The sequence below is a fragment of the Simochromis diagramma genome, unplaced genomic scaffold (genome assembly GCF_900408965.1).
Source record: "Simochromis diagramma unplaced genomic scaffold, fSimDia1.1 OVJJ01000740.1, whole genome shotgun sequence".
NCBI classification, from domain to species: Eukaryota; Metazoa; Chordata; class Actinopteri; order Cichliformes; family Cichlidae; genus Simochromis; species Simochromis diagramma.
Genome location: NW_024387541.1, coordinates 229360 through 283280, shown reverse-complemented (window position 1 = coordinate 283280; position 53921 = coordinate 229360). Strand labels below are relative to the sequence as shown.

General features: G+C 45.2%; 2 protein-coding genes across 5 annotated transcripts; both read left to right on the top strand.

The window, feature by feature from the left end:
• The first annotated feature begins 427 nt into the window (after positions 1-427).
• On the top strand, positions 428-25229 carry nfxl1 (nuclear transcription factor, X-box binding-like 1). Of its 4 annotated transcripts, none has more exons than XM_040021609.1 (25): positions 428-489; positions 1656-1833; positions 1917-2108; positions 2185-2294; positions 2948-3078; positions 3485-3529; positions 4923-5056; positions 5408-5493; positions 5569-5644; positions 5778-5875; positions 6120-6234; positions 6343-6467; positions 6673-6795; positions 9047-9137; positions 11544-11664; positions 12027-12183; positions 12844-12935; positions 16689-16710; positions 17206-17325; positions 18458-18612; positions 20270-20339; positions 21983-22087; positions 22944-23024; positions 23110-23163; positions 23330-25229. In XM_040021609.1, the coding sequence occupies exons 2-25, from the start codon at positions 1674-1676 to the stop codon at positions 23525-23527; spliced, it is 2661 nt and encodes an 886-aa protein (XP_039877543.1). In that variant the 5' UTR covers positions 428-489; positions 1656-1673; the 3' UTR covers positions 23528-25229. The 4 variants fall into 4 exon arrangements, with proteins under 4 accessions (XP_039877543.1, XP_039877545.1, XP_039877542.1 ...); XM_040021611.1 differs by lacking the exon at positions 428-489 and adding an exon at positions 496-837; XM_040021608.1 differs by lacking the exon at positions 428-489 and adding an exon at positions 496-1155.
• Positions 25230-26928: 1699 nt separating this feature from the next.
• Positions 26929-52723, top strand: LOC120727378 (atrial natriuretic peptide-converting enzyme-like). The gene is given in 25 exon segments (XM_040021607.1): positions 26929-27061; positions 29096-29246; positions 32545-32853; positions 35279-35390; positions 35613-35717; positions 37083-37324; positions 38414-38527; positions 39538-39645; positions 40637-40747; positions 41308-41430; positions 41923-42030; positions 42873-42997; positions 42999-43105; positions 43212-43354; positions 43445-43552; positions 43654-43767; positions 43870-43980; positions 44332-44455; positions 45139-45267; positions 45517-45566; positions 46768-46954; positions 47030-47192; positions 47270-47378; positions 48578-48711; positions 48798-52723. Coding segments are annotated over 25 exon segments (3333 nt in total). The 5' UTR covers positions 26929-26998; the 3' UTR covers positions 48981-52723.
• The last annotated feature ends 1198 nt before the right edge of the window (positions 52724-53921 follow it).

The following is a 53921-nucleotide window of genomic DNA, read 5'->3' as shown; positions in this document are numbered from 1 at the left end:
TATAAGAAAATCAGAATGGCTTGTTTCATTTCCAGTGCATTCTCCTCATTATTATGATTGTTGTTGATTAAAAGTACATAGAAATGTTGATGAGCTCAGATGGTAACTGATGTAGGTAAATGTGCTGTAGGAAATGTTAATACTACCGCGGAGCACGGGATCGATAAAGTTTTATTTGTTGGTCACATTTTTGTATTATTGATCTAAGACCCTAGCCCTAAATGAGCTTTTTATATTGTTTACATGATCGAAATAAATTAACAACCAAAAAGCAAAAAGTAACTAAAGTTGCAGCTGTGCAGTGACACGTATGTGTGTGCGTTTGCGTACACGTGTGCGTGTGTGTGAGGTTGTGGGATATGTAGTTTTACTCCTGGATAAATCGCTAAACAGACGACGTTTGGTTGTGAGAACTACAAGAACCGGCATGCACCGCGTTGCACTACGCATGACAATCAGGCACCTGGCTCCACTGTGCTGAGTGTTGAGGTGTGTTTAGCTCATAACTGCTCATTAAATGAGGTTTTCTGATTGTCTTTGGAGTTAAATATTAACATTCCGGAAGCTTCTGTGGATAATTCGAGTTTGGTGAATGTTGTTTACCGGAAGTGACGCTTGTTTCCGCCTGGTTTTTCTTGGAGTTTGAATGGCAGTTGGGTTGCTGCAGCTAGCCGGCTAGCAGCACTTTTGAAGTGAATTTGGCCTTTAACGTGAGCATGCGCGGTGTAAACGTGTTGCTGTGTACGTGCTCAGGTGCAGCGGTCAGGTGCACGGGCGGAGAGAGACACAGTCCGGCTTCGTGTCGCTGTGACTCAGCGGGACAGCTGGGGTAGTCAGGTAACCGCTAAAGACCCAGCCAGGTGTCAGGTAAAGGTGTCAGGCAGCTGTGAGCACCTGAGGAGAGCAAGCTGAGGCTGCGCAGAGCCTCCGGTGAGGCTGAGGCAGCTCTGAATCACGTATAAAACCCCTCTGCTGCGTGGAAACGTGCCCTAATGCGCAAACCAGGGTCCAGCCAAAAATCTGCTAATTCACCTCTGCAGCATTAAATCCACTAACAAAGGCACGCTGCTGCTGCAGAGACAGATAAACATGAATGAGTTGGCAACATCTGCAGACGTCGGGCTCAAAGCTGAACACTTAAAGTTCCTGAGGGAGGTGATAACTGGTTAAATGCATGCAAGGCCAAAAGTACTGTAATAGTTTAAAATTGTACATATATCAATGCTCTCATTCTATGTCTACACCAGAGACCTCTCAGAACTTCTGTTTTTACTGCTGCAGTGTTTTCATTGGATTTTCTACTCGTTTTCCAAGCTTGTTGATGTATCCTTGATAAAATGCATTCACTTGGAGTATTGGTGTGTGTTTGATGGTACAGAGGAAACTCTTGTGCTGCTGCATCCATACAAAGTCAGGCAGATCAGTGAAAAGTTCTCACCTCAGCCCCAGCTCATTGTTTGTGTCCAAAAAATAACTTTTGAGGATTTGATGAAGCCATCCAGTATTTGCACCCTCAGAGTAAATCCTGGTGGAGGCTGAGTTGTTGTAGTACTGAGAAAATCTCAGAAGGTGCATTGTGGGTAAACTTGCGCAGAGCAAACTTGTGTGTGTGAATCCTTCTTTCAATCATTTCTCACATATGTTGCTCTCTGTAGAGGCAAGAGGCAGTTGCCATGGAGCCCGCCTGGCGACAGCAGGGCCGCGGGCGAGGCCGGAGTCAGGAGGCTCAGGTTGAAAGGTCACGACCCCTGCAGAAGGAGAGAGAGAGGCCAGGCACTGCTACGGGAAGAGGAGTCAGGACGAAGACGGGCTCTGCGCCTGAACCTCCGCATGGTGATTAAACGCTCCATGAACCACTTCCCCCTATCGGCTGTGTGGCTGGTGTGAGTTTATTAATTCTTCCCTGTGGTCCTCAGGTTTGGCTGTCCAATCCAAGTTTGAGGAGATCAGGAAATCCAACCAGGCTGCTGCTCAGCGATTGGTCGAGAGCCACTTCAGCTCCTCCTCCTCTGATGAAGACGACAACAGCATCGATGATGGAGACCACAAGGAAGGAAAGAGAGGGAAGATCCTGGCGTCCGCCTTCACCACCTACACCGACCAGACAGGTGAGCAGCCAGGCATTGCCGTGGCAACACCACTGTGAAGATCAACTGGTTAAACTGTGTGTGTGTGTGTGTGTAGGCGGGGATGCCACTGGCCTGCAGAGGACCGGTCAGTACGTCAGCGACCTGTTTCAGTCCGGAGCGCTCACCTGTCTGATCTGCATCGCCTCGGTGAAGAGGACACAGGCGGTGAGACACGTGCACACTTTGATCTCCTGCTGTGTGTTGATTCAGCTTCACTGATCTGACGTCACCTCTCTGGTTTCTGAAGAACATTTAACGACAGCTTGAGGCAGATTTTCTCCTTTTCTTTGTCACATTCATAGAAGCAGATCTCACAGAAAGTCAGAAGCATTGTAATCATGCGGTTCTCAGGTTTTTGTGCTTTTTAAAAAGAATTGTTCCATCTTGTCTTTTTCTCTTTAGTTTTTACTTCTTGATTGTATTTATGCAAAAGGTTTAAGTAAGTAGTTGGAAAAAGTAAATATCTTGGAGAGGTGTCTGGGGTCATTTTGGTCACTTCAAGATGTTTCTTTGATAATTTCTCAGACATCCTCTGTGTAAAAGTTAGTGAACTATTTTTGACCCTGGAGACTGTTTGCTTTCATCACTTATTTCCTTCTCTAGTCAACCACTACTAGTAGATAATACTACATTACCCATGAGTCTCAGCTGTAGTGACTTTTTCCAGTATTTCTACAAACCTGTGAAGTTCTGTGATTGGCTGGTTGCAATGTGATGTGCTCTTTACACAGTTTGTTTTAAAGTCTTATAAATATTAAAAGGCCCAGAGAGGGAGACCACTTTAGACTGAACTCTGATATCTGGCTGTGTGCGTCCAGGTGTGGAGCTGCTCCAGCTGTTTCTCCCTCTTCCACCTGCCCTGTATCCAGAAGTGGGCCAAAGACTCGGTCTTCCTCGTCTCCTCAGTCACCGATGAAGACTTTGGTCAGAAGCAGCACCCGTGGCCCTGGTGAGGAACAAAAGCCCTTCACACATTAGAGTCTCACTACGACTATAGCCCAACGTGATAAATCCATAAACATGGGCGAGGGTTAAATAATATTTGGCATGAGGGTGAATCTTCAGTACAATTACATCATTTTAAATGGACCTAATTACTGATAAGCTGATAAAATCACACTGATAAAGCTGTCTAACCAGAGAAAAGTTCTGTGTTACATTTGTGTTTAAAATTGATTGTTGGAAATAGTTGGGGTTTTCCTCTTTGTGGTTTCTGTTTACTAGCTAAACTTGTCTGTATAATGGAGTCGTGTTTTCTAATGTTTCATTTGTTAGTTAATAAAAAATCTCACTTTGAGATTGGTCGGTTGTAAGGAAATAATCATCAGTTAATGCGTCTGATTGTCTCCCCTCAGTCCAAAGTGCCGTGCAGAGTATCCACCCAGTGCCACCCCCAACAGGTACGTTTGATTTCTTTATCCTGTGTGCCCAGTTTTATCGACCCGCCCTTTAGAGTTACCACAGGCCACGCTCAGTGCTAAATCCACTCTGCAAATTCACTTTAACAGTAACATAATCAAGTAGCATTAAAAACAAACATTAAGCGATAATGTGGTCAGATAATTGCATTAAAACAGCACAAACACAGTGCAGAGGTTCAAATCATGGACTCCAATTACTTAACAGCTATAGCTGCCTGTGTCATTAAAAGAAGGCACACCAATAATAATGCAAACTTTAAGCCTTAATACAATTTAAAGAGGTGAGTTTTTAAAAAAGTAGAGGACCAATAATAGAGCCCTGTGGAACTCCACGAACACTCTGTGAAGCTTCTGCTGGTTGTTTCCCCTGTACAGCTGTTATAAAGGTGGTATGAACAGCTTTCCTGGCTGTAAAGTTGGATATTGTAACATGTGAGCCTGTGGAGAGTGAGTGCTTGAGTTCATGTTTCATCCCCACAGGCTGAAGCAAATATGGCTAAAGTACAGATATTTGATATTTTGACTCAAATGTGTTAAATATAAATGTGAAATGTTGTTTTATTGAAAGTATTAGTGAGAGCTTGCCCCACCGACTCCTAACAGGCTCCAAGAATATGAACACAGACTTAAACTATATTAAGGCTGGAAGTTGTTGTTGTTGGGGGCGTGGCCTCTTTGACTGACAGGTGGCTGCTGTTGTTCGTGCTGTTGGTGCCTTTTGGAGCTTTTTGTAATGTGTTGTTAATTATAACAACGGGCCATTTAGGAGTCTGAGCTCCAGTTGTGGGAGGTTATTTGGACGTGAGCTCTGACGAGTGAAGTGTCTGTAACTTGCCACCTGCTGCAGTATTTATCGCCCCATAGGTTGGAGAGAAAGAGCAAATGTGCATCACTTTGTTGTATCTCACGTGAACGCTGACCAGCTTCACACAACGCGGCTGTGCTGCTGCTGCTCTCCAGCAGGGGGAGCCACACTCCACACTTACTGTAGTTTCATGCTGTTTGTGCTTCAATCTCAGTATTTACTGTTAGAAATGCTTAATTTATATTACATATAGTTTTTTTTTTTGTAATTATTTGTCATGGATTCATTTTATTGTCTTTTGAATTTAGGTTTTCAGTTTAGTTACAGTGACTTTAAAAGTTTAAGCATGTCTCACCTGTGTCTCTTTGTGTCTCTGCTGACTGGGTTCTTCCCAGCTGAGGATTTTCTGTCTTTAATCTTTTATCTCAGTAAATAATCACTAATCGGACTGTGGAAAGTTTTAAACACATCACATGGTACAGGTCGGTGTGTTGAAGGCGCTGAATTAAAAAAATAAATGCTGGCTGTAAACTTCAGAGTTTAAAAGCTTTTTTGTGGTGTGTTCAGGTACACGTGTTACTGTGGGAAGCTTCAGGATCCTCCAGCTGATCCGTGGCTGGTTCCTCACTCGTGCGGCTCCATCTGTCAGAAGGAGCTCAAACCTGCCTGTGGACACACCTGCCTGCTGCTCTGTCACCCCGGTAACCACACACACACACACACACACACACACACACACACACACACACACACACACACACACACACACACACACACACACACACACACACAGAATAAATGCATAAATAAATGTCCTCTGGGGACAAAGCCCCGAGGACATTAAAGCCCAGTTTTTAAGGATTTTAAAATGTTTAAAATCCTTAAAATTTTAAGGATTTCCAGGATAAATGGAGTTATCCTGGTAATCCTTAAAAACTGGGCTTCGTCCCCAGAGGACGAGCAGGTTTACAGTTTTGCATCCTCAGTAAACACATCACACAAACTGCTCTGAGCTGGGAGCGTGGAAATGTTCTTAAAGCTGTGTGTTTCAGGCCCCTGCCCTCCATGTCCAAAGATGGTGTCGGTGTCTTGTCTGTGTGGCAAAGCACAGCCCCTCCCCCGTCGCTGTAGCAACAAGGTGAGCCTCGCCGTCTGCAGGTTTACAGCGTGCTGTGGGTGTTGGTGACATGCTCACTGTGTGTTCTCTCTGCAGGCCTGGTCGTGTCAGCAGCCGTGTGGAAAGTTGTTGCTCTGCAAACAGCACACCTGTTCACAGCCGTGTCACACAGGTACACACACACAGTCTCTCACACACACACACACACACAGTCATGTGTGAAGCTTCACTGTGACTCAACACAGTACCGAGTGAGCTGTCCAAAATGCCCGCCTGAAAGCCCCCCCCTCTCCTGTGTGTGTCAGAGTGTGCGCCCTGTCCCAGAGTCAGCATTCAGAAGTGTGTGTGCGGCAGAGAGAAGGCAGAGAGGCCCTGCGCCAGCCCCCGCTGGACCTGCCAGCAGGTGTGTTTGCAGTGTGTCAGCAGCAGCGCACAGCTGGATTTGTGATTGTTTATTGCCAGAATCTGCAGATGTTCCAGATGTTCTAGACGAGATGTTCTGTGTGGTCTTTGCTCGCTGGGTCAGAAAGTGTAACATGAGTCATTAAAGCTGTGGAAACGGCCCGTGTGGTTCGTCTGATGTGTTTAGTTTTATTCTGAGAGCAGGAAGCCCCGCCTCCTCTCACTCACCTGTCTGTCTGTCGCAGGTGTGCGGCGCTCCGCTCTCCTGTGGGAACCACACCTGTGAGGAGGTGTGCTGTGATGGCGACTGTCCTCCATGTCCTCGCTCCATCAGCAGGACGTGTCCATGCGGAAAGACCAGTGAGTGCTCACGCAAACACACACAGGTTTTCACTCCATGCTACTGTTTTCTAAGTGTGTGTGTGTGTGTGCGTGTGTGTGTGTGTGTGTGTGCGTGTGTGTGTGTAGAGTCGTCTCTGCCGTGTACAGAGGAAGTGCAGCCATGCGGCGACACGTGCGATCGCCGTCTGGCATGTTTGAAGCACACCTGTTCAATGAGGTGTCACCGAGGGAGCTGCGAAACCTGCAGACAGGTCTCTCACTGTCACACACACACACAGACACACACACACACATGTGCACACACACACACACACATGTGCACAGACACACACACGCACCGATCTCACACACACTGATCACACACACACACATGTGCACAGACACACACACACACACACTGATCACACACACACGCACAGACACACACACGCTGAGCCCCGCTCTGTGTCTCTGCAGGAGGTGGAGAAGGAGTGCAGGTGTGGGCGATACAGGAAGCAGATGCCGTGTCATAAAGAATACCTGTGTGACTCCAAGTGTCCCAAAACCAGGAACTGTCAGAGACACCAGTGCAGGAGGAAGGTCAGTCCACGTTCTCATTAGAAACTATCAGTCTGCACGAACTCACACCTGGCTGCAGGAGATGCTTCACCTGTTTCAGCTCTCACTGGTTAGCATCACATTTGTGAAGTCTGGGCTTCTAGATTATTGAAAAAAAAAAAGATAATCAGGATTGTTTTAGTCATTAATGTGGATGAAACCATTCAAATGAAGGTGAGCAGAGCGGCACAGTAACCAGCAGAGGGAGACAGAGAGCTGCAGCCACTGCACACTGTTAGTAATCCTCCTGGTTCACCTACAGAAACCCTTCAGCAGGTTCCCACACACGACTAGATCGACTCCCAGGATAAAATAAAACTTTCTTTAAGGTTTGCGGTCCTGGATTTAATCCGTATGTGGGAAGCTGAGCCTTGGAGCTTTCATCTTGGCTCCAGATCAACTGAACTCAGCGAATTTGAGTTTTTATGAAGCAGTGAAACAGCACGGCTATAAAGAAAGCAGGTACACTTGATTTATACCACAAAACAAGCAGAGCTGCACAAAGAAATCATCACGTCACCAGTGAAACTCCCACACATGGCCTCTAGGGTACAAACTGAGTCTGCACAGGTGGGAATCAGAATAGAAACGGTGAGGAGGTGATGCAGCAGGCAGGAACAGTTGGACCCAGAGGACGTGTGTGTGTGTGTGTGGATCGCCCACTCAGTGTGTAGTGTCTCAGATTTGTTCCACTCTGAGTGTGATCACATTAATGTTCCACCAAATCCTCTGATGGTTCCTGCAGTGAAACATCTGGAGCCTCCGGAGTTTTTATCTTCTCGGTGTTAAATAAATGATTTTCCATCAGCTGCGGGGAGGCTGGTTGCATAATGACACACATAAGACCCTTCATACCTCCGCCTTCCTCTTCTCTGGTGGATTAAAGGTCTCGGAGAGCGAAGGCGAGCTCAACGCAGGATTGATGAAACGTCTGAGCAGTGAATGAAGGACTCACTCGCAGAGGGAACCCCACGCTTTCGTCCCGGTGTCTCGCTTTGATCGTGACGGCAACGGTGTCTCGTTTTTGTGGCGTAAATGTCACCCTGATGGCATCGGATCAGTTTAATCTGATAGGAAAAGGTTGTCTGACGCCACGTCTGACATGTGACATGATGAGGTTTAATAATCCGCCCGCTATCAGACCCGTGGGGCCAACGGGGACGTTTCCACCTGCTCAGATGTAAATGGGCGCTTTCAGTCATTTTAATGTTCGCTGTCTCATCCTGTGGCTCAGCCTGTTGTTTGGCACCAACAGCATTTAAATACTTAATGAAGCCCAAACAGCTGCAGTTATTGCACCTGCTCTTTTATAAAACGGTCTCGTTAGCTTTCATTTTCCCATCAAACTCCTCGTTTTATCTCATAAATCTACTTCATCTGTTTGCTTCTCAGCAGTGAGCCCCGCTCTGAAAGCCCACAGTCGCTCTTTGTGTAGTTCAACAGCGTGTTCGTAGAAGTAAGAGATGTTTATGAAGCTGTGGAAGATGGTTAGCAGCAGCTGGTGTCTGCCACCTGAGACCCCTCTACTCCGTCTGACCCAGCAGAGCGTTTATAACGTCAGCGTGAAAATCTTTCTCAGTGGAGACGTGACATTTACAGGATTTTAAAGCTGGAAAAATGGATTGTGCCAAACTCCAGTCCAGCTACGTGGGAGTCCCAGTTACATCTGAGCTCACCGAGGGAGTCAGAAACCTGCAGCTTCTTCAATGTGCAGAGCTCAAAAGTCCCAGCTCCCTGCAGAGGAGCGGCCGTGACGTTAACCTGATCAAATAAACACTGAGTCCACACGCTTCATGACTAACAGAGTGTAGACGGCAAGTACAAAGTAGTCGGCTGATTAATATAACTGTTATTAATCTGGAACATTTGGGGGCGGAGCTCATACGACCTTTGATACATTAAATCACAGGAAGTTCCATTTCCATAATAAAAGCTCCTTATCACCTGACGGAGGCTGCAGGGTGGCGGGGGCCGGCGCTTTCTCTCGTGAGATGACCTTTAGGGTGCAAAACCCAGACGAGCCTGCATCCGCCCTCCACCTCTGCTAGTCCTGTGTGAACAGAGTTACTCGTAGCTGTGTGAAATAACACGGCGCGATGACGTGTGTCGCACATGTTTGATGATTTTGGCGCCAAACAGCAGAGCAGGACGAGCTGCGGTCGCCTGTATTAAAGAAGTAGAAGAAGAAGTGCCTCAGAGATAAACCTGTTTCCCACGATGCTTTGTGTTTCAGTGTTGCCCCGGTAACTGTCCCCCCTGCGACCAAAGCTGCGGCCGAACCCTGGGCTGTCGGAACCACAAGTGTCCCTCAGTCTGTCACCAAGGTAAGTAATCTGATTACATTTAGATTACGTGCAGAATCACAGCAGGATTCAAATCAGTTGGAATGAATGGATCAGTGATGATCATTCGTTTGGTAACAGGCTCAGGTTCATAGGTGATAACAGCTGCAGCTCCTCTCGCGTCCACCGGGGGCTCCAGCAGTCAGACTGCCTGTGTTAAACGTCACAGCAGAGACAAACACGTTTAGGGGCCAGCAGTAAAGAAAGTTTGAGTCTCTGAGCAGACGTGGACGGACCTGAAACTTCTCAACACACACGTCACATCACATTCCTGTCTGTCAGATAGGCTGTGAAGTGTTGAAGGATTCACAGCTGGATGAAGGTGAGAGGTCAAACCGAGAAGTTCTGGCCTATTTAAGAGACTGTGTGCGTGTGTGCGTGTGTGTGTGCTGACATTTCTTCCAGCTGATAGCACAGGAGAAAACACGCAGACTCTCGAGTCTTTGATAAAGGGAATTAATGACGATCAGCAGGAAACAGGTCAACTTCCTCCCAAACATTCAGCTCTGTGTGTGTCTGTGTCTGAATAACAGACAGCTTCCTGCGTCTATTGTTCCCTGATTGGGCGATAACGGATAATTTATTCATCCATCCGCCTCTTGATTGGCTGAATAGATTAAAGTCAATTTATTGGTGTGACTGCGTGCTGATTGGCTGCTCTGACCTTTCAAGAGGGAGCAGGGAGAAGGTTGCAGCACTGCCAACGCATTGCCACACAGATAACAGCTGCCACTGGTGTGTGTGTGTGTGTGTGTGTGTGTGTGTGTGTGTGTGTGTGTGTGTGTGTGTGTGTGTGTGTGTGTGTGTGTGTGTGTGTGTGTGTGTGTGTTCCCTCACTGGGAGGCTGCAAACTTTGAGGCATCAGCTCGGTTTATTTTGACCTGCAGAGGTAAACTTTGATACTGTGACTGGTGTAACTATGGAAACTATAAAACCACCCCACCCTGTGTTTACTTTTTAACATCGCTTCAGTGGGAACGTTGTTTCCCACAGATGTGGATCCTGTTTGTGGTGTTAGGGGAGGACATGTGTTCTTCAGTCAGTGATTAAAGTTTGCAGAGATTTTAATTGCTGATTTCTTTGCAACAAGTAAATAACAGGCCGACATAATCGGCTGCCTCCTTGCTGGACTGCAGGACTCCACCACGCTGCCCTGGTTCCAGGATATGTCAGGACAGCCGGTTTTGTTCGGTGCTCTCGGGACCTTCATTTGGTAGGGGCACAGGTCATCAAGCAGTGACCTCTGACCTGCACTTGGGTAGTTTACGTCAACGTCAAACCGTCTGGAATGCACCTCCGAGGTTCTTGGCTGCTAAAGGGTTGAGTGGTGCTCGTGGTTTGGGTGGAGTTGCAAGTTTAGATCTTCATGTGTGTCGAGATCTTGAAAAAGTCAAGAGAGGAGCAGAGGGGCAGTGAGGGGTCAGCGTCTGTTCCAGGCTGATGGTTTCTCTGGTTGACCTGTGTTTGTATCCATCAGCTGCACGTGCTGACAGCAGGATGTCTGGGCTCTCCCAGGAAGACGCAGGTAACCAGATTCAGCTGGTTGGTGGAGTCTCTCATCCTGCAGAGGAACTCAGTCTCGGACTGCAGCTGGTTGTCTTTGTTCCACTCTGCGGCCTCTGATTGGCTCATGAACCTGTTCTAACCTCTTCACATCAGCCCGAGCAAACATCGAGCTTCCAGTGCAGAACAAAACTAGCACCACCAGCTGCAGCCCAAGTGTCCCCTTTAAGTTCAGCCTACATTACTTTGTCCATCGATGGCACTACAGATGTCCTCCTGCCCCACAGTCTAAAATAAGCAGAGCTCCTGGTTTGGACGTCTCTCCTTTAGAAGGAAAAGCATCTGCTGTTCAGGCTTTATCTGCACAAGCTGTGAGACACGAGTCTCCCACTCAGTCCTGTCTGTTGCCAAACATTCGGTGTGTTATTTTAATGGAAGTCTTCACAGCAGTGAGTGTCGACTGACGCCGTGCAGGCAGACCTGCCAACGTCTCACAGAGCAGCAGCAGTTTATCTGATTGCTGAACAGGAAAGACTCAGAGGCGTGTTTGTCATGAATGTGTTTGTAGTAATATTACTAAACATATTAGACAAAACCGGGTGAGGGAATGCTTTCTGTAATCATCGAGTGGAAGAAGATATATATATCTATGAGCCCCGGCTCAGACACTTCACCTGCCGCCTACTGGTGACGGCCAGAGGGGCCGATGCCGTGATATGGCAGCCTCGCTTATATCTGTGTGGCTTACAGGTGGGCGGTCTGCTCAGCTCAGTGGAGGATTTTTAATAGGAGGATATGATAAACTCTGTTACTGATGATCACGTTCCCCCCGGTTTATCTGAAAATGAGTGAATTTGCCCTTTAATGTCGCCCTCTCTGACTCAGGCAGCTGTTATCCGTGTCCAGAGTCGGTGGAGGTCCGGTGCACGTGCGGCTCGACGGTCCTTGTCGTCCCCTGTGGCCGCGAGAGGACCACCAAACCACCTCGCTGCAAGGAGGCCTGCAGGTAACCACGCACACACACACACACACACACACACACACACACACACACACCTCTGTGCTTTAGATCCTGAGGGCAAACCTGCAGTGAGGAGGTTAAAAGCGCAGCACTCCTGTGTTTTCCTGCAGTCTTAAATAACAGTTCTGCAGTTATGCAACGTCTCCTGAGAGCTTTGATTAAAACGTGCCTGAGAGCCACAGCAGGTTATGCTTTAACTGAGTTTTAATTGTTTTTACTCCCTTATTCTGCTGTAACGAGGCCGATCGTTGACCCGTAATGAGCTGCTCCTGTTGGCTTTGGCTACTGTCAGAGAAGAAAAGCAGGAATCAGAAAGGTCTCACTAAAGTTTCATCTGCTGTCCTCAGGTGTCCTCCGTCCTGCCACCACCCGACCCGAGAGGCTCACCGCTGCCACCCCGGCACCTGCCCCCCCTGCAAGCAGCCCTGCCTGCTGCCGCTGCCCAGCTGCAGCCACACCTGCCCGCAGCCCTGCCACGACGTGGTGCTGGTCAAGTCCCAGCAGGTAAAGGACCACCTCAGGTCCTCTTGTTTCTCTGGGATCTGTGCTGATCCCAGGCTGTGTGATAAGAGAGGAAAATGATGCGCAGCCTGCTGACCTCTGACAAAACCACCAAACACTGAGGTGCAGGCAGCAGCTGTGGCTTCAGATGCTTTTACTCTGAAAGCGCTGAGACTATTTTATTTTCCAGATTCTTTGTGTTAAATAGAATCAATCACCAGAATCATTTCAGAGCTTTAAAAGTGAATAAAGTGAATTAAACGAATAAAAACAACGACTGCTTTACTGGAAAGTAACTAAATACTTTATTACTTCCATTTCCTGTTTCTTATACAGTCAGATTTAGCAGGAAGTTTCACTTTGTGTGACACTGCACGTGTATCGTGGTTTAGATGGTTAGTAGGAAATATAATTCATAAATCTGAGTGCGTCTTTAATAATCTGCAGATGTTCTCAGAGTTTTGGTGCTTAAAGCTGATGCTTATTCAGATCTGGATGCCGTGGACTCGAGCGCATACTTCTGTGTGTCTGCGAGCGCCGTTGTCAAACATCTTATCAACATCACGAGCTCCATAAAGCAGAAAATGTCCTGTTTCCTCTCAGAGAGAAAACACAGGATGTTTGTGTTGCTGCACCAACAACTTTTTTCTCCATGTGGTTTAGGTTCACTTAGCCGGACCGTGGGAGCAGCCGTCTGAGCCCGCGTTTGTCAAGAAGGCTCTGCCCTGCCCGCCATGCCAAGTCCCCCTACCGACGTAAGACACACACACACACACACACACACACACACACACACACACACACACACACACACACACACACACACACACACACACACACACACACACACACACACACACACTTTCTTCTTGATCACAGCAGCAGGTAGACGTGAGCTCTAACACAGAGCAGTCTGCAAAACAGGATTAGTGGTTGTTGAGTTCACACCTATCCTGCTCCAGTGTAGGTCGTACTTTAGATAAGAGGTTAACAGGTATGACATCAGCACCTACTGACCAATCAGATCTATGGAAAATAGCATCACCATTTCTGGAAGATCCCTGAGATTGTCAGGCATCCATGACAACCAGCGGTCGCTCGAGGAAAGCGTATATTCCCGACGTCAGTCTCTTTGTGAATGAAAGTTGGAATGACTGGTTGCTGGAGGTTGCTGGACTTTACTGGCCGGTGCTTCAGTCTGTTTAACGACAGCTTTTCATTCACGTCGCTCTATTTCACACATGCTAACTCTTTTAAATGGAGTTTCTAATTGACAACCAGCTTCATGTCACAGTAAAAGAGCCCCGATAACAGAAGGATGTCCTGGATACGTTGAACCTGCTTCATAGTGCGTGCTTCCCGCCAACATGTGAACCTGGTCTCAGAAAAGTGTTTTTCCTTTTAGGATTGAGCCGTATGTCCACGAAAGGCAAACATTTGCTGCAGAGCGGTGAAGAAAGCGCGGTCACATGTTTCTGATCAGCATCGCCAAAGAAGCAAACGTGGATCGGTTTACTTTTCAGAACGTTGAACATGTGCAGAACCAGAAAATCAAAGTGTTTCTGTGCCGGGGCGAGCGCACAGTGCTTCACATTTCCTTAAATTAGATTTCAATGAATATGTAAAACATGATGTAACGCGCCGGGCTCCCTGCAGACGCCGAACCACGCTTAACCGAGGAGCTGGAGGCCTTTTAAATAATTAAAGTGTTTTCATCATGTGGTGCCCAGAACCCCTAAACACACACAGAAATCACACCCACACACACACTGAGGTGCTTTGGTCCCGTCACGAATCATTAGACCTGAGATTAAAAAACACTCCGCCTGCCAGCTGCCTGCAGCTCAGTGACGCAGTCAACAACCAACATCAGCCATCTGTGTGGGTGTGTGAGAACCGCTGTATCCCCCCTACACACACACACACACACACACACACACACACACACACACACACACACACACACACACACACACACACACACACACGATGTTGAGTCAAACTTCTGCTGGAGCCGGTCGTCCGCGGCTCTGCGTCGGCATGTCGAGGCAAAGCGAACACAAATGAACCGGGGTCGCGCAGAGTCACGTTTTCTAAAAATGTGCCAGAAAGCGATCGCGTGATGTGACCAAGCGGCCGTGAATGGTGGGAGTCGATTGAGTTGAAAGAAGCGAAGTGAAAAAGCTGTTTTCACCATCACACAGCGTTTACACGAACTGACCGAGGTGACGTGAGGTCGGCGCCTAATGAGCCAAAGTAAACGATCGTTTAAAAAAGTGAGTGAAGTTGGTAAAAACAAAACAGACACATGTTTGAAATTAAGTAGAATAAATGGAGTTTGGAGAATATATGGTGAGCGGATGGTCTTTAGTATCTTTGTTCACAGTAGTGACAGGATGTGAGCCGCTAACCGGAATACAGTTAATGAACGGAGCAGAAGCTGAGGCAGCTGGGAAATATACAAATAACAAGGATGCTCGCAAAAGAAAGGACGGAATAGATGAAGTTTGAAGTGAACGTAAAAGCATGGGCAGCTGGAAAGTGGGTGATTTTAAATTGATGGGTGATGATGTGTGGTTTTACAGTGTGAAAAAAGTATCAGATAAACTAAGTGATGCTGTGGACCAACTGGAAAATATGGAAGTAAATGGGAAGAATGGGAGTGAAGGGACTTTATGTGAGAGAAGTGATGGACTGTGATGTAAAACTGACGAGGCAAGTGTAGATATGGAGGTAAATTAGATGCATGGAAGTCGATGGATAATGTGCAAAGATGTGATAAAAGTTCATTAAAATGTGGAAAGAACAGCATCGGAGCAACTCAGCAAACAAAGCAGCATCAACACTTTGTCTTCATCTGCGCCTGACGGAAAAACAGGAAGCGTTAGATAATCAACCAACAGCCGAGCTCTGCACATTTCAACCCAACCCCCCGTGATGTTCTGTAAACATTATAAAAGAAAATAAATGCAGTAAAGTCCATTCTGACTTCAGCGCACATTCAAATAAAACAATTCAGCCATTAAAATACTAATTGAACAGTAACGAAGTCAAAATAAGATGACGTATATAAAAAGCCAAACTCAATTTAATTAAGTCAATGATTTTATTTATTTTTGTTTTCCTCCATCACGTCTCTCATCATCCCTCGACCTCCAGCTGCTCCAGCTTCTGACCTTTTCTAAGGTCACTGTCAATCTCTTCGTCCACTGGAAAATATGGAAATAAATCAAATGAATGGAAGTGAATGGATGCCTGTAACGGGTGGATACGTATAAGGTTAAAATAAAAGGCAAAGTTAAAGGAAAAAGCCCCAAACGGCTAAAAAATGTTTACGAGAAGTCTGGACTCACAAAAAGCAGAATACTGTGATCATAAAACCATATCCAAGTTGTTTGTTTAAACAGATACACTTTTTCTTATTATCATTATTATTATTATTTTTTAAATCTAATGAAAAATATTCTAAATATTGTGAATTTGGCACCAACACGTCGTCCCAACAAAAGAGAACAGCTGAGATGTTAGAGACGATCAGCTGCAGGGAGATGTTAGAGATGATCAGCTGGAGGGAGATGTTAGAGATGATCAGCTGCAGGGAGATGTTAGAGACGATCAGCTGCAGGGAGATGTTAGAGATGATCAGCTGGAGGGAGATGTTAGAGATGATCAGCTGCAGGGAGATGTTAGAGACGATCAGCTGCAGGGAGATGTTAGAGATGATCAGCTGGAGGGAGATGTTAGAGACGATCAGCTGCAGGGAGATGTTAGAGATGATCAGCTGGAGGGAGATGTTAGAGATGATCAGCTGCAGGGAGATGTTAGAGATGATCAGCTGCAGGGAGATGTTAGAGATGATCAGCTGCAGGGAGATGTTAGAGATGATCAGCTGCAGGGAGATGTTAGAGATGATCAGCTGGAGGGAGATGCTAGAGATGATCAGCTGCAGGGAGATGTTAGAGACGATCAGCTGCAGGGAGATGTTAGAGATGATCAGCTGCAGGGAGATGTTAGAGACGATCAGCTGCAGGGAGATGTTAGAGACGATCAGCTGCAGGGAGATGTTAGAGATGATCAGCTGCAGGGAGATGTTAGAGATGATCAGCTGCAGGGAGATGTTAGAGACGATCAGCTGCAGGGAGATGTTAGAGACGATCAGCTGCAGGGAGATGTTAGAGATGATCAGCTGCAGGGAGATGTTAGAGACGATCAGCTGCAGGGAGATGTTAGAGATGATCAGGTTGTTTTGCAGCAGGTCAGTGACATGAGTGGGTACGAGAAGAGCATCTTATAGAGGCAGAGCGTCACCGATCGGAGGAAATAAACTGCATCTACAAATTGTGGAAGAATTTCATAAAACTGCACAGACTTTGAGTATCTGATCGTCTGCAAACGAGCGAACGCTGAGTTTGAGTGGTTGCAGTAAACATTTGAAGCCTAACGAGGACACTCGTGTGAATAGTGAGTGGAGGTGAGCGGTGCAGTGAGTCTTTGTTTTTGTCTTTCAGGGCCTGCTTTGGAGAACACGAGGTAAGAGCCAGCCTGGTCACAGCCTCCATCTTCACTCTTCTTCTGTTTCTTTAAACTGTAGTGACGATGATGCGGCTTAACGCTTTCAGCACTTCTTCCTCTCTGGTCATCGACACTCGTTTCCAGCACGAAGGCTCCACGTATCTGTCTTTGTAGATTTATTACTTCCTCCCTGCACTCCTCTTTTTATCTGTCCTTCTTTCCCACCGTCTTTCCCCTCCTTAATGTTTTCCTTTCCATCATGTTCCTTCGTTCCAAACGCCGTTCATTATTAGTTTGTCCTTCTGACCTCCTCTTCCTCATTCACTCCTTCCTCCTTCTATTCATCTGCTTTGTCCTTCTCTGTATCTCTCTCGCTCTTTTAATTCTCTCTTGCGTTTCATCTCATTTAGTCGTTTGGTATTCAGCACACTCGTATACAGGCGCTCGTTCACCTCCAGACGAGGTCATCAGATCTAATGATGGTCTGTGCTGAACTCTGTTTGTGCTCGGCAGGTCAGCCCGGTGCCGTGTCATCGTCAGGGTCGTTTCTCCTGCAAGCGACCCTGCGGACGACCTCTGACCTGCGGCAACCACTCCTGCAGCAGAGAGTGTCATCTGGTTAACAGCAATCCAGTAAGGACCTTGTTTAGATGTCTGTCAATGAAATCTGATGAAATGATGAATGATGGCACCAACAGAATCCTTTGCACACATCTAAGAAAAGTCCTGCTGAAGGTGGAAACAACAAACACACCACTGAGCACCACTGGACTGTGAAGCAGGAAACTACTGACCCAGCGAGCGTCGGTGGAGCGCTGTAGTTGTATTTCAAATGACACTGGATACTGGTGACGAAAAAGCAGGGCCGTAAGCAGCTGGTTATACACAGCGACCCAAGAGTACGACATCCCAACAGGAAATGTATTATAGTTTTGTTTTATGTGACAAACTACACGTTTATGATCACCTGACTGTGCGACGGGTGTAGCAGGTGAAGGAGTGCAGTTAAACAGGCCTTTACATTACAGTTAAAATCACTGAGTCTGGTATGAGCTGCTTGGAGCTGCAGACTGACGGTGGTGATGTTTACAGTTAAATGTAAGTCCCATTGTCTGGGTTACCACTAACACATTCAAGGAATTGCAATCAAGTCCCCGATGAAGGTCAACAGGACTGAAATGTAATTTATTACAAGATTTAGTTGCTCTGTTGTTAACGTGTTAAACACTCATGTTGTACTTTACTGAGAACACGACCTGGACTACAGGATGTAATGCTGCTTGGATTCATTGGATTCTGCCATCGCACAGAAACCTGGTAACTGGTGCTCTAATATTCAAATAAATCCTCAAATTTCACCAAAACTGGAGCTCAGACGTCTTGAACCACCTGTTGGTAAAGTTAAACACAGCAGCCATGTTATTGGTCAGATAATTGCATTAAAAATGCTCCAATGCGCCGAGGTCACGTCCAGGGACTCAAAATAGCTGATGTCATCATCCACCTGTCAGTTACAGAAGCCAGGCCTTAATAATACAATCTGTAAGCCCAATTAAAATTTAAACAGGTAATTTATAGAGTACAGTTGTTAAATATGAGGCACCTTGTGCTTTTGCAAGCATGTATATATTTTAGTAATTAAAAGGTAGAGGATCGGTAACAGAGCCCTGTGGAACTCTGCGACCTGTGAGAAACTGTGAAGTGTTCTGGTGTTTGTTACTCAGTAATTCAACTGGTTGCTTCACCTGATCTCATCTCTCTGCAGTGTGAGGTGTGTGAGGAGGGCTGCTCTAAGCCCCGCCCATCCGGCTGCCCTCACTCCTGCCCCCGCCCCTGTCACCCAGGCGCCTGCCCCCCCTGCAGCCAGATGATCCGCCAGCGGTGCCACTGCAAGATCAGCCTGCTCTACGTGGAGTGCACGTCAGTACAAACACATGATTTATCATACCTGAATAAACAAAACCAGTCACTCACTACATGATGTAAACAAAGGCAGAGTGATGGCATGACTGGAAACATGAACGGCCTCGTTTGAAATGACAAAGCACGATAAAGTCACGACTGCTGTGTAAAGGTGGCAGACTCATCAGAAGCTTTTTCTTCTCTTCCTCTTTTTAAATCAAAGCGGAGCTTCTTGCTGCATAATTTGAAGCAGAAGGAACAAAAATGCTTGAGACTAACAGGATGGTCGATGTTAATGCGTTTAAAGAGAAGTAATATCAGTGTTTTATATGGAGAGGGAGCCAGCTGTCAGACTGCAATGATGAGTAAGAGCAAGTCTCGAGTCACCCATCGTTCTTTGTTTTGCTTAGAAAATGTGCGACAGTGATTTATTAAAACGTGGAGCTGGATCAGGGGAAGCGACAGGCCCTGTGTCGCGCTCAGACACCGTCCAGCTGCTGCAGATAGCTTTTTAGGTCTGCCACGTCTTCTTTTGTCCTCCACGTGTCCAGTTTCCTTCTTTAAGGACACACTGTGCAGCATGCTGAGATATGCCAAGCTTTCAGCTAATAGCACTTTGGGAATCACCTTGTTGGTACAAAAATCCCATTTGATGTCCGTAAAACTGTTTTATCTTTGGCATTTTTCATAGATTCAACTAAAGGAATGAGAGCGAGTGATGTGTGTTTGTTTTTTTAGGGAACAAAGACGCCATTTAAATTTGGTTCTTTGTTAGGTTTTCTGTTATGCGCAGCCGCAGCACTGGAATGATTTACAGATCAGTGGTTTAACAAATAAGAAACATTTCTGGGAAGGAAAAACTGCCTTTAACAGGATGAAACCTCCAGCAGAGCCAGACTCAGGGAGGGGGGCATCTGTGAGAGGTGTGAGGACGAAGGCAAGCTGAGGGAGAGAGCCGGGGATTAATAGAAATGAATAATTCAATGGACAGAGGTGGCAAACACCCAGTGAGGAAAGATGAAACACCCGGTGTACACCCAGGGTGCTCTAGTGCTACAGTTCTCTAAGCTCATTAAGATCAGATGCGGCCTGATTATTTAAGACCTTTCATTGCTTCTTTAAACCTGACAACAAAGTGTGGGTGGTTTAAGACTTGCACAGGTCTGTAACTCTGTGGTCTTACTTATATGTCAATAGAAGATTTAATTGAAACACTCTTGCCTACCTTCATGTGTAAAATAATGTCTGTATGAGTGGAGGCGTGTTTGTTTAAGAGGAAACTGAAGTCCTTTTTAAAGTCTGGCACATACTCAGACACTCGGCGACTAATCTGGAACATCTCCCGAGTCTTCTGTGGCCCTGAGGTGCAAAACAACAGAACAAGTGTGAAGTTGTTTTCTGTAGGGCCCAACTCACTTCCAGCTGTGGTTTCCAAACCGTGCCGTGAGGCAAGTCCAGGCTTGTTCCAGCTGGATGTTTTTAACTGCGACATCGAGCTTCACAAGACGTTCTGAACAGTCGGTTCACTGCATCAGGACGATGCTGTCGAGAGATAAACACAGAGGCTCCTTATCTGCTGCTGTGAGCTCCGGGCGATCAGCAGCTCATCACTAATAAAACGTGTGTGAGTGAGACAAACGTGCTACTGCTGACCGATCGATCGCTCTCTCTGCAGGAAGCTGACCGCAGCCGACGAGCAGACCAAGGAGGCCCTGAGCTCCTGCAACAACCAGTGTCCCAAAGAGGTATGAGCGCCGACCCCACTCCATCTGTGGTGTCCTCCCTAAGGGCCCCAGTGCATCATGGGACTAGTTTATCAGCCTTGAGTGCCATTAAAGTGTGACCGCTCTGGAGGTCCCAACTCTCCATTCTTGCTACGCTCCTTTCCTCTTTTCTTCTTCTTCCCGCCTCCTGTTTTTCTCCCTCCTCCTATCAATCGTCAATAATCGTCAGTGACACAGCAGAAGTAACACAACGCCGTCCGCTCAGCGCCATCGCTCTGATCGCTTTAGCCGTGTGGCGCCAGCTGAACACCAACAGTCTCGCTCTCGTGCTTTCCTTTCACCTGGGAGTGATTTAGTGTTTTCATTCTGCGACTTAAACACGCACAAGCACAGTTGAAGTAAAATGTTTGAGCAGTGCGGTGGTTCGTGTGCGTCCTTCTGTCAGAACACTGTTTTCATTCAGCTGTAACTTCAGCTCTGAAGAGCCAAGACGCACTCTTACGCACGCACACACACAGACACACACGCACACAGCAGGAATAACAAACATGGAGCGGCCGCAGCGCTGTGGTGTTTAGACTCTCTTCTTCTGCAGGTTTCAGCCTCTCAGTTCGATTTTCTCTCCGTTCAGTTGGCTGATCTGAAAAATGATTTATCCCAAAATGTTCCCGTGAAGTAAGAAACATAAAGTGTTTAAAGACCCTTCAGGTGTTTATTTCAGCGTGTCGATCGGTGTAACCCTGTGAAGTCCTGAAGCAGTGGACGTGTGTTTTCATAAATCATTACAGAAGAAAAAGAAAACATTTCTTTTTTTCATATCGTACAGAAGTTGAAGCATGAGGATTTGAGTTTACCTTCACATCAGGTCTTCTAGGAACTCTATGAAGAGTGTTTCCTCTCTGTCTGTGCACCCAGTGTGGTGGGGGAGGGGCATCTTTGAGCCTGTAAAGGCCAATAAGACTCCAGCATGCAAGATGAATTATCATCCTCATCATTTTTATTATCTAAGCTTCATCCTGTACAACTTTCATCACCTGATCTGAGCTCCTCCCTGTGCACTGCATTGCTACCAGCACATGTCAGACTGTTGGTCACTGTGTGACTGCTGCTGTCAGCATTACAAATGTCCAGGTGACACTTGAGGCATCTGGCACAGAGGTGGCGTCTGTGACGCTTTCATGAAAACAAACTCCAGCTGATGGTTCTTAAGCTTCAGTGTTTTCTGTGCTGCTAACCATCAAAGACGTCAGACGCTGGCTTGGACTTCGCCGGGTTAAAAGAAATAAATTCAGAAGTCGGCTCGTCTCCTCTGGAGATGTTGAAACTCTTCACAATCATTTCAAAACAAAAAAGAAACCACAAAAAAACTTGTTTGAGTTTCAGCCTTTAGTTTATGTGACATTGCTGAGAGTCCGATACAAGCTGCGGTCCAGCTGCTCGGAGCTAAAGACTGACGGTGGTGACGTTTCCTCCACCGTGAAAGGATCAAAGCGACCGTGGGGGCGGAGCCAGTGTTTCATTTCACTGTTCGACGGTTGCTTCATGTTTCTCTTGGACAGAGCTGAAGTTTGCTCTGCCTCGCTACAGCAGCAGCCACAATTAATCTGTGTGTGTGTGTGCGTGTGTGTGTGTGTGTGTGTGTGTGCGTGCGCGTGTGCGTGCAGCTGAGCTGTGGCCATCGCTGTAAGCAGGTGTGCCATCCAGGTGTGTGTGAGGAGACGTGTCAGCAGAAGGTGAAGCTCCGGTGTCCCTGCAAGAGAATCAAGAAGGTAAAACCAAAAGTAGCACGCCGCACTGTGGCCACTTTATTAGGAATACCTGTGCAGTGTAAGTGTTGATGATAATGTAACTGTGGACATCTCAGGATCAGAAGGGTTGAATCTCTACTTCTAATGACATCAGTCATGATAGAGCATCAGTAAAGTCTCATTCAATACTTTCTTCAAAGGGACTTAAAGTGGAAATACTATAAACGATTCCTTCATGTTTAATTTACCCCAGAAAAAGCAAAAAATGATCACTCATTAGATTCGTGGTTGGATAGACGATTTCACTGGTGGTGTTATGGATGTCTTGGTTGTCTATATTTAACTTTGAGGAGCGTGTCTGGTATTGCGAGTTCAGTTAAGGCTCACTCTGTCACTCTCAGCAGTTTAGGAAACAGTCACAACCTCTAATCTACTGACAACATATTTCCAACAGTATTTCCTACATTAAAAAGGTAAAAACATTCACATTTGGATGCTTGAGGGGTCGACAGTGGAGCTGTAGAGGATTCAGGGTCATCTGGACAAAGGAAAGTTTTAAGCCTAATATTGAAAGTAGAGATAGTGTCTGTCTCCTGAATCCAAATGTAATGTGATCCGACTTCAGTGTGTTCAAATAAGCGAGAGAGATTTTTTTTTCTAATGTGAGTTTTTGGTTTACACCTGCAGAGACAAATACATTTACTCTCTGGTATGAAATATGGATAAGTTGTTTTTTTCCAGGCATAAAACAGAACCATTTCCACACTGCAGGACTCTGACATTAGCTCTGTTCATGTGTGTGTGCGTGTGTGTGTGTGTGTGCGTGTGCGTGTGTGTGTGCGTGCGCGTGTGTGTGCGCGCGTGTGTGTGTGTGTAGGAGGTGCTGTGCTCGCTGTCGGCTCAGTTTGCTGTTGAGTGTGACGACATCTGCAGAGAACAGCAGAAGAAAGTCAGCCAGGTATAAACACACACCTGTACAGACTCTGAGTGGTTCACACCTGGACACACAAACACTGACACTCTGCGTGTGTTTGTGTGTTTAGCTGAAGGAGGCGGAGCAAAGAGCGGCTCAGGAGGAGGAGCAGAGGAAGCTTCAGGTGAGTTTCATGCTGTTCCACCTGCACCACCTTTTAGCTCTGGAGAAGGTTCAGACTTTCAAACGTTCATTTCAACATGTAAAGCTAATAATAGCTGCGAGTGATTAATGACGGTGGATGTTGAATTGATGTGGTCGGAGTCGGTTCAAACTGTGTTATTGTGCAGGAGGAGCTGGAGGCGTTCGAGAAGCGGCAGCAGCGAGGAGGGCGGAGGAACAAGAAGCGGGGTAGAAGGGAGGAGGTGGACGACGAGCGCTCAAAGGCGGCAAGGTGGTGGAGGAGGTGTGCCGCCTTTGTCCTTGTCCCGCTGGGCGGCGCGCTGCTGTCTGCCGCCACCTACTACTACCTGCAGGAGTCGGCCTGAGCAGATGGCGGCGTGCAAGCTTCTGTTTCCTGCCGCCATTCAGACGCTCGCTGCGACTCTTCCCTTGCGAACCTTGTGTTAACCATAGCAGCAGTGGCTTTAGGTTAGGTTGGATGGTTAGAACTTTGAACACAGCGCTGCCTCATGTTTCAGAACAAAAGGAAGTTTCTCCTTTTTCATTCAGTGAAAACTTTGATTGATTTTTAGTCTGAAAGCAGTGAAGAAAAACGTTAAAATAGCTGCTTTAAGTGTGACTCTGACTAAATTGTTGTGAGAGATGAGCTACGTGTGGTTTGTCACTCCGTCACATAAAGTAAGACTTTGTGACCATGGTAACAGGCATGACTGACTACGTCTGATCAAAACTTATGGGAAAGTGATTTTCCCCTCTGCTACCTACCAAATATCTCAATTATGTGAAAAAAGGTCAAATTATTTGGCCTGATCCTGATCCAGTGGTTCCCAAACTAAGCAGCACTGCAGTTTAATAATGTCCCATGAGGTTCCAGTGAGCCAGTCCCTTGTTTATTTGTCTAACATTACAGAAATAAACATGTTTACAATCTGATATAAATATATTTTTGGGTTCTATAGCGTAACACATGTACAGAAATGCAGTAACCAACAAGGTAATTGAGAGTATCAAAAACCTGAAACCTGTAAAAATAACCTACAGTGGAAGAAGGGGGCGGGGCTAAACAGTGTTTGTGGAGTTCCACATGGCTCTATCATAGGTCCTCTACTTTTTATTCTGGTTTAAATTATATTCTTGTTTTTCAAAGTATGCTGTCTCTGCCCCTTCATCACAACTGTAAGGTTGTTGGCTCTTACGATGTCTCACCTGTTTAAAGGGTTGACGTTTGCGTTAGTGGGTCGTGGTCTCTGTGGGACCTCTAGGCTGTCTTTATGCTGTTGGAGCCTTTGGAGACTGGGTCTGTTTCGTGGTGGAGGTTTAACTGGGACAGAAATAAAGATTTGGGAACCACTGGGTTGGTCTAGTTTCATCATCAGTTTCATGCACACTGACATGGAGCAGTGTTAGATCAGGCAGGCCATGAAGTCGGCTCATGCCTCACTACACATCAGTGTGGGGCGATATTGAAACTGCATACATTAGCTTCTGTGTCTAGAAGCTGCTTTGTGCCCACCTGCAGACCAGCTCCTGCTGTCCTGCTGGGTGTCTTCACTGATGTGTGTGCATGCCTGCACAGAAAGCATGCACACGTGAAACTGAGGTTGTAGTAGAGAGACTGATGCTGCAACAACAACACATCCTAATGATTCCTGTTTTCATCCTGGTAAACCTCTAATCAGCCTTTAATATTCTCCATAATTGTTTTTTAATGTGTTTCAAGTTCAAAATGAAAATAAGAGATGAACATTTTGACGCTTAAGTTGTAGTAATTGATATCTTTGGTTCCCTTTTCCTCATTAATGTACCTTCATTATTCTCCCTAATGTGTAGTCTTTATGTTTGTGTAAGTTTAAAGTACAAAATGAACAACAGGAAGTTTCTGACTGGAAAAATCTGAAATAAATCTAGAGTCATTTTTGTGAGGAATCCATCAGATACTGGAACTCAACTGTGTAATATTCATGCTGAAATGTTTCAATTGTTTTGATTTTGATTTAAAGTTTTTCTTTCATATTTTTCATTCTTTTGTCCTAAAGACTTAAAAAATAAATCGAAATGAAACAAAAACCCCTGTGTTCATTTTCCTAATTGAGCTTTTTTGTAACCTTCAGAATTCTGTTAGGCAGACCACGCCCACTCTTCAAACTAACGCTGAAGTATGAACGCCAGTTCTGCTGTTTCAAAAACATTCCCGTTATAAGGAAGTCAACAGGAAAACGCCTCTTGGCTACTCTGTTGTTCAAAGTCAGATCCACCGCTCGCTCATCACATACGGTGTGAAATCACAGGAAAAACAAACTAATGGGCTGCGTCACCGTGGTTACACCCATTTATGTTTGTATTAAGCTTCTCAGAGTAATTAAAACCACCTTCAGCTGCAATATTAAAGCGATGCAAATGTTAAGATATCAAAAATTATGATCTCGTCACATCACAAATATGAGTCTTGAGTACAATAAGTACTGCTGTATATCTTCATTCTACAAGTTTTAGGATTATGACTTTTCAGCATCAAAATAAATGTAAATGTCTTCTGTACACAGACTGTACTTAAATGATGGACACTGTGATGTCACTCATTGGTTAATGAAGCCTCAAGCTGCCTTGAGAAGTTGGAGGTGGTGAGAGAGGGACGTCGTGAGGCCAACGACGCGTCGTGCAACGAGCACACTCCCTCTGAACTTCCTGCTTCACTTAGTTTGAGCTGAATACCACCAACCGATAAACTTGTGAAATCATTCAGACTTAATCAGGTTACTGAGTAAAGGAGCAGCGTTCAATAAGCACAAGTCTTTCTGTTCTCCAATCAGAAGGTTTGATGCACTTGTGTGCTGGCTTCAGTTCAGAAACAAAAACTATGTCCATCACTTTACACCAACCACCTTCTTTTTTTTGGTTAATGTTCTGACTTCCTGTGAGCCCCTCCTTGCTCGTTTGTAATCCCCCTTGTGTGACCTTTAAAACAAAGTTTCAGGAAACGCCCCTCTCACTGAAGCTTGATCATGGTGAATGTTTACAGAAGGAGGCGCTCCATCCGTGGAGCATTTCTTCCCCATCTGAGTTTGCAACAGCTGGTGACAAAATCACCACACAACAGATTTATCTGCAACATTGTAGTTACATTATAGAAGATCGTAACTATGACTACGACCATCAAAGTCATCAAAAAAGAAACATTATTACAAGTTAGCATCATGAATACGTTACATGTATGTTGTAAAGGGTGCTGTCAGACTTTTTTTTAGCATTTAAAACATTAAGCGAGCACAGACAGCCTCTGTGGGGTTCCACTCCTCACTGGTGGGTCACAGCTCTGAAAAACTCCTGGAAACGCCCCTGCTGTTGAAACTGGGGCACCTCTTAATACTCTTAATGCACCTGTTTACCTCCATCCTATGATAGTAAACTCCACCCATCTCAGACTCTCTATGCTGCTTCTGTTTGTCTCCAGGGCAGACCCATCTCCACCCACCCATCCACCCTCTCCCTGCCACTTTGTGTTTGTATTCCTGACAGAACTTTCGGAGGTGTTGCGGGTACCCCCTGCTGAGGAGCGCACCCCCTGCTGAGGAGCGCACATGTGCGGCAGCAGCTTTGAAGCTGGCGCTCAGGGCGGCACGAGGCTCCAGCCCTGCACCTGGATCCAGGAGCTTTAATCGCACGTTAAGACCTCCTCACGTGGGCACGACCTGAGCTGTGTGACAGTAAACAGCGGAGGGGGAGGAGACGGGGTAGGGGCGGAGCCAGCGTGTCTCGTGCCCGGTTAGTTAGCGGAGCAGCTCGCGGGCAGCAGACAGAGGGATGGTCTCGCGCTCGGCGCTGGGCAGCAGCAGGTCATGTTGTCCGCGCGGCTGGAGACCTGCCCGCGTGTCACCTTCAGCGGAGCGGGAACTGCGGCGGTGAGTGCCCCCCTCGCTCTCTCTCTCTGTGTCCCCGCTGTCTGCGGAGCTCTCTCTACCTCTGTCCCCGCTTCTGCTGCTGTCCTTGGTGTCCGTCCTCTGTCCTCTCCGCCTCTCTGTGCTGCTGCTGCAGACTCTTCTTATTCTGCAACACTTCAAAGATATTTCAAGGCTTTAATCAGAGAAGCGTCAACAGAAAACTGACACAAATATGTTTTTATTTCTGTTTTATTTCAGTCAAATCTCATTGAGTCATCTCTGTTTGAAATAACCTGTCACAGAAATAATTACGGATTTATTTTCTGTTTAAAAAAATCTATCAGCTGCTTACCAAAAACGGTAAGCAGTAACATAAAAAAATGTTACTGTCACATTTGTGCAAAAGTCAGTGCACTTTTGTCTCCTGCTGTAACATTTACCCGAGGGCACAGGTGTGCTCAGGAGCATGAAGCATGTAGGAAACAGGATGTTGTTCCAGTATCTGACTTTTAATGTCGTGCAGTGATGTAGTGATGTCCGTCTGTGTAGAGTTTTCAGCGAATATGAGCTCTGATGGTTATAAAACTGCACCCAGCTACACTTTCATTTCTTTATTAATAACCCTGATAAATTTAATTTCTTCTTAATAAACTTCATTTCTTTTCTCAATGACACCTTAGATTTGATCATGTTTGGGTGATTCGTGGATCTCTGTTTATTCATAAAGACTTTGATTTATTTTGATGTAAAATTTAAGAAGTCATATTAATTGTGGCTCCAGCTGAAGCTCCTCGGGTGGCTGACGCGTCTCCGTTTCTACAAGATGATCCAGAAAACAGCTGAAAGTTCACACACACGCTCAGCTCTCAGACCTGATGATGTGCACTCGTTTACCTGCTAAACACGGTCGTCGCCGTCCTCCTGATCAATACATTTGTGATGTTTCGGAGACTAAATGATTACAAACTTAGTTATTAACAGATAGTTGTAGTACTGGAAGAATTAGAGCAAGTTTAATAACTACAGCTAATAATTAAAATAATCACGTAGTGATTTACAAAACAAAACAAACAGTTATTATTTTTGATTATTTTTCTTAAATAAAAACATTATTAAGATTAAGATATAATGATAATGTTTATAATGTTTGTTTATGTTGTGTGACAGTAAACTGGGTGTTTTTGATGATATAAATATATCAGGCATCAGAAAATATCAGAACCAATAAATATGAACAGTTTTAAGAATTTACTTTATTAACCTCTTAAGCCCAACGCCCCCTGATACGGGGGCAAAATGCAGGAGATCAGGTAGGCTTGGGGCTTAAGAGGTTAATGCCTGAGGATTGTGTGATTTCAGTTGCCCCAAGACATACGAACATTAACCGACTGAAATAAATAAAATACAAATAAAATTACAAAATATATACAAATAGCTCAATTCTAAATATGTGTTGCAGAGATTAAATATATATGATTCACATCGTACTCCAAGCTGTTGTTATTCTGATCTGCTCCTTACTTAATTTTACCCTTCAAAGTAAAAGTCCTCGCCTAAAAGTCCTAAAAGGTGTAAGATGTACATAACGTGCATGTTTTGTTTGTACTTTATTTAACCCAAATAGTGAGCTTCTTGTTATTATTGTCATGCAATAAAAAGAAGATGATCCAAGCTGCAGCTCTCACACACTCTTTCAGATGCACATGCACAGCAGACGTTGTGGTAATGAATCAGCCAATCAGCACATTATACAGAGCAGCTCCACAGAGAGAGAGGGTGGTGGAGTGAGCAGTATTTAAGGCGGGGGGCTGCTGTGTGGTGTCAGGTGTCGGCTCGTTGTCATATCTCTTCAAAAATAACTTCGGCGTGTCCAACGGAAACTCTGAGAGGGCAGAAACACCCCGAGCACCCACACCTCTGCTCTCTGTAAAAATAACCTTCAGTGGAAGAAGGGGCGGGGCTAAACAGACAGTATAGAGCTCCTCTTTTGTGCTCTGATAACCTGGATCCTGGTGTTTTATGAGTCCTCTGAATGTCTCTCTGTGTCCCACAAAGAATCTGGCTCGAGGACCCCAGGCGAGGATGGGCGGGGAGGCGTGTCCCCACAAGCTGGGCTCCACCAATCACCTTCGGCTTCTCCTCTACATCCTGATTCCCACCGTGAGCCTGCTGGCCGGCCTCCTGCTGCTCGTCCTGGTCCTCACTGGTAGAGACACACACACAAACACACAGTCTGGCTGATGACCTCTGAGGTCAGAGGTGTTCTCAGTGACCTGACAAAGACTCCACCCTTCACTTTCAGTCTGGACACGACCATGATATCACTCCATCCCCCTCCTTCTCTGTCCTCTAATCTCCACCCGTCCTTCTGATTCTTTGTCTTTTTCCTCCCTTTTTCCTTCTTTTTCCATCCCATTCACACCATCATTCCTTCTTTTTTATTTGGCTTTTATTTCATTATTTCTCTTTTTACGCTCCTCAGTTTAGTTTCCTCCCTGCTTCTATCCGTTTCCATCTTTCCCTCCGTCGCTGTTACGTCCTCCTTCTTTCCCCTGAGTCATCCTCCTTCTTCCTTCATCCCTCCTTTCTCTCGATGAAGAGGAGCTACAGAGGGATAAGGGGGGAATGATGGAGGCACGGAGAACAGACTGATGTGTGTAGGAGGAGAAGTGTGCATGTGTGTCACCATGACATCAGGGAGTCCCTCAGCCAATCAGCATGAGGATCAGACTGAAAGGATTTCAAATATTTACGCAGGTAGTAAAAGAGACGCGGCAGCATCTGTCCATCCAGACCTTCACCATCTTCCTCCTCCTCCCCCAGTCTTCACCTCCATCACCTTTTCAGCCTCCCCCCTCATCGTTTCTCTTCCTCCACTGGATTTTCCTTCCTTTCTTTATTTTCTCGTGTCTGCTTTGATGATTCATTTCTTTCTCAAATGTATTCGATTCAGTCTTATTTCTCTTTCTGAACACACACACACACACACACACACACGCACACACACGCACACACACACACACACACACACACACACACACACACACACACACACACACACACAAATATCACAAACATTGTCTGAATGAATAAACTTTTTTCATTTACACTAACAGAAACTTATTTTCATTCTCCTCGCAGTGAGAGCTCCGCTCCTCTTTCTTCTTCGTTGGTTTCTTCTCCCTCTGCAGCTGTTTTTCTTTTGTCTTCTTCGCGACTCATTGCACACAGTGTGTGTGTGTGTGTGTGTGGCTTCTCTCCCCATTACACACTTAATGGTCTTTGCAGTGCCTCCTGCTTGCCTCCGTCTGTTTTCAGCTTTAATGTGAGGCTGTGAGTGAGAGCCTTCACATTCACTCTTCAGCAGTTTTTATTTCTCAGCCTCTGACTGATGATCCACAGTCACACTGTGTGCACAGCACACCTGGCTCTCACTGTTGGACGGTGTTGTTGAGTCTCCTCAAGCAGCAGCAGAAGGTTTCAGAGTGTTCTTCTGAGCTTTATCAAAAGCAGCAGCCCGCAGCCTCACATGTGTCCTCCTCAGGGGCGTGAAGTGAACTTTCTGCTGAGCGCAGCAGGAAACCAATCACACCGACAGCTTTTAGTACTCCTGGTTGTTGCAGATATCTGCTCCTGTATCTGCTGCAGGCGTGGGGGGAAGGAATCAGGCTGTTTTTTTTAATCTAATCAACAAATAAAAAATGATAAGTTCAGTTTTAGTCAAATTAAAGTCAGCGTGAGAACATCAGCAGATAAAATCTGGTTAATTCATCTTCACTGCAGAGCTTTTCTCTGGTCCTTCACACCAGCTCACCGTCTGACAACCATATTTGTAGTTTGACCCCCTCTGATCATCTAATCATCTACTGACCAATGATTTTGAAATGGCTCTGCTGCATGCAGGTAAACAGCCTGAGCACAGAGCAAATGAAGGAGGGCTTTCGGTAAATCGCAGTCTGAAAACCATCGACTATCATTTTTGGATCCATCCATCCTATTCAAGCTGTCACAGATCCGGCGGCAGGGTACACCTGGACAGGTCTATCCCAGCGCTCCGTTTCTTGATTTCCTTCCTGAATTTCTTGTGGCATTCACTCTGATTAATGGCTCCAGCTGTGGGACTTACACTTTGGCACCAGTTTTATTTATTTATTTGATGGAAGTCAGGCGCCGCTTTGCTCAGTCAAACAGAGACCACTCACGTTCATTTTTGACTTATTGGCTGACCTGAGATCTGTGTCTGTAGGCAGAGCTTCAGTAGCTGTTTATCAGTAGCTATATTATTTATATACAGTGATGAGTGGCCTGTTTCACAGTCATGTGGTGTAGATTTCAGGGAGACACTTGGGACTCGTACCCACTGATATTTACAGCACACGCATTCGCCCACCCACTCCCCTCCTTACGCTGCAAAAAAACAGCCTCCAAGTGCACGACTTATGTATGCAAACATGTTCCTTCACATACGCGAAGACGTCTCTGTCATAAACCGATGTAACAAACGTGCAAAATGAAAATTCCTCGTTTGATTTGAGAGGAATCTCACACATGTCGGCAGTAATTCGCTGTGTAGTGTTTGAGGGGGTGAAGCCGATGATCTGTCAGTGACTCATTTGTAACATTTATACCAGAAATGCAAATGATGAAACCCACGGCTGTGTGTGACAGAAAATATGTAAAAAGATTACCATGGTAACCAGCTCTGTCTGACACGGCTGTGCTGTCTCATTAATAGTTTTTTTTTTTTCTTTGCCAGAAATGTCAGGTTGTTCAAGTTCATAAAGACGGACGCGGCCGGGGACGAAAAACAGTGCTTTAAAAACTCTAAAGTAACAAAGGGAGGAAGAGAGGAAGGGGCGGGGTCCAAAATGCACCCAAAACAACAGAGACTCACTGTGAGATCGACACTGTAAGATGTACTGTAACCACACACCAGCAGGGCGAGGGGCAACAATGAAGTCTGTCAAGGCAATATTCAAGACAGGAAGAGAAAAAAGGCAGGAAGTGAAAACAGAGAAAGCCAAAGAGGACCTGACCTTCAAAATAAAAGAGAAATGAGACTCAAAAGCAGAGAGGGGAACACATTTATCAACTCAAAAGCTTCTTTTCCATTAAGAACTTGGGTTTCCTGTCCCTTCATTTTGTGGAATTTTCCATTCTCGCCATAACTGAGAGTTTTGCTTCTGGGGTCCTTTATTGATGACACACCTGTAGAAAAGAGTCAGTGTGTTCATGGACGTTTAGGTTAAATGTGACCACGCCTGGAGAATACAGACATTTAGGTTTCTGTGAAAGGAGAGCACTTTTTAGCTTTTATATCTTCTAAATTATTAAATTGTCAAATTATTTCCTTAAAACTATTTGAAATTTGTGACACCACACAGCACTCATTCGTTCATGAACTGAATCCTTGAAGCCACGCTCATGGACGTTCATGAGCGTGGCTCAGAATCATGCCTGAACCGCCTCCTATGATTGGCTGATACCTGTGTCTTCCTCTGCAGGTATATTTGGCAGCACTCACTTGGACCCCAGCCTCCTCCCCTCACCCAAACCCATCGCCGACAGCAACCCTGGTTACCACAGCAACAGCACAAGTGACCCCTACCCCTCCTCCTCATTCACGGTGGAAACCGTCACGTCTTCACCGCAGAACCGCAGTGAGAGCACACCTGCCGCCACCGGCGTTCCCCCGGTGACCTCTTCTCAGGCTCCGCCCACTCAGCCCTACACAACCCCCCCTGATTGGCTTGCTTCTGTGACATCGCTGAGCACCGCTTGGCCGAGCAGCACCGCCTCTGCGCCCGACACAGGTATCAGGTGTGAGCAGGAAAGATGGAAGCAGCAGGGGGTTGTGGGAAACGTACGCAGCTTTTAAAAGACCTGAGTAATGCCACGGCTAAGGATGAACTACAAATCCCACAGTCCTCTGCAGTCTGTGTCCTTCCTGCTATCCGTCTGTCTGTTGCTGTTGTTGTGTCCTTTCCCGTCAAACAGTAAAATCTTATTAGGCTCCATTAGTGTCGACTGGACGAGTTGATACCTGAGAGTAGCTGCAGAGGATGAGCTGCATTCAGATCTGCTGTCCTCTACTCTCCTCTACTGACCTGATGGGCTGAGCGAGAGTGTGTGTGTGTGTGCATCTGTGCTGATAAATCGTTTGTTGGGTTGCTATTTTAAAATTCCCCTCGTCTCCGTCTCTCTCTGTTCCTCTGCTGTCCTTCAGTGTCTCTCTGTCTGTTCCCATGTATTAATGTGCAGTCGAGGTGAATGCTAATGAGCCTCAGTCTGTCCTGCGCTCTGATTGGACACTGGACACTCACCAGATTTGGTGGACGTTTGACCTCCTGCCCAGTTCGACCACCTTGTTAAAAAAGGTCACGCTCCGTGATTAACTGACTCTCTGATGACTTAGATTTCTCCCACTGAGACAACAAGTTAGGCCCTGAAGGTGTCGGTGGTGTCACCTGGCTGTTTGTCATGCTAATGCTAGCTACAAGTGTCTTCTTAAAGCACTGACATTGATACATCCAACTGTGGACAATCCAACCAATTACAGGCGAGGTTTAAACACAGAAAGACCTCAATTTACTGTCATTTGTTATTAGTTATTTGTTATCTTACTAAGTTATTTGCCCCTAAAAATCTCAGAAGGATGGTCTTACTTATCCTGGAAGGCATTAGTTTGGCCTACTGTAAGCATCCATCCATCCAGACATCCATTCCTTTGTCCATCCATTTTCTTTTGGGGAACTGTGGCAGCAGGTTATTCTAGTCATTCTTTAAGATAGCAAAGTTTTCCAGTTACTATATAATCTCTGAGTGTACCCTTTTTGCCCGTGTCCCCAAAAACCTCTAAAGGACATCCTGATCAGATGCCAAAACTGATTGGCTGGCTCCTCCGAAGGAGCAGCAGCTCAGCTCACCAGATGTTTGCACTTCTTATTTTGTCCCTAACAGTCAGTCTGGGAGCCTCCCTGATGTTTCAGTCACTTCCTTTTTTTGGTTGCTATCCTCTCCTCACCCCAACTGGTCATAGCAGATAGCTGCCCCTCTGAGCCTGGTTCTACCAGAGGTTCCTTCCTGTTTATAAGGGAGTTTTTCCTTCCCACCAAGTGCTTGCTCAGAGGGGGTCGTCTGATTGTTGGGGTTTTTTCCTCTATGTGGCTGTGATGTGGAGCTACATAAATTAAACTGAATTGACTGCTCGTGACCACAGGTGAGGGTTAGATTATAGATTGACCATTATGACGAAAGATTGTTTTTCTTTGATTATAACCATAGTATTTAAAAATAAACACTGACATTCCATGAAAATCATGCAGGTGAAAAATACCAGTACAGTTTTGGTTAGATCAAACACGTATTAAGCACAGGGTGCTCCCATTGGCTTTAGGTCAATCCAACCCACTGGCACAGTCAAAAGAATTCAACAGTTCCTGAATGCAAATGTTTCTGCATAGATTTTTCAGTGATATTAGGGTTATTATGGTAATCCCAAGTAGGGCGTCACATCCAACTCTTGGCAAATAACCCAGAGAAGAAAAGCAAACAGCAAAACAAAACAATAAACAGACAGTAAAAACTCAAATGTCTGATAAAATGTCTGTTTCCTGTAGAGCTCCATCACACTCCCTCACTTTCAACCCAACCTTTGACGGCTGCAGCACCATGCCTGTGATACTGTAATGACCCGAATTTCACTGCTTTCAGGAACCATTGGAATTCTTTCAATTGACCAAATGGTTCAGGAGTTACGGGAGCTACAGGTGTAAAAAATATAAACCACCTGTCTGACAGGTTCGATTTCAGAGGATTCAAATCTGATAACTGTGAGTTTCACCTGCTGGTTTTGGTCTCAGTGTTGTTTGCCATCATTTTCACAAGATCAGCAAACTTTAGCCACCAGACGCTGCTAGTGCAATTACCTCCAGAGCAGCCATCAAAATTCTCCAGAAGACTCCAAAAGAACAAACACAATCCAAGGGACCAGTTCAGGGACACCTACTGCTCAACGTCCACCGAACACATCACGCCATGGGCAACAATGAAGTGAAATATCACTAATAAAACAAAGATCTGTGAAAACCAAACATGCGCCAAAAAGTTGTTGTTGAGAAGCATAAAATATTAGAAACTATAACATAAGCATGTTTTATAACGAGGCTGTAATGACGACAGCAGCCTGCAGGGGCAGCGTTCAGGGTTTGATCCTCGTGACCAGCTGTCTCTGTGCAGGTAGCTGTCAGCTGATCGTGGAGCCTCAGTGTCACATGTTGCCCTACAATCAGACGTGGCTGTCCTCCTCCGTCGCCGTGGTGAAGAGCTCAGAGGTGGACATGTTGTTAAGGTAACAGTTACTTCCACTAAAAGTCATTGAATTGTCTACAGACAGCTATTTCATACTGAAAAGAAGACAACACAATTAAAGGCATCACCTCAGGTTGTGTCATGTCAGGGTTTCGTTACTTTTAACATTTAAATGATCCAATCGATTCATCAGTGAATCGACGAGTAGATGAGTGTTAGCTGGGCTCCCGGCGGTGACTGAACGCCAGCGTGTGTGTTTCAGGTTCTTCAGCTACCTCAGCAGACTCTCGTGCTACAGACACATCATGCTCTTTGGCTGCTCGCTGGCTCTGCCCGAGTGCATCGCAGCTGACGGCGCACACAACAGGTAACACACACACAAACCTACAGTCAGCTGTTTCCATACACAGACCTTACTTGGCCTATTTCACAGCCTCTCCAGTTTCCATATAAGCAGCTCGTTGCTGTGGAGTCGTCAGTGTCGACCTTTCTGGACTTGACCTGGGATTGAAGATTGATTGAAGAGTCTGATGTGAGCTGGAGGGCCGCTCTGACCAGACGACAAACATAAAAAACTAAAAAATATAGAAACTATTTATATTAAGAGAAAGGTGGTGAGAAAAAACAAGTCCTGCTGCACTGTGCAAGCTGTTTATTTGCCGTCTGCTTCTTCTCCATCCACAACATGTCCACCTATTTTAATCTGTCCAGAACTGAAGCTGATGTTTGCTCCTTTACTTGTTACCACTGATTGTCCCTTATACTATCTGTAAGCTTCTTTGCTGTGACTAGAAAAGCAGCTTGAACCCTGAGTGGAACTTTGAGAAGATTGAAATATGGTCTTATCTGTTTCTCAGATATCACAGTCGTCTCTGGACACTCATAAAACTCATAATTAGACAATTAGAGCTCAGTGTTAGGTTGCTGTTTGATCGCAGTGTCAAATGTTCTCATCAGCAACACTATCCAGCTGCTCTGCTGCTCAGGGTGAGGGGAGATCCCAGGGCATTAATAAACCGTCAGCGCGCTGCACGCTCAAACAGGTGGCGCCCTTATTATGTCTCAGTTTCAGCTTTTAGCACAGTGCCAGAGGCTCCAGGTGCAAACTCGGTCCAGAGTGAAACAGCCTTTCTTCTTCCCTGTCCTCGTTCCCTAGCATGATGCTTTGTTCAAACAGCACGACAGCATGTTGGATTAGTTTCAGCGAATGTCCAGCTGCTGCTGACAACAACCAAACCATAGGAGGAAGATACTGATATCACAGACACAGAATAAAGTGCATCTCTCCAAAGCTGTCAGGTGACCGTCAGGAATGTTGGAGGTACCAAAATGCTCAGGCCTTCTTTAAAAGCCTCACAGTGCCGAGCAGCTTCTCTCAGTTCACCTAAACCTTGAATGTTGTCTTTCAGTTCCAGCACATTCAGCAAAGACTGAACTTTGTCTTCCTATAAAACACAAACAAGAACATGAAACTCAGCTGTTCACACAGTAAGTGGGACAGCAGCTGTATGTGTGTATATGGCTAATAATAACACCCTCACACCCTCCAAAATCAGAGGACACACACACACACACACACACACACACACACACACACACACACACACACACACCTTCAGTGTCAGTGGTTTCAACTCCAGACGACCTCTGACAGGAGGATTATGGGACTTTTAATGTTTTAATGATGCTACCAGCTAACTGCTCCCTGACGTCCGTGTATGTGTGTGTGCAGGACGGTCGTGTTGCCCTGTGCGTCTTTCTGCGAGGCAGCGAGAGAAGGCTGCGAGCCAGTCCTACAGATGTTCAACGCCTCCTGGCCTGACTTCCTGCGCTGCTCCCAGTTCAGCAACACCACCTCTGCTTTGTCACCACCGTCATCACCGTCATCACCATCATCACCATCATCACCTTCGCCAACAGGTCTCCTCACGTCACCTGCCTGCTACACACCGCGACAGATTAAAGGGAAACCCTGTGAGTACAAACCACACGTAAAATTCTTCACTCCAAAACTGGAGCTCAGACCTCAGGGACCGCCAGTTGGAAAAATGAGCCAATCAGCTAACGTATTAGCTCAGATAATTTCATTAAAACATTCTAAAGGCTCCAAACTCAATCCAGAGTCCAGGTCAGGAACTCCAGTTAGCAGCTATCATCCACCTGACCCGTAATAGTACAAACTTTAAGCCTTAAACTTCTTAAAGGTGAATGAAATGTACACCTGTTGTTATAATCGTTATCTACAGAGACCAGTTTTTGAACTATTTTTGTAACAAGTAGTAAACATGTTAATTTCTCCTGTAAAGTTTTAAAATGGGAGTTTGTGGAAATGGACTTAGACAAAAATATGATTAGAATCTGAATAAAAGGTAGAGGACCAATGATAGAGCCTTGTGGAACTCCACAACCTGAAAACAGTCTGTGACGCCCTGTTCTCACAGTTAATCTGCTGGTTACTGCACTGAGTAAAAATGATTTGGGTTTGAACGTTTTCAGGTGAGATCTTGAAGTCACCAGTAAATGCAGTTTACACAGTTGCATCCATTTACGCTAGCTATTACGATGCATGTAGCCAAAGTCTTTTTTCCACAAAGTCTCATGTATTCAAACTTGTACAACTTCCCCGTCTGTATATCTGTGAAACTCCGAGCTTCTGATAATGATACTGAGACATCATTAAAACTGCAGTAAAAACCAACACAGCCACACATTCGTGTCTTCAAACCAGCTTCAAACCACATCGTGCCAGCTTACAAAAACTGAGAGGCACACAACCTGAAGACATGAGAGAGACATAAGAGTTAGCAAAAAGTGGACATGATGTCAGTTTTCACATCAACGTTGTTCCTGAGGCAGTGCGAGTATAAAATGACCCTTACAGGCTTCCTTTACATCTGCATTCATTTTTTTTGTCTCGGTCTCTCATTAAGTTATACTTCTGGTCGTGACTGAAAACTGTTTCTCTATTGGCCAAGTGGACATTAGAGGGACTGCAACTTTTTATACATCATAAATATTGTTGTTGTACATCACTGCTGTACTCTCTCTCTGATTGGTTGGCAGCCGTATGTGGCGGGAAAGATCATTACTTGTGTGCGACTGGGATTTGCATCCCTCAGAAACTGGTGTGCAACGGCTACAATGACTGTGATGACTGGAGTGACGAAACACACTGTGGTGAGCACACACACACACACACACACACACACACACACACACACACACACACACACACACTGTATTGTGGTCTGTGTAAATAGCAGGAAACATTTCAGCCCGTCGTCATGGTGTTCGCAGGATGACAGTGGTATGGTCGCTCTGCCTGTCACAGAAAGGTGGTTGCCATGGTAATATAGAGAATCTATAGGCAGCGACTATCAGAAAGGCAAAAGGGGAGAGAGAGAGTTTTGTCTTTGTCTTTTAATGTCGCTCTCCCTCTTTGTGACCCAGCCTTCTTTTAACCAGCAGAGGTTTATGTGGCTGTAAAAGTCACACATGACAACGAATGAAGGAAGAACAACAAACGGCTATAAAGTGAGAAACCAACACAACAGGAAGAACTGAAGAGGACAGGAGGGAGAGGACGAGAAGATTAAACATGAGACAGTTTAACCAATATTCATCAGGTCTCCTGTGACGCCTTAGTTTGAAGTTCACATCCTTTATTTGGAGTCTTTACCTGTTTCACATTCCCTATGGAAATGTTATAACAGACAAACTGCAGGGACACGAGAGAGCTGATTTCAAACGTACATCTTCTAGTATTTAGAACTATTTATAATTTTTAGGGTTTTAAGAGGTTAAAGACAAAAGAAAGTGCAAAAGAGGCCAGACTTAACCATTCATAAATGTGAAGAAAAGAAAAAGCAAAACAAAAACAGGGAGCCAGAAACAAAACAAGAGGAAACAAAATAAAGAAATCAGTCGAATGAACCACAGTGCTGCTGAAAAGCTTCAAGATTTGTCAAAACAGGTTATTCAAAAGGTTTGTGGATTGTTGTAAAATGTTCCATTACATCTCTCTTCTGTTTCTTTACTCTGTGCTCTCTCAGGAACGTGATTATTATTATGAAGAAAAATAAATATCTAACATGAGATAAAGGAAAACACGAGGAAAAGTGTAATGAAAAGAAAAAACACATGAAGAAGAAGTGCTGATCATGTGACTCCCTCTCTCTCTCTATCAGTGTGTGCAGACGGCGAGTTTCACTGTAACACGGGTCGGTGTCTCTCGCCCGCTCTGGTGTGTGACGGCTATGACGACTGTGGAGACCTGAGTGATGAGCTCAACTGTGGTAAGACCCACACACACACACACACACACACACACACACACACACACACACACACACACATCACAGAGTATCACACACTCAGGGTGACGCAGTTTGGCAGCTCGGGATCAGCTGTGAAATCAGAGAGAGGGGAAGTGTGGACCGGGGGAATCCACCACCTGTCCATCTCTCACACACACACACACACACACACACACACACACACACACACACACACACACACACACACACACACACACACACACACACACACACACAGAGACACATTTTTGTATCTCTGTGAGGACCCACGCTGAAAGCATCAGCAGGCTCAGCTGAGATAAACAGTCTGAGATCGATGCCAGTTATCATTCCTGCACTGAGGCAATGCAACATATGTAACTGGTCAGCTAAATTACAGGAACGCCACAAAGCTAAATGTCATTAAAAGTGGAGCTGCTCTGCTCATTTTTACCTTTGTATTTCTGTTCTTCATACACTACAGTAGCTTTACATGAGTTCAAAATCAACTTTTTAAAAAGTATTATTTTGGACCTCTGTGCAGCCATCAGTTCATCCTCTGTCTTGAACAAACTTTAGCTCCTCTTTAAAGCCACCTATCTTCTAAATGATATCCCTCACCAGCAGAAGGATATAACAGTATCTAATCCCTCTCTGGGACACTAAAGATTCAGGATAGGGACAAAATGTGTGAAAGGGAGCACATTAAATCAATCCAATTTCTGAGTCTCATCATTTCATATCGTGTCTTTGTATCCCTATCCTTTAAAGGCTTTAACTGTAATGTTGTACACAGTGACCTAGCTTTTTCAGGAAATGGCTAACCCAAACCTTTTACTGACCGTAATGGAAGACTTAAACTCATTTCATTATTACAATCACACACTCTAAGTGAATTCAATGCTGTTAATAGAACATTAGCTCAGTCCAGACTCTGGAGGTCGTTCATGTTAGTTATTTTATCTGAGTGTAGCTAATTGTATGTTTACAGTGTGTGATGTGGCCCGGGAGCACCGGTGTGGTGATGGGCGCTGCGTGTCCAGAGACTGGCTCTGCGATGGGGACCACGACTGTCTGGACAAGAGCGACGAACTCAACTGCTGTGAGTGACAGCTGGCTTAGCTTTGAGACATCAGTCATGTTTATAACTGGTGGTTAATCTAAAGTTGTGTTCAAATTGATATTTAATTGATTAGGAAAATAGTAGCCATGGTAACTCCTGACTTTTTCCATAGACAACCACAGAAGGATTTAAACTAAGAAATGAGAGGTTTAACCTTCTTGATTCGCTCATAATTTAAACATTTTACTACTTACACTTTGTTTGCTACTGGTTGTTCCCATTTTCACAGCTCACTGAGCTCAGCAACTCTTTCCAGTGGTACACACTGCCCTCTGGTGGTGCTTTCATGTGGTGCACTACCAAAAAACAGCATCTTTGGATCAGTTAAAAGAAAAAAAAATGGAACTGCAGCAGGAACAAATGTACATATAGATGAAAGGACTGAATAGTGAATGTGAAGAAAGCTTTAGTCTGCCTCACATGGTTTCCACTCCGAGGGAAACGTGACAACTTGTGAGCGCTCAGCTGATTTACTGCTGTGTCACGTGTTACTATAACTCATCAAAAATGACAGTAAGTGCGTGTGTGTGTGTTTGCAGCTTGTAAGAGTCAGGGTCTGCTGGAGTGCAGGAACGGTCAGTGCATTCCTTCCGCGTTTCGCTGCGACGGCGAGGACGACTGCAAAGATGGCAGCGATGAAGACAACTGCACCGTAGACCAGAGTGAGTCTCTGCCTGTCATTAGAAGCAAAATCACACTAAAAGAAAGTTCAGACAAACTAACCTTTTGACCATAAAAGCTGTTATAAAAGACAGAAGATCATTCAGATGAACAAACATCTCACACATGACTTGGTAAATCTTAGATCCCTAATGACTAAGATAATAATTCATTTTCACAGCTAATCACATCCTAATCGTCACCACAAGACACTTTTATTCATAAAGCAGCTTTCCTGCACAGAGGCAGATTCTTAAAACTTAAAACAAGTTACAGGAGCCAAACTGTTATATATACTGACTGTTCTTCAAGCTAGACACAGTTCATTAGCTATCAGGTCCTTTTTGATTGGTTTGACTCACTTTGTAAAGTCTCACCTTCTGCCTGCATGTCACCCTGTCCCAGCAATCCTCCTCTGTCACACATCTCCAACATCCTATTTCCAGTGTTTCCACTATAGCGCCTTACCTGTGTGTGTGTGTGTGTGTGTCCAGGTCAGGGTGGATGTGTTCCCGGTCAGCCCAGCTGTATTGCCACTTCCTGTCAGCCCATGTGTGCTGGCGGCAACGCCGTGTGCGACCCACAAAGCAACAGCAGCTGCAGTGAGTCATCAACAAACTGTCCTCACAAAGATAAATCTGACAAGTATCATACCTGGATTTACTTTTTAATTTTGGCTGTAAAATTACAAAAAACTCATCTTTCAGTTTCCAGTTGAATTTTCTATTTAACCCAAAATGAGGAGCTACAGTAATGAGGTGCACAGATGGTAAAATCCAGGCGGTGATGCCTCTGTGTTCACACAGCAGCACCTTCTGAATCCAATATCCTAATCTGATACTCCGAATCGCCCAGTGAAGCTTGTGCCTGGTACATCTGTGAGGCTCCATTAATGCCGACCCATATCCTCATGTTTAGGAACAACATCTGCTTCATCCAGATGATGTTTTTTTGTTTTGTTTGTAAAGATTGTTTCAGCATGATGATGGCAAACAAATCATTTTGCTCATATTTCAAAAGCAGGTCTCTGTAGTAAAAGAGTCTGACTGTTAAACTGTCCTGTCTGCAGGTCAGACCTGCTATTGTCTGAAAACATCTGGAGCTTTATCAGATGAAAAACACAATAAAGGAAGTCCAGAGCTTTGAGCAGCTGGAATTCTGTATGAAGCAGAAACATTTAGCTCCACACACTTAAAATGACATGTTCACATATTCCTACATGACTTTAAAAACATTCTGCACTGTGTGTTTCCTTCTTTTTACTTCTTAGCTTTTATTTTGACATTTTAAAGTAATTACCTTCTAACTTACAGGCTGAAGCTGATTCATGCTTGGATGTATTTTAAACCTAAAAATGGAAGTTAGTCATGTCGTATGCATTATGTGGGTGACAGTGAGTAGGTTCCCTCTCGTATTAGTCTTCACTCTGCGCTCTGTGTCCCAGCTCGCTGTGAGCCAATCAGCCTGGAGCTGTGTATGAATCTGCCCTACAACCTCACCAGCTTCCCCAACTACCTGGGTCACCTGTCCCAGAGAGAGAGCTCCGTGTCCTGGGAGTCCTCTCTGTTCCCCGGCTTTGGTCCAGACCGGCTGCTACCAGTACCTAATGTTCTACGCCTGCACGCTGCTGGTACCAAAGTGTGACCCGGTCAGCCTGCAGAGGGTGCCGCCCTGCAGGTCAGCGCACAGTCAGCTAGTTAATCATCACTTTATTCCTCTGGAAGGTTTCAGATACCTTTCCTCTCTCCTTCTCTCACTCTGTCCTCACCCTCTCGCCCTGCAGGTCGTTGTGTCGTAGTGCAAAGGAGAAGTGTGAGTCGGTGCTCAGCATTGTGGGATTGCAGTGGCCGGAAGACTCAGACTGCAGTCAGTTTCCAGAGGAGGGAGGAAACACAACCTGCCTGCTGCCAGAGGCCGGAGTCGACGGTACACTCCGTTTGTCCCGAAGACGATCGCTGAAACTTTCTGCTCCTAAAACTAAAATCTTCTGTTTAATGTGTGTTTTCGTGGTGACAGAGTGCTCTCCGAGCCACTTCAAGTGCAGGTCAGGTCGCTGCGTGCTGGCAAGCAAACGCTGTGACGGACACCTGGACTGTGACGACCACAGCGACGAGGACAACTGCGGTGAGTCATGTCAGAGTCATCGAGGCCGCCGCGGCCTCATCGAGACGAATGCTTCAGCAGTTTAGTGCAGCAGGTTATGATCTCACCTTTCTGTGTGTCAGGCTGCTCTGAGCGTGCTCTGTGGGAGTGTCCCGGCAGCACAGTCTGCATTAAAGCCAGCATGATCTGCGATGGGTTCCCAGACTGCCCCCAGCTGGTGGACGAGACCAACTGCTGTAAGACTCCCTGATGTTGATGTTATTATGTTTTGTTCTGCGCTGGGCGAACAATCCCCTTCCTGACTGTATTATTAATGATATCCATTCATATTTCCTCAGCGGTGTGCAGGGATAACGAGCTTTCCTGTAACAACCATCAGTGTGTCCATCGCACTCTGTGGTGTGATGGAAAGAAGCACTGCTCAGACAGCTCCGACGAATGGAACTGCGGTAGGATAGTCCCACTTTTAAAACGTTGGGTTGTTCTTTAATATGTTAACAGGGACACCTGAGTGCAGCTTTGGTCCTTCTACTTTTCATCCTGCAAAATCTATCTCTGTGTCTGCTTATTTACACATTCACTAACTATTGATAATGATGAAAGAGCAGAGAGTATTTAGCAGATGAAAGCTGTGTATCATCTGCGTGAAGTGAAGTTCAACATGATAAAGTTGCACAGGGAACATTTATTTACTGGTTTTAAAAAAAGGAATTTCGGACGTGACTTCTAAATATTTTACAGTATTTCGTCTCCGATGAGTATTTACTATCCAAACATGCGCTGATCTGTTCTCTCTGCAGTGTCTCTGTCCGATCGATCGGGCTCTGTGCTGACGGTGTTTAAGACGGCGGCAGAGTATCAGGTCTGTGCAGATGAGTGGAACGACGAGCTGAGCGAACTGACCTGCAACCAGCTGGGACTAGGGTAAGGTTAGTAACACACGCACACGTTATTAAAGACTTTCTTCACATTCAAATATTTTTATTTATGATGTGGAGAGAAATGAGACGAGTCCCCAAAGTGTGAAGTAAAAACATCCAGTTGGACTTCCTGTCTTGTGTTTCCCCGCCTGGCTGACCAGCTCCTTGATATTCGTTCAGAATCTCACCTCCGACTCCAGCTGCATCATCCCGGACTGCAGCTGACAGGCTCAGACTGTCCTCTGCTCTGAAAATCAGTTTTGAGACGGTTCAGTTACTGCAGTTCAGAACAGTGGAGTTGGAGTCTGCCCTCGGGATGAGAAACTGACTGGAGACACGTTATTCTGAGGGAAACTCTAAATACATACACAAACCACCTAAAAGTAGTTTTTAGACGTGCACTGCAGGCATTGATCTTTGTAGACATTACCCAGAGGAGCTGGAGGTGAAAACAGATGTCTGACTCACAGATGGGCTTCATCCTGTCAGATTTATCCTTGTAAAAGTAATTATTTGTGGATTTATTCTGTGAGAATAGAGCAGGTAATTGTCAGGTGAATTCGGTGTTCTGTCTCGTGCACACTCCACCCAGACAGCTTCACTGACCTAAAGCAAACACATTGTTTCCTGCAGTGTGAGCATTTCTGAGTTTCTGATGGAATAAGCATATTGTGTTTGTCTCTGCAGGGTTCCCTCCTCTGTTTCCAGGGTGCCCGATCAGCCCGGCGTCCAAGGCCGTCGACGCTGGTTACACGTCCACCCCGAGTGGCACCAGAGGAACGGTTCTGCTCTGCAGGCCCGGCTGGAAAAGAGAAGGTAAGAACCTTGTGGTGAGTCGGTCAAAGAGACCAAACTGAGGCTGATTTAATAAGAGGGCCTCAGTCCAGCATTGAGTCTGTCTGCCGGTCACTGATGTTAAAAACTGTCTGCAGTATCTGGGCTGAGCCCATCAGGCAGGAAACAGGACACCTGTTCAGGCAGGATGATGGCCTGGCTGCTTTAATTACTGTGAGCTGGTGTCGCAGTGATGTGTTTATAACAGATGTTTCTCTGTCTGTCCTGCAGTCATGCGTGTCACTCCAGGCAGAGAGTTTCAGTCCTGTGTACCAGAGAAGGTAAACCTTCGTCTTTTATCCCTTACTTACTCATTTCTCCCAAATCAGTGTGTTTGTAGAAACATGTTAAAGTGGACGTGTTTAACTTTTCCCTCATAGTCTTGCTCTGGTGGTGGATGCTCATAAAATAATAATGAGGTCAATAATGGTGCGCTAAGGTTTTTTTTTTTCTGCTCTGGCTCTGCATGATGTCACAGAGAGCATCTATATCGTTATCTCTGATGTTCCAGCCATTCAGGGTTTGACTTATAAAGGATGGAGCTAAAAATGCCTGTTTTTAAGGGGCTGCGCAAAGGCCCAGTGTGAGATAAAGAAGTGTGATTTTGAAGCTACTGTAGTTGAGTCGAAGAGTCAATGAGCAGGAGTAGATCAGCACTGTCACTCCTCCTGCTACCAACAGATGGAGCTCAAATTTAAAAGTTTAATCTCAAAAACTGTCAAAGCAGCCACATTCAGCGCTACAGTCACTTATACACCGTTATGTATGAGGTCCAGCTGTTGATGCTGATCAACAGCTGGACCTGCACTCAAGGTTTAAGTGCAGGTTTGGTATTTTGGAGTTCAGACGTCCAGCTGCTGTCTGACAGATGTTGACTGTCAGATTACAGAGATGGTCAGCTCCTGACCAATTATACCGCGTTCTCTGTCACAACCTGCAGGTTGTCTGTAGGTTGACTGAAGCAGACATAACAATTATAGATTGTATAAACCACACCGTGAAGCAGAGGCCTCGTCATTTTAAAGCCTTTACCTTATAACTGTATGGCTGCCACCATATTGGAGCCTGAAGTGACGATCTGTTAGTACAATTAACCACACACCAGATGTATCAATATTATTATTATCAATATTATTATTATTTATCAGATAATTGCATTAAAAACGCTTCAAAAAGGCTCCAGCTGTACAAACACAGCTCAGGAACTCAAGTCGCCGTCCTGCTGTCAGCCAAAGAGGCCACGCCCCCACGAATATAACTTTAATAATTAACATGGCATCAGAGACCAAAGCCGTTTTCTGTATTAGGCTGTAAACATGTTTGTTTCTGGTGTAAAGTGGACATTTAACGCGGGAGTCTATGTGGGCTGATGCCCTTTTGGAGCCTCAAGTGGACGTTGGAGGAACTGCAGGCTGTGAGGTTGCTGGTTGGCCGTGACGGCTCATCATAAACAAATCCAGTTTGTCTCTTTGTTGCCGTCAGAGTGCGGTCTACGCCAGGCGGTGGGCCTTCACCCTCACAGGAAGAAGCGGATTCTGGGTGGCCGGGTGTCCCGGCGGGGGGCGTGGCCCTGGCAGTGCTCGCTGCAGAGCGGTCAGAGCGGACACGTCTGCGGCTGCGTCCTCATCGCCCGGAAGTGGGCTCTGACAGTCGCACACTGCTTCGAGGGGTAAGGCTTCAGGATGTGTCGTCAGTGAGCCACATTTTATTTTAACCTCACACACTAACGGTGTGTGTGTCACAGGAGAGAGAGTGCAGACCTGTGGAAGGTGGTGCTGGGCATTAACAACCTGGACCACCCAGGAGCTCACAGTCAGAGCCGAGGGGTGCGCTCCATCATCGTGCACCCGCGCTACAACCGGGCGGTGGTGGACTACGACATCAGTATAGTGGAGCTGGACTCTGAGGTCAGAGCGTGCTGCTGCACAGGATCGAGTATCAGCTGTAATCGCACTGGACTGATGAGGCGTGTTAATGTTTGCAGATTGAGGAGACGGCCTTCGTCAGACCGGTGTGTCTGCCTCAGCCGGGCCAGCTGCCTTTACCCGACTCCTACTGTTACATCACCGGCTGGGGTCACATGGGCAACAGGAGTGAGTACACACACACTTCACTCTTTGGCCGTATCCCACTCCTAAGCTTAGACTAAACTCGCTTTTTGTACTTGCAGCACAAGTAGGCACGCACACATCTTTCAATCATTCGTCTACCAGAGTTTTATTCTCGTCACGGAGAGTCGGTGCATTTAGACTTTGCAGTCCTGCTCTCTGTCTTCATCTGCTGGTTGAAAAACATCAGGCTGGCAGCTCTTTTTGAAAGCAGAAAGAATGAGCCGAGTCAGAGAGGCTCTGCCCTCGTTATTCAGATTCACCCTGAGAGAGAGTGGCTGTAACTCACTTTCTCATGCTGCTCTGTGCTCAAGCGCTCTAAATCTAGACTCCATCCCCGCGAAAGTTACATAAACTTGAAATCATGCAGCTTGGTTTGAAACTACAAACCTTTCTCCTGCTTGTAAAGTTGTAACTGATGTTTCATTAAACTCTCAAACTAGTTTCATTCATTTCAGATTAGCTAGCAGTTAAGCAAGAAGACTCTTCGCGTAGCTTACCAAAGATATTGTGTGGATTGAAATGTGACGAGCTCGGAGCGCGTCTGGTCTCACTGTTGCACCCACACATGTGTCACAGGACCGACGCCGATCCTGGGAATGCTCCAGGCGTGGCCGGGTCGCGTGGCCGGGTCGCGTTCCAGCTCCGATGCAGCTGCTGCAGCTGGTTGTTTCCACTCAGGAAAATACTCGAGATTCCACCAGATACACACCAGCATGTTTCAGAAGGGTCACACAGGTGGCTCCAAAAATAACACCAAGTCTATCGTTTTTATTCTATTTTCACCTCAGTCTCCATAATCATAATCATAATCTGCCTTTTCACTCAATTTAAGTGCTCAAAACGCTTTCTACTCCACGTCTCAATCACCTAATCCTGCACTCATGCAGTGATTTTATGTACGCCTAGGCAGCTTTTACATGTACACACTTAGACACCAGTGGATGCATCAGGGGCAACTCGGAGTTCATTTTTATGTCCAAGGACACTTGGAACTAACAAAATGACATAAAAGACGTGCTTTTGTTAGTCGCCAAGAGCGTCCTCCGTGTGAAAACAGCGCTCATTCCTTCTGATCTTTGAGCTTTAACGTCCTTTGAAAGGAAAGCTCAGAGTACTTCGAGAGCCTGAGCGCTCTTATTATATTTAAAGCCTCCTCTTCATCCTGTGTGTTTTTTGTGCAGTGCCCTTTAAACTGCAGGAAGGGGAGGTCCGGATCATCTCTCTGTCTCAGTGTCAGTCCTACTTCGACATGAAGACCATCACTCCCAGAATGCTTTGTGCCGGCTATGAAGCTGGAACCGTCGACTCCTGCATGGTAACATCTGCACCAGTCCAGCATGAAGTACCGAGGCCACACAGTTTCTCAGTGTGTGTGTGTTTAACGTGTGTGTGTGTGTTCAGGGTGACAGCGGCGGCCCACTGGTGTGTGAGGAGAGCAGCGGTCGCTGGACGCTGTTCGGCCTGACGTCGTGGGGCAGCGTGTGCTTCAGTAAAGTGCTCGGACCCGGGGTTTACAGCAACGTCACGCACTTCACCCCCTGGATCCAACAGCAGATCTACATCCACACATACCTGACCGACTGACACATACGCTCACTCACTTCCTGCTCCAAGCTCTCATTCATTCCAGAAGGAAGTGATGTCATCATCAGCCACAACACACGTTCAGTTCCTTAACCTGTGCCTATACTGATAGCCTTCAGACGCTGTGTGAGGCGATTGAAAGTTATATCCATACAATCAGTCACTGAACTCTGATCTTATTGTTCTCATTACTCGACACATTCAAACCTACAAACATCACAGAAACAAAAACACAACCTCTGTGACGGTTAACCAACGCTCAGTGCTTCATGCTGGACTTTATACTAAGATACTTTTAAATTATGTAGTTCGAACCAACCGTTAAACTTCCTGGGGCTGAAAAAACGACGAAGCGTCAAAGACGGCAGTTCCTCTGCTGGGCTTCATCTCAGCTAACTGAAGTCACAGAAAACACCCAGGACACTTTCACTTTTCAATTCAATTTATTTCAGTTCAACTTTATTTATATAGAACCAAATCACAACAACAGATACATCAAGATGCTTTATATTGTAAGGTAAACAGTAAACTCTGGTTAAACTCTGGTTAAACTCCATCATGAGACATTCAGCAGTGGTTTCATTTCACAGCGTTTTGCTTCTGTCACAAACTACACTATCCTCACACAGACCTAACAACTGCTCAAAGAAGTGTATCCCCAGATCAGCTGGCGAGTGGTTACTGGAGTTGGATGGGTGAAACTAGTTAAAAAGATGCTGCTCAAAACCTCTAGTTTGACCAGTTCAACCAGTCCAAGCCAAACAGATTGCAAAGGTTGCATCGAAGCTTGTCTGCAACTGCTCGCCAAGCAGAAGGAAAACGTAAAAGTGTGATGTTTGACGTGCAGTCGGCGAGTAGTTGCAGGTTGGAGGTTGCGAACCAGCCTCCAGCCCTGTGTGAGAGAGGACTTAGAGCAGTAGTTCAAACTCAACATTGTGATGTTCATGTGTATCAGATGGCACATGGTCTGTTACTCCATAAACTACTTTTTCAAACTTTAAATCAGCATTAAAGCAGAAAAACTCCATTTCACAGTCATTTTCTCCGGCTACTTTACCGGAAATACTCCTCAAAGTTTCTGAAGAACATTGTCTTAAGGAGGAGCTAAAACAGCTTGTTTCAGACATGGCCCAGTATAAGTTAAAGAAGGATTATTATAAAGTGTGACTCATGCACAGCTACTCTAGAAACATCAAGGAATACATATATGGAGCTGGAAATGAGCAGGATAGATTCACTTACTTACCTAACTCATTAATCCCTATTTTAAAAATTATTTAATAACAGCAATTAACAGATTAATGATAGTTTTGCAGCTGTGATACAAAATTGTGTTTGTGTTAAACATCCTGTAAGCAGAAGCTAAATCTGCTATTTCAGAGAAAGTTGAGGACTGTTTCCCGGACAGTAGCTGTGAAACCGAACATTTTAATGATATTAAGGCGTTTAGCGCTGAAGCTGCTAAAACAGACCAGCCGAGCACTCATTTTCCCACAATGCTTCACTCTATAGTGCCTAGCAGTAAAAAAAAAAAGAAACAAAACAAAAACAAAAACAAATTTGTTACTTGTACAATGTCGTACTGTACGTGTGTGTGTGAGTGTAAGCTGCTGTGTGAGCGTCAGAAAGTGCTTCAAACCACACTGGCAATTTATATCGGGCAACTTTGATGGTCAACATGTAACTTTGTTCTCGCGGCTGCTAGTTACATTTATTTTCTTTCAGACAGAAACCTGTAACTGACCCCCCCGACCCCAGTCGTGCTGTATAATGGCACATGAAGATGTAACACAAGCTTTATTTTTGTATATAGCATACACCGATGTAGTTTTAAGCTGTGTTTATTCATGTTTGTTTACGATAATGAAAAATCAGAGGTGAAGTTAGAACAATGCAGATCATTAGCCTTTAAAGTTTCTGGCTTACAGATATATCGTTAGTAACGTAAACAGTTAATAACACGCTTATTATAAATGATAAATCAGGGGACTTGAAGTAAAGTTTTACCCAGTTTTTATCTAAAAGTAACCTAAATGTTCATCAAAGTGGATAAAGCGCAAAAAAGCAAATATTTAAACTGCCTGTGAAGTATAACTTTAACGTATTGCTAATGTGGAAACATTAGTGTTAATCCAAATGTTAACATAAGACATATGAGCTTTATCTCATGTATCAGACGGTCAGACTGTAGTTTAAAGCTAGCAGACTCACTAACACAAACGATTAACTGCCAAATTAGCGCCAGCTAGAATATGAAGCACAAATGTAGCACAGTATAGAGCGTTTAATGATGTGTTTTCATAGCGTTAGCACTAAGCTACATTAGCTTTTGCTGTGTATTTACAAGCCGTTTAGGTCCAACTGTTCAACAGTAACAGTTTTCACACCGTAGCTGAACTAGAAGGAGGAAAAAAGATATTAAGACTTCATTAAAACTCACAACAGACGGTTTGTTTGCAGTTTATGTGTCTTGACGGCGTTTTTTTTTTTAGATGACTCTTCAAACACGGAGAGGGTTGGGGAAAAAAAATGGTTGAATTTTCTTTGTTGCAGTACTCCGAGTGATCACTGGGGTGTTGCCTCTATTTACATACACATGTTTACCACATTTATGCTTTAAGCTAACTGCCTCACACTGAATTCACTGAAATATTAATGGTAACTGTTTTTGTTTGCCTCATATGTGTGACAAAAATACTCACACAGACAGCAAAGAAGCATCAATACAACAGAGTAAAACCCCAACTCATACTGAGGCCTCAGTCACACAGGCCTAGAGACACTCAGCAACCTCTGGTCACAGGGGGAAACGTGTATTCCTCAATCGGCTGGCAAGTGGTTGCTAGCTGTTGCCAGGTGAAATCAGTCACAACAAAGGTGAACCACCAAAAATCTCCACGTGATGGTTGGTTGTTAGCAGTTTGCAGTGACTCCTCCTAATTTGTCTGCAAGACATCTTCTCATTTTTCCCTGGCACACAGTGGTTGCCCGGTGGTTGCCAACCAGTCTCTAGGCCTTGTGACTGGAGCCTTAGACTTCTGGGAGATCTGGTGGAGCTAGTGGACATGCAGGCGGTGATTCCTGTTTTTCTCCACCAGAGGCTCCAAAAGGCTGAATGCTGGTCATAATACACCCTGCAGTTATCTGGGCTTTTGTTTCAGAAAGCAGGTTTAGTGAAAACTCTGAGTTTGTTAAACCTGAGACGTAAGTTTAAAACAAAGGTGGAAATGTTTCACTCATCGTGTCCGCTAATGAATAATTGGAGGCTGTGAATTTGTTTCACTTGGCGAGATCAACATTTTAGCACTTCTCCCCATTTTGACTCCCTGTTAACCCAGTGGAAGAGTTGCCCAACGAATTGCCCCGTTGACCTTCTGTGCTGAGGTCGGACTCACATCCAGAACATTCCAAGTTGCTGCTGCTGATGTTGTTTTGTGTGTTTGGTTTTTTAAGAGTATTTTTCTACAGCGTTTTGTATGTCATGCTTCTTACACAGGGCTGTTAGTGTGTGTGTGTATGTGTGTGTGTGAGCACACAGTCACATGTACGGACTGTGTGTTTGTTTCTTCCTGATTTAGCTGTTATGACTTTGTTATCATGATGATGATGATGATGATGACTAATGTTTGATTATATGGATTCAAATGCTTTATGGACAGACTGTAGCCTTTAATGTTTGTGTAAACAGTGAATATTTGGTTTATATCATCTTGTATCACACTAATAAACTTATACACACACTCTCTCCTCTGTGTGTGTTTGACCTAAAGTGCTCTAAACACAAGTCGTGAAAGGTTTGGCGAGGGTTATGTTTAGATTAAGTAATGTGCGACCGCATATGTGACTCACGGCGTGTCTGCAGAGGCGTCACGTCTCTTTCCACTTCCTCTAGTCCAGAAAAAGAGATAAATAATGGAGATGTTGAGTGTCAGAAGTATCTTTAGATGGAGATTTTAAATAGAATGTGCTCAGACAGGAGAACTGTGCTCTGGTAATAATAAAAAGCCTTAAAAACACACTTTGGTTTAGTTAAAGACAAGCACCGTCTCAATAGGCTTGCTACACAAACAGGTGCACATTTTTATCTATTGTGCTTCCTTCAAAAGCTGCCTGGAGTTAGTTGTGTGGGTTGTAGAGGCTCCCTTCCCCAATAAATAAAGACAGAGAAAGTCTGTTAGCTGACAAAGACTGAGCAACAGAAACCACACTTCAACTGCAATTACAATGTGTGAATGTGTTGCTTTGCTCACAAAATATTTCAAACACAAGCTCAGTGCTAACAAATATTCTCTAAAAACCCAGGAGATGTTTTAGATCCAAGCAAACTGTCTATGAACAGATGAAACCCACGACTCCGAGTGTGCTGCAAAGATCCCACCAAGAACAGAGGTGGAAATAACCTGAAGAAGCTACCACAGAAAGAGACGGCAGTGGGGGTATCATCATTGTTTAGGCCCACTTTGCTGTCCTGCAGTAAAAAAATATAAACATATGAAGCATTGCTGGTTTACTCGCAGTGTCAGCGTTGTCTTTTTCCATTACATGCTTTATAGACTGTATAGATAATGTCTACGACTGAAGTAGGCAGTACTTTGATTTTGCCTGGAAGAGTCGAATAATCCATAAAACCCGTGAGAGCACAACCAATCACAACACACAAATACCGTTTCCATGCATGGATGTTTTCAAACTGAAATGAAAATGCAATTATCATTTCACTTTCACATTCTTAGTGTTCCTACATTCACCCATCTACCGGATATATAAAAATGTGGTATTTTTTATCAAATATTTGTGTACGCCATATAGACTCACTCACAGTGGACTATGTCACAGCAAACAAAGAGCAGAGAGCCAAGAGCGACAAAGGTCCCTGCATTTCCGTTATTTCTGTCATCGGGTATAAAACACCAGGACATGACCACAAGTTTAATTCATACT

Coding starts and splice junctions, on each gene's coding strand:
- nfxl1 (XM_040021608.1), top strand. CDS start 1,090: ATGAATGAGTTGGCAACATCTGCAGACGTCGGGCTCAAAGCTGAACAC. Junction 3,530..4,922: donor CCCAGTGCCACCCCCAACAG/GTACGTTTGATT, acceptor TGGTGTGTTCAG/GTACACGTGTTACTGTGGGA. Junction 9,138..11,543: donor TCCCTCAGTCTGTCACCAAG/GTAAGTAATCTG, acceptor TCTCTGACTCAG/GCAGCTGTTATCCGTGTCCA.